Source organism: Sabethes cyaneus, chromosome 2, assembly GCF_943734655.1.
Source record: "Sabethes cyaneus chromosome 2, idSabCyanKW18_F2, whole genome shotgun sequence".
Classification (NCBI taxonomy): Eukaryota; Metazoa; Arthropoda; class Insecta; order Diptera; family Culicidae; genus Sabethes; species Sabethes cyaneus.
In genome coordinates this window covers 21,181,674-21,253,528 of record NC_071354.1, presented here as the reverse complement: position 1 = coordinate 21,253,528, position 71,855 = coordinate 21,181,674, and the positions used below count along the sequence as shown (strand labels likewise).

The 71,855-nt window shown below is 42.3% G+C and overlaps 5 protein-coding genes across 5 annotated transcripts; 2 read left to right on the top strand and 3 right to left on the bottom strand.

The window, feature by feature from the left end:
- The first annotated feature begins 29,955 nt into the window (after positions 1-29,955).
- LOC128737562 (protein Dr1) lies at positions 29,956-30,786 on the top strand. Its single transcript, XM_053832231.1, has 2 exons — positions 29,956-30,063; positions 30,135-30,786. Exon 2 carries the CDS (start codon positions 30,172-30,174, stop codon positions 30,691-30,693), a length of 522 nt encoding a protein of 173 aa, XP_053688206.1. The 5' UTR covers positions 29,956-30,063; positions 30,135-30,171; the 3' UTR covers positions 30,694-30,786.
- Positions 30,787-30,813: 27 nt separating this feature from the next.
- Positions 30,814-31,872, bottom strand: LOC128737285 (DNA-directed RNA polymerase II subunit RPB3). Its single transcript, XM_053831890.1, has 2 exons — positions 31,703-31,872; positions 30,814-31,636 (listed from the first exon to the last, which is right to left on the bottom strand). Exons 1-2 carry the CDS (start codon positions 31,786-31,788, stop codon positions 30,895-30,897), a joined length of 828 nt encoding a protein of 275 aa, XP_053687865.1. The 5' UTR covers positions 31,789-31,872; the 3' UTR covers positions 30,814-30,894.
- Positions 31,873-37,987: 6,115 nt separating this feature from the next.
- LOC128734307 (juvenile hormone esterase-like) lies at positions 37,988-40,443 on the bottom strand. The gene is made up of 3 exons (XM_053828428.1): positions 39,190-40,443; positions 38,850-39,124; positions 37,988-38,792 (listed from the first exon to the last, which is right to left on the bottom strand). The coding sequence occupies exons 1-3, from the start codon at positions 40,414-40,416 to the stop codon at positions 38,594-38,596; spliced, it is 1,701 nt and encodes a 566-aa protein (XP_053684403.1). The 5' UTR covers positions 40,417-40,443; the 3' UTR covers positions 37,988-38,593.
- On the top strand, positions 37,992-41,505 carry LOC128735174 (uncharacterized). The gene is made up of 4 exons (XM_053829668.1): positions 37,992-38,014; positions 38,075-38,565; positions 40,787-41,192; positions 41,302-41,505. Exons 1-4 carry the CDS (start codon positions 37,992-37,994, stop codon positions 41,315-41,317), a joined length of 936 nt encoding a protein of 311 aa, XP_053685643.1. The 3' UTR covers positions 41,318-41,505.
- Positions 41,506-48,271: 6,766 nt separating this feature from the next.
- On the bottom strand, positions 48,272-60,288 carry LOC128734464 (spondin-2). Its single transcript, XM_053828679.1, has 4 exons — positions 59,586-60,288; positions 49,058-49,335; positions 48,780-49,001; positions 48,272-48,715 (listed from the first exon to the last, which is right to left on the bottom strand). The coding sequence occupies exons 1-4, from the start codon at positions 59,809-59,811 to the stop codon at positions 48,380-48,382; spliced, it is 1,062 nt and encodes a 353-aa protein (XP_053684654.1). The 5' UTR covers positions 59,812-60,288; the 3' UTR covers positions 48,272-48,379.
- Positions 60,289-71,855: the final 11,567 nt, after the last annotated feature.

Sequence of the window (71,855 nt, the reverse complement as noted above, 5' to 3'; positions counted from 1 at the left end):
TACGTGTTTTGACCAGATAGAGCATCATCGCATTACGCCAAAAAATACAATCGTTCCTGAATACCCATACGATCCCATTTGCACCCAAAAACCACGACCCGAAAAATCTGTCTCAGTGCCCCCAATCGACGATTTCTTCGGAGTTTTGAGCTCCTTGGTGTACAAAAATAACTGGAAAGTCATGAATTGCAAACAGTTGATTGGTAGAACCAAGAGATGAATTCGCAAAGTTGACATGACGGCCGTACAACGCTCCTGTTTCGACGTCAAACGAAAGCTTCGAGGAACAGCCGATTACGGACCGTTTTCAAATGTACACTTTTTTCAACAATGGATAATGTATCTTTAATCTCGGTAAATCAGATCTTCTTCATGTATCTTTGTCTTTTTTGGACAGCTTGAGAAAAAAATTCCAAAATTTTAGTTGTCACCCGTTACTTCAGTATTTTTCGATGGACCTTAGTTCCGGTGCGTTGAGGGGGCTCATGTCCTTGGGCACGAAAGTAACCCCGTTGGCTTCGTAACACCCGAGGACATCGTTTGAATAGTGGCACGCAGCTAGCTCTAGCTCCGGCCAAAAGTTCGTAGGACCCTCGTGTTGTTTCAACAGAGGAAGCAGACGGAGACAGTCCTGGTGTAGTGGTTAACATTCTCGCCGAGGACCCGGGTTCAAATCCCAACCCCGAATAAGTCACGAATCACCCAAGCTGTTGAAGTGACTATAATCTAACAAGAGGAAAGAGGAAGCAGACGCTTTTGTAGACACTCCTTGAGGTAGATTTGCCCGTTTACACTGCCGGTAGTCTCGAACGACGCACTCCGTTTGCCACATGAGCAGATCGCTTGCCGAATCATGTATTTCTTGGCAAACTTTGAAAGTTTCTGCTTCCTTGTTACCTCCGAAACATCAAACTTGTGCTGGGCGGAACATCAAACTTGTACTGTAGGTTAAGTGACAGTTAAGTGCACGATTTAAAGTTTTTTTCAATGCCCCAAAAGATAATTGAGGATTTTCCAGGTGAATGCGCAAAATCAATTCGCAACGTTGTTTTTCGGGTTCCAATCTTCGAAAAACTGACAGCGATAAATAAACAGTATAAACAATACACTCTAAACTACTTCTACTCGAAATTTCAAGAGAAAAAACCTATTGGGTAATTTTCTACAGCGTTTTCTCCGTGATGCAATTTGATGTGGGACACCCTTTAGGCAACCCCTTATTATTCGGTTCCTTTCCCCAAAATGTGATTGAGTTTTTGCAACTTTGCTAGCAGGTATTGACTTTGTCTGCTATGTGAATTGATTGTCTATCAAATGGTGATATGGTTGGTTGGTGGTTACTATGAAATGGTTGATGATGGTTATGACTTGAATAGAATATAATTGCTACAATGTATGGTAGTATGTACTGTGATGGTGATACACTAATAACAATAATTCCGCAATCTCCGACTAAAGTTCATTACAAATTCCAAACCGTCCGAATCTTATCACAAAATCAATCATCACGCTGCTACATTGCGTGTCCCGGCGGAGTCCTGGCTTGCGTGAAATTCTTATCACTGCAATATTTACCGCTGACACACCACCCGATTAATATAAATTGAGCCGGAATTCGAAAGCATTCATAATCTAAACTTGCACCGGCCCGGTATCAATAAAATCGCAGAAATTATTGCTGTAACCCACATAGATCGATTTCGATTTCCATCGCGCGCCCGGCCGCTTCCCGTCCCGCAGACAGACCGCTAGCCCAGAACCGAACCGACTCGCACCGTTTCGAGCTGCGGTAGGAAAGCCACAGAACAAATTACCTAACGAACGAACGCATGCTACACTGACTGGCGTGGCAGCGCGAAGTTCGTGCCGTGCGGGCGCCGTTCGAGGTGGAGCGGAAAAATCAATTCAACAACATATTAAACTCGTTTATAATTTCGTAACTAATATCCGTAAAATATTTCCAATACGGCAACTGCCTTCGGCTGGTAGATTCCCGGAATGTAAATATCTATACGTACCGAGTTTCCCTGTAGCCCGCGTCTTCCATATTTCCCATGGCATCTCATCTATAATTCCCCCGAGTTTTTGCCTCATCACAACTTTTTATTCCATACCCTACCATACCATTCTCAATCTTCAACTTTGTTCTTCCTCTGTGCTGCTGCGCTGCACTGCCCGACCCGGATTCCGAGCAAAGTAGAAGATTCCCAGTTTTTTTTCGTTCCGCAGCATCTTCTTCTTGTTCCGGCTTTGTTCGTTTTATAATTCCCTCCACTTGATTGTTGTTTTTATTATTCCTCCCATCTCGAAGTTCAATTTTTTCTGCATCTTCCTCTGTCCGCAAGCCCGTCGTCTTCGTCGTCATCGTCGGTGAAAAACCATGGATGGACCCGGACCCAGCCCTCCTCCGGTTCCTACATTGTACCCGCATGCTATCTCTTCTACGAAAAATGTGCTCACACACACCGACCACTTCTTTCTCCCAGTCCCAACAGATCACTAGTCTTCTTGGCAACTTTTATTTTCTCTGTCTCTCCGTTGGTCGGATATCTACCCAAACCAACCGCGCCGTAGCGCCCCGTCTCGCTCTCTCATCCGTAAATTTCCGCGCCAAAGTACCGAGGTCCCGGGTATTTGTACGTTATATTTACGTTCCTCCCTGGTTTCCTCCTAGCGGACTCCCTGCCGTCCTACCTCTTACCGCACAACCCCCCGCACACAACTGATTCGGTTCGTGCCACTTAGCCCTGTAAACTCCCATTCCGTTCTTCGCCTACGTAAAAAAAACACCACACCAGAGCGCACAACACACCAGAAATATATTCGTCCAAAAGAGTCGACGACGACGACGACAACCAACAGCGGCTGGCAGCGAGAGCGAGAGAAAAAATATCGGTTTCTTTTCATAAATATCTCGCAAAGTCGTATTTTCATTGGTCGAAATTTAAAAAGCTGTTGTAATCTCTCACATCGCTGCCGGTTGACTCCACGTGGAGTCGAACATTTTCTCGCTTTTATATTGCTACGCCGTCCTCAGTCTGCCTGCCTGCCTACCTTCCTGCCTTCCTGCCAGGCCGCTTGTGTCTACCCGCTTGCCTAACCCATCGGTCCTATCTCATCGTTTTCATTTGCTTTCCACCGCCGCGCTTCACCAGCACGGCCACCCTGCCCTCCTCCTCACCCGCTTCCACAAACGGTCTCTATCATAGCACTCTCAGCAAACCGACCCTTCTCTGCTCCCGCCACCATTCGTCTCACCCGATACTAGTATTTTCTGTACGCCTTTGGCTTCGAGCGAGTTCTTCTGCTTGCCGTTTACCTCACTCTTCCCGTACCTTACCCAAACCATTCCGAGCCTTTCGTTCCGTTTTATTATTGCTATTATTATTCCTTCATTCCACCATCACCTCCCGACTCCTCCCCTCGTTCCACAAGCGTTCTTGTTGCTACAGGCTGATCCTTCACAGTCACTTCTACTGGTGCTGCTGCTGCTGCTGCTGCCGCTACTCTGCTTCTTGTTCAAACCAGCTTATTCTCTTCATTTTCTCGCTTCACTTTGACGCTCCCCGCGCAGTCAGAACCTAATCCACCTCCTCGTGGACCGAGCTGCCTCCTCACGATAGCTCGCCACCACTGCCGCCGCCTCCGCCAACACACAATCCTACGGTGACGGCGTTGGGTACCAGTAAGCTGCTGCACAAAAACACAGTTCGTCAGAAATTCGTCCTCAATCGCTCCCTCGTCCCTCTTTCTCCCTCCCTCTGGCCCGCACAGCCAAAGCCCCACAAGAACGGTCCTGGCAAGCAGGCAGGATCCCCAACAGAGTCAGCCGCCGTCGCCGCCATTGCCCAACCCACGTTTTATTTTTGTGTGCCGGCTCGCCTCAGCCAGTGATGGCTGCTCTCGGATTCTACACATCACTCAACCGCACCGCATCGCATCACTTCACCCGTGGTCCCTTCATGGGACGCACGCGAAATTCTCTGCCTTTATCCTCCCGCATCCCTTTTCCGCCCCTCCTCAAGAGCATCCAGTGTGGAGGCAACCATCAACATTTCCCCACATTTATAACTGCGCCGCCAAGCTTATAGGTTAGCAACGCTTCCATCCCAGCTGCCACCGGCAGCCACCCAATCCAACCGGATCGGTCTCCACCGTACTGTTGTTGGTTCACCAACAACGACGACGACGATAACTACGATGACGACGACGACGACGACAACAGTGGTGCCGGCATCCCTCAGTTAGCATGCCGCGGCTGCTGCCCCTTCTCAGCTCCCCATCATCAGGATGGCAAAACAAGTCCCCTCGCGCTGCTGGTAGCTTTAATGGGGAACGCTTACACACACGCTGTGGGAAATAGGGCTGGCGGCTAATTATCGGTTCCGATTGGCAGCGTTACAAACGAGCACGCACTCATTTCAAACGGCAGAAGCGATGAGGTGCCTCCCGAGCCCAACGGCTGTCAGTTGAAAAGAGCTGTACTTTACTACCAACCCTATCGTGCATGTGCAAATAGCTGCCACCCACACCTCACCATGCCTATGTCGCGCGAAACATAGAAATCGAAAGGTTTTCCGTAGGTACCTACTTCGAAAAGAAACGTCGAAGAAAGTGGAATGAAGAAAAAATACACACATCAGTGCACCCCATTTACGCTTCCTCCCTGAACCGATTTGAGTCCCCGTCAAAAAAAATCCAATCATGTCGTTTTGCTACTCTACTCCCGCACTACATACATAGTGCTGCCACGGTCGGTTCCGATTGCTGCACCTTCCGGTTCCCATCCGGCGGACGATGGCGGTCGATGTTCGTCAATTTCAGCAGGACACCCACAAGCTCCCATCACGTCGTCGTTCGCTCACTTCCATTCCAACTCGCGAGTATGCTAGTGGGTGTGCTCCTGCTGGCGCTGCTCCTGCTGGAGCTGCTACAACACAGGATTACTGCACGTGCACAGTGCACACCGACGCGTCTGCCGCCGCCGCCACCACCGAGGTTCAGGCGTCCCTGGAGCAGCCAGTTTGGCTCTAGCAGGCTGGTTGGCTGGCTGTCGGGTGTTGATATTTTCCCGTTCGAGGCTTTTCCCGAAAAAATAACCCAAGCCCCGTTCAAACCATGATCAACCAAACGAACGAACGAACAAAAACGGATGGATGGTATGATGTCTTGCCCAAATTGCCCTATACACTTCCTATACCTGCGTGTATAGCAATTCCGTCCGGGCAGGGTTGCCTGCTCATTAGGTTGTTTCAAATACTGCACATAATTAGCTAAGACCTAACATATTTTTTCTTTCAAACCTACTTTGGCAATTGAAGGGTATTACGATCAAAATTTGGCCAAATTAGAATGCGTGCAAATTGATTAAATTTTATATTAAAAATATTGAAATTTGACAGTACATTTCTTACTTTCAAGTTTCAACAATTTTTTGGGTCTCCTTAAGGTTTCGCTTCACAATGATGCAATATTTCGGTTGTGCGGAACTCTTTGCCATGTTGGGTTGGCGGCATAGCATTACATAACCTTTGCGGTAGGATGCCAAATCCGGCCAAAACAGCACGAAACAACCGTGTTACTTCAGGAAAAGCAGCAGTCATTTTTCCAGCCACTTGTTTAGGTAAATTTTTTGATTGACGATCCCGGTTACAATGAAAATAAGAATTTTCAAGCTACAGGAACAGTGTTGGCCAACAACATAAATTTCTTAACGAACCTCCACAGTTTAATACACTTGAAAATTTCTGCCAACTTTCCCGTTATAGCTTCCATACAGGCATACAGGTTGTAGCTTTAGGCCTGAAGATGGGACACGTAGATCAGCCTGGGCCCCCCGTGGACTTGAAATATGACATAACATTCGACTTGAAGATTAGATTTAATGTGAACTTAGATTTGGACTTGAACGATTTGAAATTGGACATGAAATTAAACTGAAGTGACACTAGACTAAACTAAAATAACACTGCCTCCCAGTTGGCTCCGCGGTATGACGCTGGCCTAATAAGCCAGTCGTCGTATGTTCGAATCTCGACTGTGAGAGGCTGTTAGAGTCAATAAAATCGTAGCAACTGGCCCTGCAATTGTCCTTCACTCTTAACAGCTGGCTGCGAAGTCTGTCGTATAAAAAAATGTATACTTAGTTTTTCGAAAATTGGTCTAGACTAACTTTTTTCCCTTAAACATGTCCATTTTGCAATATATGGGAGACTTGTAGGCCATATAAATATCTACCTTTAAAACAAATTTCATCAATTTCCTAGATGTGCTTTTCAAGGAAATCGAATTTTAGTTTTTAAAATGTCAGTATTTTTTTATGAAAATTCAGCAAATTTTGTAAAAGTCACCCATACATCATTTTTTGTAGGTGCTATAGTTTTCGAAAATACTGAAATACCTTTTTGTTCGGAAAAAGTTTTTGTTAGAAAAACTTTTTTCCCTTAAATATGTCCATTTTGTGATGTATGGAAGTACTATCTTTAAAAAAAAATTTCATCAATTTCTGAGATGGCCTTTTTGGAAAAATCGATTTTTAGTTTTTAAAATGCTTTTTTCTCAGTGTAGAAATTAATTTGTATTTTTTTAGTATTTTTTAATGAAAATTCAGAAGATTGTCTAAAAGTCACTAATTTTTTTGTAGGTCTTTTAGTTTTCGAGTTATATTTTTTATAATAAAAAAGAGAAAAAAAATTAAGCCCAAAAGTTAGTCTAGACCAATTTTCGAAAAACTAAGTATGCAAAGATGTTTATTTACATGAACTCTTTACACACACAAAGTTTCATTAAATTCTGAGAGGGTCATGCCAACCTCTGGTCGAGTTGGCGTAAAATCCGTCTTATATATGAAAAGCAAGAATGGATTTGGTTTTCACGTTTAAACTTTAAGTAAAAATACTAAAAACACATATTTTTTGCACGATTGAAAAAAAACGAACAGAACCTTTATAAAATATTTGTAATAGCCTCATATACGAGATTTTACTCAAAATTAAACATAAAATCAGACTAAAAATTCAAATTAAAAATTTACTCGAAACTGGGGTGACATTGCGATTCTCGTTTCGAGTGATTTTGGTTCGTTTCGACCACGTTAAACGAATGGGCGAAACAAACCAAAATCACTCGAAACGAGAATCGCAGTGTTACCCCTGAGCTTGAAATTTTTTAAGTCAGCCTTAAAATAGTGCTGTAAAAGTTATTAAAATGGATTTTAAATTGCAATACAAATTAAACTATTAGCATTTCAAATTGAAATTTAGCATGAAATTGGACTTAATTTTGGACCAATTTAGACTTGAAACTTTATTTTACTTGCAATGCAAATAAGACCTAAAATGTAGCATAAAATTGGACTTGAAATAGTACATAAATTGTACCTGAAATTGCACGAAATTTTAATTAAAAATGGACTTTAAATGGGACGTGAAATTGAACTTGAAATTGAATTTGTAATTCTGCAGGAAATTGGACTTCGCATTGGACTTCTTTTTATATTAATTCTCGGGTAGTTTTTCATTTTTTGTTGAATTTTGGGCTAGCAAAATGGGGAAACTGACAAAACGAAATTTTTTTCAAAATTCAAGACATAAGACCTTGCAATATCGAAGACTTCTACTAAAAATTAAATTTTAACCCACAATTGGTCAACCGAAAGCTCGATGAACCGAGCACTGCTCACTGGTCCAGAACCTTTTTTGGTGCGCATTAGCTTTGAGCGGGAAAACTTGGTTTTAGGTTTATGGAATCTTTGGAAGAGTTTCTCAAAATTAAAAGTTCTATCGTCCAGTGGAATTCAAATTTTGATTAATTTCCCTAAAAGTGCAATAAAAAATTATTTTTCTTCAGTTTCAATATAACTCATTGATGTGTTCTGCAAAGTTTTACAGCATATTATTATAAGAAATTTTGCTGAAAACAGTAACCTTCTATCTCTTCAGCGAACATAGAAAAATCCTATTAAAAATCGTTAAAATCAGTTTTTCTATTTTAGCTGTTTTTGTAGTTGTTGTATGACTTTTTCCTGTTTTACAAATTTGTACAAATAGTAAAAATACACAACATTGCTGAATATAGTCTACGCCTATCTTTGCTTGTTTAGGAACTATAGAACTTTTACTATGAAAATACCTTAATTTTGACCCCGAATTACTCGCAAGAAGGCATCATTTTATCCAAAAACTCTCTCCAGAGAATCAGAATAGTTTCAAGCAGGTTGAAAAGTTTTATAAATCATGTTTAAAAGCACAACGCGCACGTACTGGATGAAGCTCTGCCTTCTTCTGTAGAGCTAGATGCTTCGACCCTCGAAAACGGATGGAGTAGGATACGCTCGGCCGTCAACGAGGCCGCAACCGCGGTGCTAGGTGTGGAAGCCTCGAGAGCACGAAATGATTGGTCTGGCGGGGAATGCCAAGAAGCGATAGAGAGGAAAAAAAGAGCTTGGGAAAACTATCTGAGCATATCCACGAGAGAGAATTTGGCCAAGTATCGACGAGCGAGGAATGAGTTGACCACGATCCTGAGAAGGAAAAAGCGCCAGAAGGAGGATAGAGATCGTGAGGAGCTTGAACAACTATTCCGGGCTGATGATACCCGCAAGTTTTACGAGAAGGTGAACCAAACTCGCAAGGCCCACACACCAAATCCAGACATGTGTAGGGACGAAGGAGGGGATCTTATCACAAACGAGCGCGAGGTGATCGACAGGTGGAAGCAGTTTTTCGATGAACACCTCTACGGCGAAATGGCAGCAGGAGACGCAATGGAAGTTAACCTCGGAGTACCTGCAAACGACAACAGCGTACCGGCTCCCGATCTCGAAGAGATCCGACGAGAAATCGGTCTGCTGAAGAATAATAGAGCCGCCGGGAAGGACCGACTCCCGGCAGAACTCTTCAAAAATGGCCAAGAACCGCTAGTAACGGCACTTCACTGGCTGATTTCAAGGATTTGGGAAGAAGAGAAACTACCGGAGGAGTGGATGGAAGGCGTAGTCTGTCCCATCTACAAAAAGGGCGACCGGCTAGACTACTGTAACTACCGCGGCATTACGCTGGTCAACGCCGCCTACAAGGTGCTATCCCAGATTTTGTTGCGTCGTCTATCCCCAATAGCAAGAGAATTCGTAGGGCAGTATCAGGCGGGCTTTATGGGGGCCCGTGCTACTACGGATCAAATTTTTACTCTCCGACAAATCCTTCAGAAATGTCGAGAGTACAACGTGCCCACGCATCATATTTTCGTGGATTTCAGAGCAGCATACGATACCGTTGAACGAGAACAGCTATGGCAGATAATGCACGAGTACGGTTTTCCGGACAAACTGACGCGGCTGATCAAAGCTACTCTGGAACGAGTGATGTGCTACGTGCGCGTTTCGGGAACACTCTCGAGTCCTTTCGAATCGCGTAGAGGGTTGCGACAAGGAGATGGACTGTCCTGTATGTCATTCAATATCGCTATTGAAGGTGTGATCCGGCGAGCGGGCATCAAAACACGATCTTCAGTAAGAGTAGCCAACTCCTAGCCTTTGCAGACGACCTCGGCTCATTACTAGAAACCGTAGGACGGCGGAGATAATCTACGCCAGACTAAAAACGGAGACTAGGAGGATAGGGTTACAAATTAATGCGTTGAAAACCATATATATGGTGTGAAGAGACTCCCGAGAAAGTAACGTTTGCCTCCTACGCACAGTGACTATTGACGGCGATGAACTGAAAGTGGTCGATGAGTTCGTATATTTGAGATCTCTGGTCACCGCCGACAATAATACGAGTAAGAAGATCCAACGACGCATTCAAGCTGGAAATCGAGCCTACTTTTCCCTTCGCAAGACGTTTCGATCAAGGAGCATACGCCGCCGCACAAAGCTGACGATGTACAAAACGCTAATCAGACCGGTAGTCCTCTACGGACTTGAGACAGTAACTTTACTTACGGAAGACATACGTGCACTTGCCGTTTTTGAACGAAAGGTGTTGCGGACTATTTTTGGCGGAGCGGAAAGGAACGGAAAGCGGAGAGTGGCGGAGACGTTTGAATCACGAGCTACATGCACTGCTTGGAGAGATTCCCATCGTACACCTGGCCAAAGTTGGGAGACTACGGTGGGCCGGCCACGTTGCAAGGATGACAAAGTCGAGATAAAAAGCTGATAAAATCGGGGTAGCCAAAATCGGGAGCTGACTGTTCGGTAGCAAAATATAGTTAATGAATCTATGCTGCAGGAAAAAATAGAATCGGCAACACTGTGTTGCTCTCGCACTAGTTTATAAACCGAAAACCTTGCCTGAGGTGGCGTGGCAAGGAAAAGTACACCAAGGAAAAAAACCAGTTCGTGATCGTGATGGAAAGTTACTGAACCTCTGAAGTCGGGTTTATACTTAATTGAATTTCAAAAATGCAAATTTGGCACTCGAGAAAAATGTTTAATGCAAGCCGCCGCCCGTGTAGAGAAACATCTCACTCTTGGCTTAAGCAGCCTGGGCTGAGTGTGGAGTCCCACTGAACCTCTAGCCGTTTCGTTAGTCTCGGTTCATGGTTTTGGGGCCGCGGACACTAATTTAATTGGATTCGCCATGAATCGTTTAGCGAGAACTTTTTTCAAAAATACTAACAAGTAGGATGAATATGCGATGAAGTGTGTGGTTATTTTAAAACTTCTAACTATATTTAGAGGATCGTTTCAGGTAATGAATTTGCTAATTACTGACCCTTTTATTTACAGATTTGGAAAGTCTGTTGAAGTCTTTCAATAATCGAACTAAAATGACAAACCTTTCACCGTTGGCTGTATCATCGAAACTCGTTTTTTTTTTCGAGTGAAAGATTAGAATGCACAGGCTATCAAAAATACCCCCTCGCAACCGGCAGGTACCTCTTCCCTACATTGCAATTTCGATGGTTCAGGTGAATTTTTTCCTTCTTTCCCATCTTTTTCCAGTTGATCAATTCATGCGAGTGTGTACCCGGCATGGACAATAACTTTCCGCCCGTCGCGCACGGTACCAACCTTTTCCCCCTGTCCTGTCCTGACAGCCTTTAGCTAACAGACCAGTAGGTACGTAGGTAGCAGTAGCATAGCAGCAGGATCAGCACAGATATAGGAACTGACCAGGCGTGGAATCGACTTCGCTTGGAGAACCACCGGTGACAGCGGCAGCAAAAAAGAAGCATAAATGAAATAATACAGAAAACGACAGAATTTTTTTTATTTCTTTTCACTACTCCCATTCGCCTGACCGAGTCCGGGTAGTCGACGGGTCCGATCGGGGTCGGCATGTTCTGACTGTGCCAGAGTGCGCATTTTTTCCGAGCCATTTTTTTTTCTTCCTTTTTATTTTTGCGGTGGAACCTCAACGGACGCTTAAGGGAAAGGGGGTGCAAAAAAGTATTTTATATGCAGATAGCATTTTATTTCACCCCAAACTCCGGATTCCCCGCCGCTCTCGTTCGACGCTCGACGACTGTGCCGACGAAATCGGAGCAAACCAAACGAGCCAACTTTAATGCCTCCGGTCTTTCGCGTCGATTCCGATGGTTCAGCAGCGAATAAAAAAAAACTACCGAACACGAAAAAACTCACGCGCTGGTGGCCCACTGGATGCGGGCGCCGACAACGGGCGGAAACCAGATCCAGCGACGGCAGGGATAAGAGGATTCCATTTCGAGAGAGTCAGCCAGAGCCAGCAGCAGCGGCAGTAAAAAAAGTTGTTGATAGAATTGTTGAGTTTGTGTGTGCGCGCGGGATGTCCGCAAGGTGCCCGGAGTGGCCGGGGAGAAGGGTACCTGCCTGCCTGCCTGAACCTGACTGACTGCGCTAATACAGTGAACCTGTTTCGGTGTAGTAGTGAGATACGGGTACGGATCGAATAAGTGTACACATCCGTATACGAGACTTGTTGTTGCCTGTGCAGTGCGGCCAGCTTCGTGGCTTGGGTAATGGGCTTGCGATGGGCTGATTTTGTTGGAAAATGAGACCACGAGCAAACTGTTGTAAAGGCAAAGGTAACTGAAATTTTAAGATAAGTTTTTTTTTTATTATAATAGCCACTTTAACAGCTTGAGTCATTCGTGACTTCTGCGGGGTTGGAAATTGCACCCGGGTCCTCGGCGTGACCAACCACTACACCGGGACCGACCTCCCTGAGATAAGTACATATGTATAACGATATTTTCGGACAAAACTAAAGACTTTGAATAAAAGTTTGAATTACAGTCTTTATTTGCAGTTATTTCGATACACGTGGATACACTTTATGTTTTAATATTGAAATAAACTATTTCTCTAATTACACTTCGATGCGATTTTAATTTTCTGAATAATCTTGACTAGAAGTTTTGCTTCAAATTGGTCTTGAACTTCGACTAGAAATCTTACTTAAAATTTTACCTAAATGGGACTTAAGTTTAAGTTGATGTTATACTTGGGAAGTTGGAGTTGTGAAATCTTTAAAAGTTAAACCACGGACAAACAGACATAACACTTGGAAAAAAATCAACAAAAATTATGGTACCTCACATTTTGCCTGAATCCTAGTACCATAGCATAGTACCATCTATGATCGACATTCCCAGATATATCACATAGCAACAGGAGTATCCCTCGAACTAGCAAGTAATTTTTATGGGGCATTCCCTTTCTTTCATTAAAAAGCGCCACTTTGACCAAAACGGAGACATTCCCAACTTAGCCCAAATTTGAAATAACGGTTTAATCGGTGCGAAGAATGGAAAACGAGTATTATGCCTGTTTGTCTGTGGTTAAACCTAGCGGAATAATTTAATTTTACATTAAATTTTATAGCGAAGCTGGGTTATGATTATGATTGCTAACCGTTATCAGTGGGTCAAGTACGGGAAATCGGGTGGCAGGACCGATTAGGTTCGCATCCAATCATTCGGCACCAACATTTCAAAAGGGCCAATCTACAAAACAGTGTTGCGAAACCCGCACTCGTGCGGTCTAATTTTCTCACACACGCGTACTCATTCTAACGAACAACCCGGCATAAGCATACCTGTAAAACTCCCGCACTTATTTTTTCATGCACTGCAATGAGTTTTTGCAGGCTGGTATCGAATGGCCGAAACACAAATGACCGAATCACGAAAGGCCAATTTTTTTCGGAATGCCCAAATAACTATTTCATTAAAAACATGAATTGGCAAGTAGTTAACAAATAACTTTAATCAAACAAAAAATAAAACATATGTTTCCCTATTTACTATAGAGTATAGATGAATTGAATGTTCTTTGTTCCTCTAAGCGAAATTAAGTCCGAACGAGCGGCAGCGAGTAAGGACAGCATGTACCCAACGTTTTTGCCGGTTGAAGGCCGTGAATATTTTCGGCCGAATATGACGTTCGGCCATTTGTGATTCGACCATTAGATATATTATACCATTTGAAATTTCGGCTATTTGTGTTTCGGCCATTCGTGATTTGGCCATTTGTGTTTCGGCCATTCGTAGGTAATCCGTTTTTGCGCGTATGTGTTTAGCTAACAGTTACAGCCGTCGCTAGTCGTTCGTCGTTGAAGCCCGATCTGTCGATGTCGATTACACGCGAGGGCTCGCGCTCCCACCCGTGAGTGAAATCCAGGGCGAAGATGAAGAAGAAGAAAAAGTAATGCAAAACTTGTATCCCAGTGCGCCACCAGCCTCACGGGCACTTGATTCCCCACGAGTATTTTGCCTCGGGAATAAGCTATGCAGGAAGACGATGTGAGGATGAGTGTGCGCGAGTGAGTGCTTAGCAAACGCCTTTTACGCCTGCGTGTGCGGTGTAAGTGTTGAATGCTATTTTTCTCATACTCTTTCGCGTGTGAGTAGGTATGGTTGACTTCTCGCTCGATTCGCAACATTACTGCAAAATTGTAAACAAACCGAGTGAGATTAGCAGAAATTAACCCATTTTTGCAGATTGGCCCCTTTGAAAAGTGGGTGCCGCATTAATAGCATTTCGATGGTAACCTGAGAGAGAGAATAAAATGAAAATTAATTTTAAATTTTAATACTATTTCTAAATTCCAATATTTTCACTTTCTTATCTAAGCCAGTGGGAAAGGCAGTTTTGTGTTTAAGAAACTTCAATTAAATTTATCGAATAACCACGCTTCTAAATACGAACATCCCATTATTTATTTTGGAAGCTTGGTACAGAACACATAAAAAACCCAATGACAATGCGATTTTGACGAAATCTAAAACAAGGAAATTTATTAGAAGGAATGCTTTCTAAAACGGTCCTTTCACTAAAATTTCCAATAAAGATTGTTCTCGAAAAAATGCACTTTATTTCACTTAACACTTTCGTTTGTGTATAACTTTTTATCGCATGAGTTAGAGTAGAGTGACCATATATACAAAGTGACGACACTGTCAAAATTGGAATGACAATTATCTGTCAGTGTCATTCCAATCGAATAGCCGACCTATCAATCGCATGTGCAGAAAAGTAAAAGAGAATCTTCATTGCACACGTTTAGGATGATATGTCGCCATACAGAGTGGCCATGGCGCTTTTGTGTAAGCGGCTTTGGAGCCGTTCATTTGCTGCTGCGAACCGATTTAAATAAGCAGCTCATGGTTCACGGTTCGTTTGTTCGCCAAGCTGACAATTCGCGAACCAAACTTCGTGTCACCGTGATTTTTTTTTTCAAGTGCCATTTGCTCATCTCTAGTATGGGTAAAAATTAATGAAATTTTGGATAAAACTAGTTTAGAGTGTAATGTTTACAAGTGCAATATTTTGTCACAATCTGTCAAGTGACTATGAAGTAACTTTCTGTTTCGTCACTAACCAGAATGACATTAGCTGAGGATCGGTTATGTAGGAGTGAGAGGGGAGCGAAGAGTGGAGTAGAGGATCCGGGAGTTTGATATTTGATGTTTTTGATATTATTCCTACTGCAAACAGCCTCAGCGAAGGCCTCAGCTAATGTCAAAAAATCTTTATATGTGTGCGTGGTGGAATACTTCATCGAGATGGCTTGCAAGCGACCCCCCGGCACATCGCCATTTTGCTATGACTCAAATCTAAACGTCAAAAGCACTGGGCGGGAAATCACTTCATAGAAATTCTATGGAGCGGCCATTGTTGTTTGGGGCCCAGCACCGAGGAGCCCATCAGTATGGGGGTACTGTCAAATTGTATGTGAGAGTGTATTGGTGACACCGGGCTGCTTGCAAGCAAGAAAATAATGATAAAAAATATCAGCGCGATCGTGGAAAATCCAGGCAGGTTCCATAGGTGGATCGCGAAACAGTTGGAATTCGACCTTTCGACTGTATGGGATAACGTATGTCGAAGCGAAGCCGACCGACCGACGTGAAAGCAAGGAAGGTGAGGGATTACTTCAAGTGCAATCCAAATGTTTTGATTCGGTACGTGGCCAAGAAGATCAATTCTTGGCCGTCTGGTTCGTTTAGCAGACAATTAAGCGGGCCGGACTCGGTAAGGAGGGCGCCAAACCGAGCCGATAAGCAAAATACGATGGTCAAATCCCGCGTCAGGAAGCTGTACCGCAAGTGGTACGTCGCAATGGACGACAAGACGTACATTAAAACGGAAGCCAAGCAGATCGGCCACCAGAATGTTCTGGAGAAGGCGATCTGTGGGTACGGTAAATTCAACAAGTCCTACATAACGAGCAGCAGGAGACATGGGAGCAATGGAAGTTAACCTCGGAGTGCCTACAAACGACAACAGCGTGCCGGCTCCCGATCTCGAAGAGATCCGGCGATAAATTCGTCAGCTAAAGTATAACCACAGAGAACAGACTACCAGGTAATTGACAAAAAGTGTGTAAAAGGTTTTTATGTAATCTACGAGTAATCCTTCAATAGAGCACCCCTCGAGAAGTAAGTGGCAAACTAAATCTTGATGTCGCTGCCATCGCTGCTATGTAACTCCAGCACAAAGAAATATTGATAAAGGTACATGGATATTTTTTGATGCGTTTGGCAAACTATTTCTGGAGGGCGCAACCGACAGATTTTACACACAAAAAATCGATTACTTCCTTCGAGCCTGTTAATCTGTTCTCTGTGGTATAACAGAGCCGCCGGAAAGGACTGACTCCCGGCAGAGCTCTACAAAAATGGCCAAGAACCGCTAGCAACGGCACTTCATTGGATAATATCTAGGATTTGAGAGGAGAAGAAACTACCGGAGGAGTGAATGGAAGGTGTAGTCTGTCTCATCTACAAAAAGGGTGACCGGCTAGATTGCTGTAATTACCGCGGCATCACGTTAATCAACACCGCTTACAAGGTGCTCTCCCAGATTTTGTTGCGTCGTCTATCCCCAATAGCAAGAGAATTAGTAGCAGTATCAAGCGGGCTTTATGGGGGCCAAAGCTACTCTGGAACTAGTGATGTGCTACGTGCGCGTTTCGGGGACACTCTCGATTCCTTTAGAATTGCACAGAGGGTTGCGGCAAGGGGATGGACTGTCGTGTATATTATTCAATATCGCTATTGAAGGTTTGATCCGGCGAGCGGGCATCGAATCGAGAGGAACGATCTTCAGCAAGAGTAGTCAACTCCTAGCCTTCGCAGACGACCTCGAAATCATTAATAGAAACCTTGGGACGGCGGAGGCAATCTACGCCAGACTAAAAACGGACGCTAGGAGGATAGGGTTACAAATCAATGCGTCGAAAACCAAATATGTGGTAGGAAGAGGGTCCAGAGAAAGCAACGTTTGCTTCCCACGGACGGTGACTATTGATGGTGATGATCTGGAAGTGGTTGATGAGTTCGTATATTTGGGATCTCTAGTCACCGCCGACAATAATACGAGTAAGGAGATCCAACGACGCACTCAAATCGAGCCTCCTTTGCCCTCCGCAAGAGGCTTCGATCTGGGAGCATGCGCCGCCGCACAAAGCTGGCGATGTACAAAACGCTAATAAGACCGGTAGTCCTCTACGGACTTGAGACTGTAACTTTGCTTACGGAGGACATACGTGCACTAGCCGTACTTCAATAAAAGGTGTTGTTTTTGACGGAGTACAAATGGAAAGCAGAGAGTGGCGGAGGCGCATGAATCACAAGCTACAGGCACTGCTTGGAGATATTCCCATCGTACACCTGGCGAAATTTGGGAGATTACGGTGAGCCGGCCACGTCGCAAAAATGTCGGACGACCGTGCAGTTTTTTTAGTGCTGTCTCTAAATCTGAACCTGAGCTACCAGCTCGATGACTAAGCAGACTGTACAAAATCTTACGGCTATAGTTAAGCGCAAAGTTTTAGCTTTCTATAGTAATTCAGAAAAATGTTTCACATGTCTTCAAGCGAAGACATTTCACTTTTTTGTAACAAAAATGTCTTCAAAATGAAGACATGTCTTCACTTCTGGCATCTCTGGCCGTGACTGGACATATTATTTCATTTTAATTTATGTTCATTGAATGCCGCCGTCCTAAATTCCGAATAAATAAATGCAATCTCCATTCAATTATAATACATTGACAAAGACCATCCTATGTTGTAATGCAATGACACTGTATGAGCATCGGTTGGCAAAAGTTGTTTGATAGCTCAACGACCTCGATTTCCACTGCCTTTTCCGACAATCGCATTCACCGGACTGTGTGCCCCATCAGGAGCGGGAAGTCATACTCTTGTTTTCTTACCATCAGAGCGCGATATTGCCGGGTCTAAGAAAACAAAAACACAATTTCGCTACGTCACTTACAGTTTCTGTCTGCGCAAACATGATGAGAACGTTCCGTTGTTTTCTCACCTGGCACTTTTCTGGATGCAAACGGAACTGCCATTCAGAAGGAATCGCTCCTTCAGTACTGCTTCAACTAAATTTTAAACAATTCCGCTCCATGTAGGCAAATATTTGAATCGCAGTTTGTCACTTCATTTCAGGAAGCCTACAAACTGATGACCACGCGCCTCCATCCCTTGCAATTTAACGTAGACACCAGCTAGAACTGAGAACGGCCGCCTAAATTGACACAATTTGCCCTGAAATTTTAATGGAAATCTCTTACCGAACCAGCTAAGACCATCAGCGATGAATAATTTCATCTTGGGTTGGCACCCGGGTCAAGTCTTGTCACGTAGTCAACCCACCGGATATGGATGAAGTCCCAGACGCTGTATACCCTGTCGGGACTCGGCAAGGTGGCTATCAAATGGAGCTATCAGCGACGGAAGATGAGCTCCTTGGAGCAGCAGCAGCGGTGGTTCATTATTCATGCAGGAACGAATGTTTCTGTATAGTGAAGAAAAAAAGAAGAACAGGGATGAGGCGAGATTCACGTCGACACGAACCTTCCACTCTTCCTGGCGTTCCGTGTCATTGGGTTCCAAGAAGACGGCAATTCGTTTTGGAGAATTTTATCGCCCACTTTCGTTGGATCCATGCTTTTTTTGTGAGTGATTTCATTTCTTCGTTACGACTGCTTGTTCCAGAGGTGTTTCTATGGAGGGGAAAAGGATACGTTCTGAATCATTCGATCTTAACTACGTTACCGCGCACAGAAAATAAGATAGGAAGGAAGGGCCATTTCTACGGTCAGCTAGCAATCGAACCAAGTCTGCATGCCTCGGTTCCATATTATCCGGAAAGCGAAAGGAAAAACACGCGAAAAATACAAAACGACCGGACCGGAATTTTTAATGAACTCCTTTGTGAATGGTGAGGAGGCAAAGCACTGTCTCAATGGAGGTAGCCCTGACCGGACTAAGATGGGATTAGAACAAAGCACGACTTTCGGCTTGTAGCTTTCAATCTTACTGGAAGATAAACTGCGAATTTTGTGGGTCACGAAGTTTACGTTGCGAAGATTTTTATTGTATTTCTTAAACTTTTTATTTTATGCCCTGCTAAACTGCCAAACCGCAATGCTAAAACCCAAGGGAAATGTATACGACGGGCTTCAAGCCAGCGGCTAATGAGATCTGGTACCTATCGCTTCATCATCAAGCCAGGGGTCTATTATGGGGGTTTATCATATAACATTTTATGGATCAATCATTATATTGAAATAAACTAGTTAATAGTATTTTTCCTGCGATGGCGATGTATTTATTATTAAGGTGTGATGTTCCTTAAAGAGATTTCTAATTGGATCACACAATCCATTAGTGGTTTCTCTTTTATTTTTCGCCTCTTTGGATCGATATCGGAAACTAGACGGGCAATTTGAAGCTCATTAAGATCTGGTGCCATTATCAAATCGATCCAAATTAATCCAATTCGAATCGCACCGCACCCCTTACCGGGGAAGTTGCTGCCCATTTAGCGACTAACATTCCAAGCCACAGACTGAATCAACAAAATAACTTCGATCCTGCAAACAGCCAACCCCGTCGGCGGCAGCCTTTATGATATACGGCGTCCACAGGTCGCTTAGTGTATCTCGCCTCATATATCATCTGAGCAGGTTACCAAACCAGCAAGGTTAATTTACAAAGCTCTCCGAAGCTAACTAGCTCGTTTCGATCCTCACCTTCAATCCGCCGGCGTATAGTAGAAACGGAGCGGAAAAAATCAATTCCCACAAATTAGCATAATTATTAACCCTTCCCTATTTCCCGTAATCCCCACACCCATCAAATGGTAATATTCGACGATTCGATGCCGTTCAGCCCCGTCATCACCCGCCCCAACCAACCATCATCATAAGCATCATCATCATCATCATCATCATCCTCATTCTCACTGTGCCAAGCGGCGGAGCCCATTCGTTTGTGCTAAGCTTCTTGGAAGTTTACCTTGCCCATTCAGTCGAATGGGAAAGCTGGCAAACGAACGATTTTTTTCTCTCTCCGCTGGTTAGCCTCAAAACATGCTGATAAATGGTTGATCTGCCGGCCGTTCAGCTCTGCCTTCCTTTGCCGCTACGGATTATAGCTTTATCGGTTTTATTGCTATTTTTACGGTTTTTCAATCTATGACTCCGACTCGAAGATAATATTTTGGGCAAAATTTGCAAGATGCCTGATCAATATGTCTTAGTTATTATTTTATGCCATTTTTTAAGCATAACTTTATTTAATTAATTCCAAATTTCAAATATATAATCATCATGCTCCATGTGCCGGTTCCCGATCTCGAAGAGATCCTGCAAGAAATCGGTCAGCTGAAGAATAATAAAGTCGCCGGAAAGGACCGACTTCCGACAGAACTCTACAGAAATGGCCAATAGTCGCTACTATTGCTCTCTGGCAATCCCTCGATATCTTGAGAGTACGCAACGTGCCCACGCATTATATTTTTATAGATTTCAGGGCTGCATACGATACAGTCGAGCGCGAACAGCTATGGCGGATATTGCACGAGAATGGTTTTCCGGATAAGCTGACGCGGCTGATTAAAGCCGCTTTGGATAGCTTCGTGCGTGTTTCGAGTGAACCCTCGAGTTCTCTAGAATCGCGCAGGTGGTTACGACAAAGGATGTTAGTCAATATCGCCATTGAAGGTGTGATCCGGCGAATGGGCATCGAAACGAGAGCAATGATCTTGAGCAAGAGTAACCAACTCCTAGCCGTCGCAAACGAATCTCTGGTTAACGCCAACAATAATACGAGTGAGGAGATTCCACTACGGTTTCAAGCTGGAATTCGAGCCGGTTTCAAGCTGGAACTTTTCCCTTTGCAAGACACTTTTATTAAGGAACATTCGCCCCGTATAAGCCTGACGATGTACAAAACTGCAATCAGACCGGTAGCCCTCTCTGGACTTGAGACAGTAACTTTGCTTACACAAGACATACGCGCACCTGAACTTGAAATTAGACTTGGAACTGAACTAGAAATTAGAGTTGAAATTGAACGTGAAATCGAACTTGACATAGGACATTAAATTAAACAAAAATTTGGACTAATTTGGGCTTGAAGCTTTACTTCATATTGAAGTGGAAATTGGACTTAACATTGGATTAGACTTAAATTTAGTAAAGTAATTTGAACTGGAAGTTTTACTTGGAATTAGACACGGAATAAAACATAAAGTAAAATTTAAAGTCTTTTTTAAATTGGACTTAAAATTTTGTTTGAAATTGAAATAGAATTAGACTAGGAATTGGATTTGAAATTAAAGTTGAAATTAGATTTAAAATTGAACCTAAATTGGAATCCTAATTTAAGGGTTACATGCAATACATACATTAGGCGGACATGCATTTGAACCTAACATTGAACATTAAATTCGACTTGAATGTGGATTAATTTGAATTTTTACTTCAAACCGGACATGGACACGGAATTAGTTTTGCTTGAAATCAATGTTGCTAATTTTCATCGCGTTGATTGCTCATCAACAGCTCACCGGCGATTTAAATTTCGACAATTGGTAATCCTGTCTTATCCTATTCGCTAGCGAAGAATCGCCGACGCAAAAGCTGATGAGAAAAATATGAATTGCTTACGCTCGCAGATACTTACTTGGTGTCTATGTCTCACACTGATTGTTCATCGCTATCATCTTCTCTTTTCCCCCTTTTTTCGTTTCTAATTTTCGTCTTTTTCTAACTCTTTTTATCTGCATTTCTTCTCGTTTTCCCTTTTTGTCTGGTCCGTTTTATATCTTTTTGATTCCCCATTTTTTGTCTTACCTGTCAGTTTTATTCTGTTTTTAAGTCCCCTTTTCCCTTTCTTTTCCTCCCGTTTTTAGTTTTTTATCTCCCGTTTTTCCTGTCTTTCTCTTCTTCTTTTTCTTCACGTTTTTGCCCCATCTTACTCCTTTTATATCCCGTTTGGCCTCATTTTCTTGTTTTCCTAATTTTCTGCATCGATTTTCTTTTTCTTTTTCTCGCGATTTTCTCTTGTGATTGTTTTCCTTGTGATTTCCCTTGTTTTCCGTTCCGTATTGCTTTTCTTGTCTTGTTTCTTTTTTTCTCTCTCGTTTTTCCTTTTTATGCCCGCTGTTCACTCTCTGTTTCTTTTCTTTTCTCTTTTGTCTTCCGTTTTTCTTTATTTTCAGGCCCGTTTTTGCTCTTTTCCAGTCTGGTTTTTTGTTGTTTATATATGTCTGTTGCAATTTCTGCATATTTCTTGTTTGCGTCCCGGTTTTTCTCTTTTACGCCTTTCAACTCCCTTGCAGTCCCATTTTTCGTTTTGATCTGTTCCTTTATTTTATCTTTTCTGCTCTTTATTTGCCTTTTTACGCTTCTTAAATTCTTTTCTATTCTGTTTTGCGTTTTCTTTTACTCCCTTTCTGTCACGTTGTTTTTTTTTTCGTTTTATCGGTTTTGTCTCGCTTGCTTTTTTTCTCACAGTTTTTATTTTCGTCTCGTTTTTCCTTCTTTGCGGTTTCTCCATTTTCATTCTTTTCCTCTTTTTCTGTTTCTATTTCAGTCCTTTTTTCATCTAGTTTATCCTCAGCATGCACGCCCCTGTCGTAGACGACTGCAATTATATCTCAGTTGCAATCGAGATATACAAACCAAATGGTTTACTGGGCGAACTCTTGGTTACTTTCAAGTTACATGTTGAATTTTCAAGCTGCATGTTGAACTTTCAAGTTGCTACAGATATTACCGGTACTTTATTGAGAACGAAGTTCGATTTACAAATGTAGTGTCTGGTTGTTCAGTAAGAAAGTTCTGCGAAACTAAATTTGGACCAAACATGAACTTCCAAGTTCGTTCTTTAAGTGAAATTCGAACTTTTGGTTGCTTGGGAATGTCTTGTTTTTCTGAAACCAAGGTACAGAAATTTACAAAATGCTTTTTTCCTTCACCTATCAATGACGCATCAATGACGAATCATTACACAAAATTTTAAGGGTTTTTCAGCGGGATGTTTCAAATTCGCGGAGAGAAATAGATGAAAAAATTGTTCAAAACGTGTAAGATCTCACAAAATGAGCAATAAAAATTTTGATGACGCAGTTGCACTTTTATTAAGTGCTAAGAAAGGTGTTCTCGATTTTTTTTTTTTTTTGTTTTATAGTAAATAGTTGTATTGCTTGTTTTGTTTTTTGTTTGATTAGAGTTGTTTGTTAGCTGTTTGCCATTTCGTGGTTTTTTGAATAGTTATTTAGGCATTCTGGGAGATTCGGCCTTTCGTGATTTGACCTTCTGTGACTGTTGTTGGAGTTCGGCCATTTGGATTTCGGTCATTTGTGTTTCGGCCTTTCAGTACCAGCCCCTAGAAGGCACAATGCCAATTATCAAACCGCGCGGAGTATCCTCGCTCGAGGAGGTTATAGAAGTCTTACAGTTCTAGTAAACATCCGAATCGGCACTTTAAACAAAATTTGGTAACCAAGAAGCGTGCTAGGCGTTTATACAAGCAAGTTTTGACGAAATTCAACGGTTGCATTTTAATGGACGACGAAACCTACGTGAAACTGAATTTCAAGCAACTTCCCGGTCAAAAATTTTACATTGCAACTGGGCGTGACGATGTGCCGGGCAAGTATAAGTTCGTGTTTGCTGAAAGAAAAGATTTCACTATGGAAAAAACCCTGATGAAAACAAATCGCGTATACGTATATGCGGTAAAGTGTGCGTGGGATAAATTTCAGCAATCTCTATGGAAGAATACTTGAAGAAACGGATTTTGTCATTCATTCGTAAACATAAGGATGACCTTATATTCAGGCCTGATTCAGCTAGGTGTCACTACTCTAAAGTGGTGGTAGGGTGGTATGCAGCTGATGATGTCAATTCCGTGCCAAAAGAGATGAACCTTCCAAATTGTCCGGAGTTCCGACCCATTGATAAACTTTGGGCAATTGTCAAGAAGCGACTTCAGCGAAGCGAGGGCAGTCAACAGTGCCAAAGAAATGCGTTCAAAGTGGAAGAAACCTGCTGATTCATTTGCATCTTCAACTGTTCAGGATATGATGAACTTTGTTAAGAAAAAAGTTCGAGATTTTATCAGAACCAGAGAAATGCAATAATGTAACACCGACTAAACTCCTGTAAAAAGTATACTTTCTACAAGACAATCATTAGACCGGTTGTTCTCTGTGGGCTTGAAACACGGACAATGCTCGACGAAGACTCGAAGTTTTCTAGAGACGAATTTCAAGTACAATCTTAAGTGGCGTACAGGAGAACGGAGTATGAAGGCGGATGATGAACCACTCGTGCTCTACGATGAACTCAGTGTTCAAAAAGTAGCTAAATCTAAACAGATACGATAGGCATGATGTAATAATGCCGAAGGATTACCCTAAAAAGACAATGTTTGCTTCGAATCCGGTAGGAACAAGACGACAGATGGTTAGACCAGAGGAAGGGACATATGGCGAATTATCGAAGATTGAAATATATTTGATTTTATCATCCCGCATACAGCTGATAGCTTAGCTACTAGTTCGGCTTGTTTTGTAGTAAAATCGGAAAAAACTTAAATCTACTGAATTTATTCCAATTCTTTTCAATGGCCTGATTTGAATAATTATCATTTTGTTCCTCCATTTTCGTTTGATCATCAAAATTTTCATTTGATTTAGCAAACATTATGATAACAATTCTGGTCATTCCATTAACTCTCCGATTCCGCCGATTCCTCGATCGATTCCTTCTACTCAAACGCCCGCAAAGACATAAATTCAGCTAATACAACTACGCTAAAATTCGAGGTTGGCAACTTGCCTACTTTATCATTCCAAGCCGGAACAAGTCTGCCATCACGAGATATAAGCTATTTAAACTGCAGAGAATTATGGTTGTTAATTAAGTCAAAATTAGACCGTAATAATTGAGGATTTATTAATGAAATCAATTGGCTTTTCCTTCCCACCCAGCCATAGCCGGTGTGATTCACCGTGTCAACCCAGTAGCAACAAATGTCGATTAAATCGCATGCCAAACAGCAGATATCACCTACAGCTGACAACATTTCAAAATCGAACGTTACTTTCCGTCGTCTCTTCAATAAACCATGTCATCGCCGGCAGCTCCACTTGGCCCCATCTTTCATCCGTTCCGTTCCGTTCCATTCCATTCCGGGACCACTTGCTTGGTGCGTTTGTTGCAGCAGCAGCGTATCGATCAGAGATTATCTCGGCTCACAAAGTCGACAGATTTATTCGCTCTGGCATCGGCATCCATTAGCATTTCTAATCGGTTCTGATCTTTAATTAGTGGCTCTGCGCAACGATACGCCGAGACCAGAAACAGGGCCTGAAAGGATGGTTCACCGCACTTTGGCCACATTTTGTCTCGGGTTTCCTTTTGTTGGAATTCCATCAGTCCACCGCACCGTCGTCAGTCCCGTCGCGCCGTGTCCCGTTGTGTGAGCAGTGAAACGTGCTCCGATATCTCAATTCGTTGATCAAAAGCTCATTATAAATTCATCAGGGTTTCTCGATCTTGTTCCTCCCTCCGCTACTTTTCGCCGCTTGACTGACAGACGTATACGATATTACCGGTGGGCGGCGATACCACCAGCCAGCCAGCCATCCAGGCCAGCCCCAGGCACAGCGGAGCAGTCTTCTATCTTTGCTCTGTCGCCTACCGTTTTCCACCGGGCCTATTCCTCATCCTCCCTCACCGGTGAACCCGTATCAACAACTCGTCATTCAATAAGCACTCTTCTTGTGGTAGCTTTGGTTGATTCCGAAATTGGAGATTCCGTTCCCGCGTGTTTGTTTGTTGTTTATGTATATATGTTTCAGATATGTTCCTTGAGTGATAAACAAACAAGGCTCTGCTCTGTGCAGCGATTTCTCGGTTTGCTTCTCTCCGTACCGTACACACAGCCTTGCCATTGCCTGCCGGTGCAGTCTCGGTTCCCCGTGCTGAAAATGGATGGATAGTTTTATTGAATTTGTAATGTTATCGATACGAAGACGGAACAAGAAAGTTTGATTAGACTCCGTACTGTGTGGAACGAGTGAAGAGTTAGTTTGTTTTGATTTATAGAACACTCGGGCTGCGACTTGGGCTGCGAGTCTGCTTACCTCATTTGCTACAGCAAGCGTTACGATTTCAAATTGGGCATTCTTGTAAGCTTCCTGCCTGAGACAACCCAGCTTGTTAAGGTTCTTGTTCTTTACAAGGTAAATTGCATCGAAACCAAGTTAAGATCACAATCAATCGGATGAAAAATCATTCCTGATTTGACGAACAAGGTTAGAGCTGAAGGAATTTATCAATAACATCCGAGATAAACAATTAAAATACTTATAAAATGATAATAGGCTTCCGAACTTAGCTGCACCTAAATAATAAGTTAAGCCAACTGCAATGATGGTTGTCAGTGTGGTATTCTTTTAATCAAGCTCCCAAAAATAAAGGAAGAACGTGTGAAAAAAAACTGCTGCGGCGTCACGAGTTTCGAATGGGACATTCGTGTCAGGAATTTAATTAGAATTGTTCTTGCATGAGAAACCTTGTGGTTTGGTACAAAAACTCCGTAATTTTTAAAATCATTTGTGTGGTCATCAAAAACTTTGCACGATATTTGGATCCTTCTAATCTAAATGTTTTTTGTTGGAAATTTCAACAACAAATCGTCGGTATTAAAAATTATAACCGACTGAAACCAAGGTGGGCTAAGTGTCTCCGGATCAGGGATGCCACATATAATTCTGTGTTTTTTGTTGGAAAAATCTGACAATCTGTACGGCGAGGAAAAATATCTGTGCAAAAATCTGTCCAATGCAAAACAATGAGAGTGAAAGAGATAGAGAGTCATTTTGTGACTATTTTCGTCTCTTTCACTCTCATGTAAAAGCTCAAAAATCTGTTGATTCTGTGTAATTTGGCGAAAATCTGTATTCTATGCATACAGATTCTGTACAGGCGATTTCTTTCAAATATCTGTTAAACACAGAATAATCTGTGCATGTGGCAACCCTGCTCCGGATGACGCTGCTGCTGGCTCGAGCGATAATACTAGCGATGAAATTTGTCACCGAAAAGCACTGTGGAGAAGTGATATTCCGCCCCCCTGGAGTCAGGTAGGATTAGACAGTCGGCTCACGTCCGAAGTATTTTTTTGTCGTGTCCAAAACGAGACAACTTGCGTGGGACAATGTGATTCGAAGGGTTGTGTGGTATCGTGGTTGATCTGAATCATCTACGCTTTAAAAAGACGACACATCCAGTCTACGCGACAAATATTTCGTGCCCGTAGAGGACAACCGGTCTAATTAGCGCTTTGTAGTACAAAGTAGTACAGTACAGTGTAATACAAAGCACAAAGTTTGTACAGTGTGCACTTTGTACGGGGGCCGACAGCATCCACGTCGTCAGTAATGCGGATAAAATGACTAGATTTATTAAAAATCGTACCCCGTATTTCGATCGCCGCTCGTCTTATAACACCTTCAAGCGCAATGTTAAATAGCAGACAGGAACTTGACGAAGTCCCCTGCGAGATTCGAATGGGTCCGACAATCCACCCGAGATTCTCACACAGCACTGGAAACTGGATCCCATCCATCGTAACCATGATCAGTCTAGTAAGCTTACCCGGAAAACCGTTTTCGTCCAAAATGTTCCATAGCTCTAGTCGGTTTAAACTATCACATGAGGCTTTGCAATCGATGAACAGGTGATGCGTGGGGACTCGGAATTTGCGGCACTTCTGTAGGATCTGCCGCAGGGTGAAGATTTGGTCCGTTGTAGACCGACCATCCATAAAGCCGGCCTGATAACTTCCTACAAATCTATTGGCTATTGACGATAGTCGATGGAAGCTGACTTGGGACTGCACTTTGTAGGCGGCATTCAGGATAATGATCACCCGGTAGTTCTCACAATCCAGCTTATCGCCTTTCTTGTAGAGTTGTAGATAGAGCAGATAGCCCCGTCTTTCCACTCCTCTGGTAGTCGTTTCGTATCCCAAATCTTGACAATCAGTTGAAGCAGAAAGCCAGCCAACTTGCCCGGGCCCATTTTAAAAAGTTCCGTTCTAATCGCGCTGCATTGCTGTTCTTCAGCCGCTGGATGGCTTTTTTAACTTCCCTTGTCGATGGTCTTCCTGACTGACTGACTGACTGACTGACTGACTGACTGACTGACTGACTGACTGACTGACTGACTGACTGACTGACTGACTGACTGACTGACTGACTGACTGACTGACTGACTGACTGACTGACTGACTGACTGACTGACTGACTGACTGACTGACTGACTGACTGACTGACTGACTGACTGACTGACTGACTGACTGACTGACTGACTGACTGACTGACTGACTGACTGACTGACTGACTGACTGACTGACTGACTGACTGACTGACTGACTGACTGACTGACTGACTGACTGACTGACTGACTGACTGACTGACTGACTGACTGACTGACTGACTGACTGACTGACTGACTGACTGACTGACTGACTGACTGACTGACTGACTGACTGACTGACTGACTGACTGACTGACTGACTGACTGACTGACTGACTGACTGACTGACTGACTGACTGACTGACTGACTGACTGACTGACTGACTGACTGACTGACTGACTGACTGACTGACTGACTGACTGACTGACTGACTGACTGACTGACTGACTGACTGACTGACTGACTGACTGACTGACTGACTGACTGACTGACTGACTGACTGACTGACTGACTGACTGACTGACTGACTGACTGACTGACTGACTGACTGACTGACTGACTGACTGACTGACTGACTGACTGACTGACTGACTGACTGACTGACTGACTGACTGACTGACTGACTGACTGACTGACTGACTGACTGACTGACTGACTGACTGACTGACTGACTGACTGACTGACTGACTGACTGACTGACTGACTGACTGACTGACTGACTGACTGACTGACTGACTGACTGACTGACTGACTGACTGACTGACTGACTGACTGACTGACTGACTGACTGACTGACTGACTGACTGACTGACTGACTGACTGACTGACTGACTGACTGACTGACTGACTGACTGACTGACTGACTGACTGACTGACTGACTGACTGACTGACTGACTGACTGACTGACTGACTGACTGACTGACTGACTGACTGACTGACTGACTGACTGACTGACTGACTGACTGACTGACTGACTGACTGACTGACTGACTGACTGACTGACTGACTGACTGACTGAGTGATCGCAAATCCAATTATGCGTTTCACACGTTGTTTTATACTACCGTGTACCCCGGTTGGTATGCCCTTCTTTAATCTGAACATTTTTAATCTGTACCCCGCTGGTATGAATGCGTTCACATGGAAAACTGATCAAGCGTGACGTTAAAATTGACCGGGTAAATTGAAAAAAAAAGCAAAAAAATCTTAATTCGTTTCCTCTTGCTCAAGAGCTTTGGCAATATAGCTCATATGGAACTTAGCGATCGCCAGTACTCAAAATAGACCATTTTAGTCGAAACTGCCGAGTCAATTACCTTTTGTACAAACCGGACGGTTAGAATTCACGCATGTTTGAATTGTTTTCAAAACGTTTGTTTTCGTCAAATCAAAACAACAAATTCATAGGGTGCGCGTCTTGCGCGTATGTGAAAATGAATAGTTACCAAATAAATATTCAGATTAAAAATGAACTCGCCCAATCTGAACGAGGTGTTTTTCATATTAGCGGGGGTTAAGTGTATAGAGCTTGCTAAGCCCAGTGCAAAAGGCTACAAAAACTTATCGTTTTTCACTCAAACGTATGTTTTTTATCGGGGTGTAAACTCAATGTAAAATATAACAACAGCAACAACAAATAGCGCGTCGTACGCACACATCGACTAATACTAATCGGCAAAAATATTCCACGGAACTGAATTTGAATCAATTGTGAACTTTCGAGTTCGCTGTTCAAGTAAAATTCAAACTTTTGATTGCTTGGCTTAAGTCGCTTAAGTGCCTATTTGAGAGAAAAACACGTAGATGTAGGTTTAAATAATTTTCTTTAAACGTGCAATCATTGACGTTTCGTTCCGTTGACGGTTGATGTCAATCCACATCACTCTCGAACTCGATTGAGAAACTTCAGAAATCTTTCGGCCATGTTGTTTGTTTATTTTGTTTTGAGAAAATTTGACACTTTTATTGACTAAAAACTACGATACGAAAAAATAATACGATTTGAGAGCACAATCGTTTCTAAATCTTCATTTTAATATTGCCATAAAGGTAACCAGTCAACAAAAACGTATATGTGTAGAATTTTGTGCAAATTAAAACATGATTCTCACATTTTTCAGCTTTCGCAAAGCAGCCTTGCAGCTGCATCTCAAGACGATGTCGGATCCACACGACGAATTGTGTCCTCCAAACAATCCGGAGGATGATGAGCTCACTCTACCGCGCGCTAGCATTAACAAAATCATCAAGGAGCTAGTTCCTTCGATAAGGGTGGCTAACGAAAGCCGCGAGCTAATACTAAACTGTTGTACAGAATTCATCCATCTGATTAGTTCGGAGGCAAACGAAGTTTGCAATCTTCGGAACAAAAAGACTATTAACGCTGAGCATGTACTGGAGGCACTGGATCGCCTAGGATTCAAAGACTACAAACAAGAAGCCGAAGCGGTATTGAACGATTGCAAACAGGTAGCAGCGAAAAGGCGACGACAAAGCACGAGGCTAGAGAACCTAGGAATTCCGGAGGAGGAATTATTGCGGCAACAGCAGGAATTATTTGCAAAGGCCCGCGAGGAGCAGGCGGCAGCAGAGCAACAACAGTGGTACAGCCTACAGCAGAACGCGGAGCTGTATCAGAAGCAAATGTCTCACGACGAGGACGATAGTGATGATTACTAAACAGAGAATCTGACGCATCGATTTTCTCTAAAGTTGGTTAGCTTTAATTGTACTGAAATAAATGGAATTGATTATTCTTGCTGAAAACAAATGCAGCTGAAATTTGTTTTGCAACTTTTATTTCAAAAATCAAAAGTATAATTTGTCGATTCTTCCGGAATAGTAACTATTTGCAATGAGTTGTTATAGTTTATTGAAGCTTTAGATTGCAAGTGCATCCGTTTGCGTCTCGTGGCTAAGCTGGGTCTGAAGATTGGACAGTTTGTTTTTCAACACCTGAACACCCATCAGCACAATGTTTTCCGGTTTGAGCGCTCCGGAAGATTCCACATTGAAAAAGAATTTGTTTGGTTTTGCTTCCCAGTTGAACTCCGCTTCGTACTTGTCGTCGTCCAGTTCGGTGTGTTCGGATTTTGGCCACTCGTCCGGTTTCGGGAACAATGTATGACGCATCGAATTGTCCGGATCGTACTCGAAACAAACACCACAGGTGGGATTCCATTTGGCGTGTTCTTTTCCGAAACCTTTCTTTGCGTAGGCTCGCAGCTTTAAGTCCTGTCCTTTACGCAGTTTAATGATCAAAATTTCATCTGTTCCTTCGCCGTACTCGTTGTCTTCATCGTCACGGTGGCGTGAGGTGACTGGAAGCACTCGTGGGTCGCTCGACTTTAAATCTGCGGTCGTTACGTGTCTGGTGTGCTCTTCGTTACACTTAACATCGAGAACAAACTCGACGCTGCATTCGGTGCAAAAGTCTAGGCAAGTACAATCCCTACTGTACTGCATCCGTTCCACAACTTCGTCTGAAATGAGCGGAATCAATCCGACGCGATGAGCAAGGAACTCGTCCGCCAGTACAGTGGTATTCGACTCGAGCTGAACCCAATCGATTGCCAACGTTGGAGTTTCGGCAATAAAAACCCGCCGCAAGCTGTTGGCGACGCTGCAAAATAAAATTGAAAACCATCTCATAACCATACCTAATGGCTACACCATATCAGGTACATACCTTAATTCTGTATCTTCTACAACAAATTTCACATTTTCATCTGTTAGCTCTGTAATATTCACCGATGGCTGATTGGCGTACGGCATTTTCGCAACGGTTTAGCTACCAAATTAATAAGAAATAAGCACGAATTAAATTCTTTTTTCCGCCGATATTGAGAAATGGAATCGTCTCCTCACTGACTCGGCTCGCAGGCGGTATGCCCGGTATGCCACAAAAAGCATCAAACAAAAAATTTGACGTTTGTGTTTGACACATGGACGTCGGACGAAACAGCAGGGATGCCAGACGATTTTTTTTTTCAAAAGTCTCGACCAACATTAGAAAAGGGCGGAATCTGTGATGTGACGTTCCGGACGCGTGCGAATGCGTACATTGAAAATGCATGCAACCACAAACCACGATAAGGCCCAAACACAATGCATACGGATTTTATTACGTTGCGGATATTTGACAGAAAACCCATGGAAAAACTGTCAAATTGCCGCAACGTAGTAAAATCCGTATGCATTGTGTCTGGGCCTATACGTTACGTTACGATACGTTGCCGATGATGTTCGCTGGCTGTCCGTGTGAAGCTGATGCATGTTTGCCTCATTTTCAAGCACCAACACACACACATAACTGGAAGGTTCTACACTTAACCCTAAAGAATCTGACTAAAGAATTGACAGGTAACTCATTTTCAGTTCGTCGAAACCAAGTGCGCATGAATCTCGATGAAACCTTCTGAATCTTTTGCTCGAAAACTTGCGAAGTATCAGTCGATCAACGCGGGAGAAAATAATGACTGCAAGCAAACGGCAACAAATATCATCGTATCATCACGAAATCGATCCGTGCTGCCTAACGAAAACACCAGGCAATCAAATTTGTATCGTACAGTTCATAAAATCGCCTAAATGTTGAACTCGAAAAAATATTGTTCGAACTTTTCCTAGCAACTTTGAACAGAGTCACGCACAACAATCATCGTTGAGCAAATCAGGTTTAATGATGACAGGAGGCCGTGAGTGACTGAGCTCCAGTGTCTTTTCTTTAGTCAGTTTCTTTACTTAACCCCCTGAAAAACACCTCGTTCAGATTGAGCGAGTTCATTTTTAATCTGAATATATATTGTCCGTTTCTTTGGTAACAAAACGCGCTGCTTACTTTTTTGATAGCTTGAAATCGTCGCAGAGAGAATTTGCTTGGCTGTATGTAAGTTATAAGCAACCCATCGGCAGACAACCATGTTTTCGCCACCAACATCTCGTGTGTGCGAAAATGAGATAGCAAGTCAGCACTGCGTTTCACTCAACTGCCCGCTGGGCCTGCGACAGCGGGGCCCGCTGTCAAATTTTGAGCCCAGGACATGCTGTCGCTGACGTTCACTGCAGCTCGATATAGAGATGTCAATGGGGTGGTTATCCAGCTTTCCACGAGCGATAATGGCGGATATTGAGCACAAGTGGGCACAATCTTTTGACATGCATTGGAGGAGCGTCGAGTTCGCCCTGACGGAGTTACTATGGATACATTCATGATTGTTTGTTGTTCGAATGTAAAAATGTAAACATTGTTCAATTTTGCAGATCAGCTAAAGAGGAACATAATTAAACGGATAAGAAGTTTTATGGATTGTGGCTTTGCAGTTTTCGGACACTTCAGGAAGAATGGCCAAATACGTAACGGAAAGTTTTTTTTTATCAAAACGAGACGCTATTCGATAGCAAACTTGGCAACGACTCGACCAATATGAAGTTAATGTTTGCCTTTTAAGTGCACTCGAATGCTAATTAGCACGATTGTAAAAAGTATCCTGAGCCGGTGCTTACAGGAAGTTATGGCCGCAAACCACCACAAAAGTTTGAATCCGTCCAGTTATGTTCTACTTCAGCTGATCTGCATAATGAAACAATGTTTATGTTTTTACACTCGAACAACAAACAATCATGGATGTTTCCATAGTAACTCCATCAGGGCGCACTCGACGCTCCTCCAATGAATGTCAAAAGATTGTGCCCACTTGTGCTCAATATCCGCCATTATAGCTCGTGGAAAGCTGGATAAGTATATCACAGACAAACAGACGAGACACTCACGTTAATTGCATCGTCCATTCAAAAACCACTTATTTTTCAAAAAAGCAGGTTTCGCAACATTGCCACACCGCGGCGCTCAAGTTTCCAGTATAAAACCATACAAATGTAAAAAAAACCTACAGTATAAAACCCTGCAAATGAAAGCTACTCCCCAGATAACACAAAATCGTAATAGAAAGTTCACATTAAATCGTTTTCATGTCAATTTCACATTAGAATTGTATAATGATTAGAGTATATCAAACCGAAGTGAACCATAAGTTGTTTTGCAGTCGTGCGTGTCTTCATATACAATTCATGACTGTGAATTATAAAGCAGTATAGACGATTGCAATATTTGATTATATCTTAATCATATATTCAGGAATATTTAGTTGCGTGTTATAAAAACTACGCAAAATAGAATTACAAATAGTTGTCAAAATTTTCGCACGTATATCGCCTCCACTTTGGTACATATATGTTCTTATACAGTGGACCCCCGTTCGTTTGAACGATTCCTCATGCAAACTAACGGGGTTACTTTTTAATTTGAACAACTGGCAACCCTAAACATGCTGGAACTTGTGTGAACTGGTCGCCGTACTCTTTGTTATTGTTTTGATGGTTTGATTCAGTTGGAGGTTGGAAGCAGCGAATATTTCATTCTCCGATCGGATTTCTATCATAATCGTTGGGAAAACGCAATGTGAAACAGATTAAACACGCTAGATCAGTACAAACAAATCGCGTTTATGCGCTTTGTCTGCAAAGCAAATGATGTCATGTTGAGAATGACATTTGAACCATTTTTAATTTGCACGTCGTGCAAACCAACGCACAGTGGTTCAAACAGCGAAATACGTGATCGTTTGATATAGCGCCGAAACGTGAAGTTTTTCGCATATAGTGTCTTTAGGAACATTTCTTGGTATAATAAGCCCCTTCTTGTGACATAAACCTTTGGGTGATTAATTCCCTTAAAAGTGAGATACGAAATTTATTTTCTCGTACATTCAAGATACAGATTTGGTACTTTCGGCAAAGTTGTAGTAAATATCATTACAAACAACTTTGTCAAAGACACCATACTTGTATCTTTTCATGGAAATTGTCTATAAAGCGTTATTCGTGGACAAACCCTTCAAAACAGTTTTTAAATCCTGGCTTATTCTGGTCAACTTTTATGTGTTCATAGTGTTCTAGAAAGTTGTTTATCTTGCTAAAATCAACGTTTTCGTAGAACATTATTATACGCGATTTTCTGCAGTTTCGGAGATTTTGAGCATTTTTGATGAAAAATAGTACTAATTTGAGCCTCAATATTTCCCAAGGTGGCAAATGGTGGCAGACCAAACAACTCCTACTTAAAAGTACAACAAAACACCTTTAAAAGCAAGTATCAATTGTCTGTATCCGTTTGTATCCTCAAAAGTTATAGTTGTTTTAAAAATCCATCTCAGTCATGTTTATAGAACAATTAAAATGTACTTCGGATGCAATAAACGCCATTTTGTTTACGTTGACAATCTCTTTCTAACAAGTTGAGTTACCAGCAATTTTTTCACCTATTTTCGAGTCGAAAATGAATGTAGACTTAAAATTATTTGCCGCAATTATTAGGAGCAAGACTTCCAAATAACTAACTTAAGTCTATTTTGTTCAATACCTTCGATTGGTGTCTTTTCAAAAGATCACACTCATAATGGGCTGGTACCGAATGGCCGAAACACAAATGGTCGAATCACGAATGGCTGAAATCCAAATGGCCGAATTTCAACAACAGTCACAGAAGACCGAATTTTCTCGGAATGACTAAATAACTATTTAATTAGAAAACACGAATTAACAAGCAGTTAACAAATAACTTTACTCAAACCAAAAATAAAATAAGCAACACATCTTTTTTTTGTACTTTTAAGTACGAGTTGTTTGATCTGCCACCATTTGCCACCTTGGGAAATATTTAAGCTCAAAAAGGTACTATTTTTCATCAAAAAAGCTCAAAATCTCCGAAACCTCAGAAAATCACGTATAACAATGTTCTACAAAAACATTGATTTTAGCAAGATAAACAACTTTCTAGAACACTATGAACACGTAAAATTTGACCAGAATAAGTCAGGGTTTAGAAACTGTTTTAAAGGGTTTGTCCACGAATAACGCTTCATAGATAATTTCCATGAAGAGATACAAGTATGGTGTCTTTGACAAAGTTGTTTGCATTAATATTTACTACAACTTTGCCGAAAGTACCAAACCTGTATCTTGAATGTACGAGAAAATAAAGTTCGTATCTCACTTTTAAGGGAATTAATCACCCAAAGATTTCTCTCACAAGAAGGGGCTTATTATACCAAGAAATGTTCCTAAAAACACTATATGCGAAAAACTTCACGTTTTGGCGCAATATCACACGATCACGTATTTCACTGTTTGGACCACTGTGCAACGGGGTGCAAATTAAAAAGAGTTCAGATTAAAAACGGTCAAACGAACGGGGGTCCACGGTATAACGTGAAATATAACTTTTTCGTTCAGATATGATTTCGTATATCTCAGTTGCAATCGAGATATACAAACCAAATGGTTTACTGGGTTCGCAACCTGCATAACATAAGGCGCTAGTGTGCAAGTAAAATATGTAGGACGATGGTTTTTGAAGAATTTTCTTCTATGTGTCATGTCAGTTCGTCAGTGAGTATATATTATGCTTGTCTAGCACGTAAGCTATTGATTTACTTGACAAAATAAACGATATTTGCCCCCGCGACGATTCTGGCGACGGTTTCGCCCGCGACGGTTATACCGTGGACCCCCGTTCGTTTGACCATTTTTAATCTGAACACTTTTTAATCTGAGCCCCGCTGGTTTGCACGACGTGCAAATTAAAAAAGGTTCAAATGTCATTCTCAACATAAAATCATTTGTTTTTGCAGACAATGCACATAAACACGATTTGTATGTACTGACCTAGCGTGTTTAATCGGTTTCACATTTCGTATTCCTAACGATTAAGATAGAAATTCGATCGGAAAATGCAATATTCGCACTTGCAACTGCCGACTAAAACAAACCACCAAAACAATAACAAAGAGCAGGGCGGCCAGTTCACAGCGGTTTCAGCATATTTCGGGTTACCAGTTGTTCAAATTAAAAAGTAACCCCGTTAGTTTGCATGAGGAATCGTTCAAACGAACGGGGGTCCACTGTAGCTGGCAGGCAGCCATGTTTTCGATGCCAACATGTTAGCGTTAGCGTAAACGAGAAATCATATATTCGCCATTCTTCACACAAGTTAGCTCTTCAGCTGTCAGTGGGGCCCACGACTCCTGAGCCCGCCTAATGTTAGCACTCGTCAACGCAAAGCAAACGAGATAAAGGTGCCAGTTAGCTGGTTACGTTACGATACGTTGCCGATGATGTTCGCTGGCGGTCCGTGTGAAGCTGATGCCTGTTTGCCTCATTTTCAAGCACCAATACACACACATAACTGGAAGGCTCTACACTTAACCCCCGCTAATATGAAAAACACCTCGTTCAGATTGGGCGAGTTCATTTTCAATCTGAATATATATGAATATAGAGTTTTCACATACGCGCAAGACGCGCGCCCTATGAACACAGAGAACAGACATCCAAGCTAGAACAAATTTTTCGTAAGTTTCTGTGTAAAAATTCAAACGAAAAACCGATAAAATTACAACAGTTATCAAACGCCGCATAGCCTACGAAATTTACCTATAAATTTACCTACCTATATGGAAACATTCAACTTTGTCTATTTTTGGTCACTTTTTACGTAGCGCATACATTTCTGGTGGAGTGTGTACTGATGGCAACTCTGTTCCAGTACGCTGAATCTAAACTCACGGAAGTCATTGAATACAACAAGACGCCGCACTCCGGCCGCGGCGATGCATATTGTAAACAAAAACAACTATAGGGCTAGGTAAACTAGGTAAACAAGATAATGTTATTTAGCGACGGAAGTAATATTATAAGCATTTTTTAAACGATTTAGCGCAATTAGAAGTGTCTGCTTGTAGTTTTACCAGCTTTACAGTCCGAAACAAGCCGGTTTTGTGTGTTTCACATCCAAACAGCAACCGAGCATGGTCAGCGAAATATCTCGCGGTTTTCGCGAGGATTGTTTCACATTCTTGAACGAATTTTCGAAACACGAATCAATGGATTTTTACTATTTCTGCCACGAATGGAAGAGAATGAATTTTCAGTACATTTTCCAGTAAGTATGATTGCTTTTATTGTGCTTAAAATCTTTTAACAAATGAGAATGGTTTTTCAGTGGACGTAACAGCGACGTTGAAATGGTCGAATTCGTCAACGAAGCCCTGCTGATTGTGAAGCAGATTTTTCTTTGCTCGAAAAAACCGTTGGAGAAAATTGGTTCATTCTATCTTATGTATGCACTGTACTTCAAACAACCGACGGGTCAGTTCTGCAAAATTCGCGTTACCCTGGAGGATTGGCGAGAACTGAAACGATTCGCCGGTAATCCCTGTCCTGGGCGGGAATGTCCGGAAATTGCCGTTATTCTGTGGAAGCTATTTATAGGGGATGGTTTTCGTTTTGTGCAAGATGAAAAAGAGCATGGATATGATCCGTTTTTCGTTAAGGGACTTCAGACGAAACGGTTCGACGATAAACTGCGCGAGTCTTACAAAATAATTCAGGATGCTGAGAAGGATTTTCGGACGATGAAATCCGGTTCCGGCTTGTTTACAGCGCTGGATGCACTGGAAATGGCTTACAACGAGATGAAGGAGTCACTGGATGGTAAGAAGTTATACGTTTTTTTTTTTTTTCAAAACGGTTTAGATTGAAACGGTTCGGTTCCGTTTCCTATAGTTGGCAGTGGAAACAGTTTGTCCCAGAACGCGAATCTTTCGGTAAATAGACCTTCTTTCATTTTTAACTGCTCTCCGATTTCGAGATAATTGTCGGCATTTTCGCTGACCGGGATCCAATTCGGAGTTGGCTTGAAGTCAACGTTGTTTGGATTACTGAAAATTAAGCTAGTTTACATTAGCAAAATTTTATCAAGGCTTAAGTAAACGTACCCAGTTTTAGTGAAAGCACTCCACATTCCAGTAAGTCTTTCTACGATAGGATGTTCTGGATCAGTAACGTTGAAGATTGGTGCCCTCGAAGGGATAGATAGCAAATATAAAAGATCGTCATGGTGGACAGCTCCGTATGGGGTTGTATCATTGGGATAGTAGAGAAAACTGTATCGACCGACGTATGAAAACTTGTACTGATAGACCGTAGTGTAGCGGGAAGCAAGCTGCACGAAGCGATGTACAGCAAATCCAATCAGACTGTCGGCGAAAAGCTGTGAAGGAGTTGTTTGTACTGTTTCAATGATTGTTTGGGACTAATTAGGTAGTAGGTACTTACGTAGTTCAACCCCGTTAACGATTTATTCAAACTAAGTGTTTCATTGCCCAAGAATTTCTTCCTCAACAGTTGACTCCTGTTTTTCGATTCTTCCGTGTGTCTCTCGTATAAGAACAGTATCGGTGCTAACGTATCAAAACTGCTGTCCAGTTCGTTTCGCAATGTTTCGTTCGTCAAAAACTCTATCGCGGGACCAGCGAATTCGTCCCTTGTAATACCGGCAATTACGGGAATCTTCATAAAGTCTCCCCTCAGATAAGCCTCCGTTGGGTCTCGATCGAGAAAACGTTCCTGTCCATAGTCGGGTTCAATTACCGGGGTCCACAGTAGAACTGGGTTCCATGAAATCACAAACATGTACGCTAAACTGTCCCCGAATTCCGTTGCTGGCTTTTGGCGTAAACAATCAATCATCTTTTTATTTGAAGTAACTTCGCAGCCGAGTAACGCTGCCTGTTTTCGTGCGAGTTCGATTTGATCGGACGGTATCTTTACCTGACTAACACCGGATGCACTCATTACGATGGCACGGTGAAACAGTCCACGAGACATGGGCGAAATCATATGCAGCGTAGTGCTTAACGCTCCGGCACTGTATCCCATCAAGGTCACAGAATTGGGATTACCTCCAAAGCTAGAGATGTGATCTCGGATCCATCGTAGTGCCATTACTTGATCTTTGAAACCAGCGTTACCCGGGCAATCTTCTGTACCTGTGCTCATAAAACCAAGCGACCCCAGGCGATAGTTAACGGTGACCAACACTATATCTCGATCCATGAGATATTGAGGACCGGCATTGTTGTAACTTTGACCGGAGAATGCGTAAAATCCACCAGGATGGAGATAAACCAACACCTCCTGAGGCTTAATCCGTATTAATTCACCAGGAATTTGCTTCGTGTACACATTTAAACGTAGACAATCCTCGGAAACTTCACTTTTGTTATAAGCCGGTTGTGGACACATAGGTCCATCTTCTGTAGCATCAAATTCCAAGTCCCATGCCTTCACTGGTTCAGGAGCGCGGAACCTCAAATCTCCTAGCGGTGGCTGTGCATAGCGTATGCCCCGGAACGCATAAAAATTAACTCCCAAACGTGACTGCAACACGGAACCTTTGATCGCACCAAGACCGGTGTGGACAATCGGTTCAGCTGGTGATAAGTCACCTGCAATAACACCGATTAGGAGGGCGCAAAATACAACCGCACCGTAGAAATGCATGCTGGAAACTGAACTAGCTTATCGGTCACCTGTGAGTTGTTATATATACAGGCAAAGATCAAAGGGGATTTTTTTCTTCCACTACTGTGCGATGCGGGTAGTCTAGTCGATAACGAGAATTAGTTCTATATGTAAAAGTCATGCACAAGCTAGGGCTTGTGCTTAATCGTCGTTCTCGGAAATTAATAAAATATGGTTCTAGTTTAGCTGCTCAATGGAAAAGGTACTTTTTCGCTTTTAAAAAGCTACTGCGACATTTGAGCACACAGTTGAATATTAATGTATTATTTATTTGACTGGTTTGCTAGCGAACAGAGTGGTACTTCATATTTTAATTTTGTTTTCTTATTTCACTTATTTTATAATGCAGAAACGGAAGCGTCCGGCAGTTGCATCGATAAAATACCCCAATCGAATCTGATGCAAAGCCTGCACAAAGACCTAGAGGAGGTGATAAAAATTCTAAACACGGATGAACCGCTCACCGGACAGACCGGGGAATCCGGGCCTGACGAACTTGGTGCGTGTTCGAGCGAAAATATCGGCGCCAAACGATCATCACTGCGGGAGAAAGCCTTCCGAAGGAAGGTTAACCGGAGGGATTTACAAATTGCCACTGCTGTTTCGTCCAATGAGGGAAATGCAGCAATAGCAACGGCGACGACTGGGTCAAGTAGTAGCGGCAGTAGCAGTAGGACGCTTCGGCCTAGAGCTACAAAGAAGCGGGACGCCAATACATCGGTGATGGTTGGCGAGCCAACGGCGGAAATGATGAGGTACGTGTGTGAAGCTACTTACTAGAATGATTGGTTTTTCCCATGGATTGATGCATTTGATCGAATTAATTTTGGTTGCTGTGAATTACATAAATTTTTATTTTTACAGCACTGATGAAGACTGAAAGGACTGAAAGGCATGTAAGTATTACGAATGTGATTGGAGCGATTTTACAAAGAGTTTTTGTACTTGTATAGAATAAAGTATAAGGTTTAAAGAACCTTTTTAGTTATTTCAACCTAAAGAATATATGTTGTAAAAAAATAAAAGTAAACGTTGATATTGATATTGCCAAAAATTATAAAATTATTCATGTTTGATGATATTTCACTATAATTTTGAAACCCTGTCACATCTCAGTTAAGGGCAACTTCTTCAGCTACAGTATGGTGAATACGTATCCACCGAGGAATAAAAAATTATGTGACGTTTAACTAAAGAACTACAAGTCAGCTGGGGAAGATGACATCGGAGCGGAGCTTATTAAAATGGGACCAGAAAAGCTGACCGTTTGTATGCACCGGCTAAGTGTTAGAATTTGAGATACGGAACAGCTACCGGAGGAGTGGAAAGATAAGGTTATCTGCCCGATCTATAAAAAGGGCGACAAGTTGGACTGTGAGAACTATCGAGTGATCACCGTTCTCAATGCTGCCTAAAGGTGCTGTCCCAAATCATTTTCCGCCGACTATCACCAATTGCGAACAGATTTGTGGGAACTTATCAAGCCGGTTTCGTCGAAGGTCGATCTACAATGGATCATCTCATCAAACTGATTAAATCTACGATGGATGGTACACAGTGTCGTGCTCGGATTTCCGGTGGATTGTCAAGTTCATTCAAATGATACAGAGGGCTTCGTCAAGGTGATGGTCTCTCATGCCTGCTGTTCAACATAGCGCTACAAGGTGTCATGAACCGAGCGGTTATCAAAACGGGGGCACGATCTTCAATAAATCTAGTCAATTCGTCTGCTTTGCCGATGACATGGGTATTATCGCAGTACATCTGTGGCGGTGGCTAAACAATACACCAGACTAAAGCGCGAAGCAGAAAAGATTGGTTGAAGGTAAATACGTCTAAATAAAGTACATGCTGGCCAGCGGAATCGAGGCCGATTGACGCCGCTTGGGCAGTAGTATATTGATCGACGGCAATGGGTTTGAGGTTGTCGACGAATTTGTCTACCTTGGCTCACTCGTAACGGCGGACAATGATACCAGCCGTGAGATTCGGAGGCGTATTATTAGCGGAAGTCGTGCTTACTATGGGCTTCACAAGCAATTGCGGTCGAGCAGATTAAGTCCCGGTACAAAGTGCACCCTGTACAAGACGCTTATTAGAAGCGGTTTTTTCTGCTCTTAGCTGCTAAAAGAAAAAGAATAAGAATAACCATCTAACTTTAAATAAAAACAGATCAATTAGATTTTTTTAAATCTTTTTTTATTTCTTAAGTTTCAAGTTGATAGCTCAAATCTAGTCTTCGCTAGAGACGAGAGAGGAGTTAGTTCCGTTATCGCAACACTGATGGGAGAAAATTGTTTTTTATTAAAGGTGGAGAAGCGTTTGGTCAGGAAGAATGGTAGATTGGATGATATTGCAAAACTTCGAAGTGGGGCCAAAAATATACTGCGTAGTTCAAGTACTGAGTGGGACTCTAACTCGCACTCTCTCGGTTTGTGCCCAAGTGTTTTGACAATTAAACTATCAGTACTCGACACCCTAGGGCTCAAATGGTGAGTTGGCAACCTGGAAGAAGCGTCAAACACAGCTCCGGTCTTCAAAAGGTCCCGCCTCACACCTCCATGAGTCATGATACCAAATGCGACGTAGCCTGGGGAATGTTATCAATCAGACAATAGCGAAGTGAGGAGGTGCGACGCGTGGTAATCATAGCATGGCGGTAGAGGTAATGCTTCGTCAAACACGAGTGTCTGTTCACCAAGGGGGTGTGGCTCAGACAGCGTCTGTTCTCCATGTTAGAGGCGGCTGATTATTATACTCGTCTTCGTGCCAGCGGGGACTCTGAACAGTGCTGTGCACGATGGTCCTCCGGCGAGACAGGGGGTTAGGGGCAGGCCCAACAAGCCGCCCTGGAAAATAAATCGTTACCAATAACGAAGAAGAAAATACGGATCGGACCAATCGGAGTCGTTCTACGCGACGCAATAAGGACAACGATTGGAAATTTGGGACATGGAACTGCAAATCGCTCGGCTTCCCGGGTTGCGATAGGATAATCTATGATGAAACTTCGAAGTCATAGCACTGCAGGCACTTTGCTGAACAGGACAGAAGGTATGGAAAAGCGGGCATCGAGCGGCTACTTTCTACCAGAGCTGTGCCATCACCAACGAGCTGGTAACCGGCTTTTTAGTACTGGGAGAGATGCGCCAGCGTGTGATTCGTTGGCAACCGATCAATGCAAGGGTGTGCAAGTTGAGGATTGTGCACTGCCCTCACGAAGGGAGACCCGATGACGAGAAGGAGGCGTTCTATGCGCAATTGGAGCGGGTGTATGCCGGCTGTCCGCGACGGGACGTGAAATCGTCATCAGTGACATGAGAAATCGTCATCAGTGACAGGTTGGACGGGAAGCTATATACAGACCGGTAATCAGGGCAAACAGCCTGCATGCCGCAACGAACGACAACGGCCAACAATGCGTAAATTTTGCAGCTTCCCGCAGTATGGTATTCCGATGTACCTTCTTCCCCCGCAAAGATATCCACAAGGCCACCTGGAGATCACCAGACCAACGAATAGAAAACCAAATTGACCATATTCCAATCGACGGTAAATACTTCTCTGATGTTATACACGTTCGCACCTACTGCAGTGCGAATATAGATTCGGACCATTTCCTAGTTGCAGTCTGCAACTGTGACGAACGTGCTGCTCGAGCCAAAGATGCTGATACCTGCAGTCTGCATGCGTTCAAAACTCTCGACGGTGTATAACACGCGTCGAAGTCGTACGCCGTGACACAATATCGAGCAGCTACGAGACACCGGAGTTGGCCAGGAATACGCGCGGCAGCTGGAAACAGCGCTACCAATAGAAGAGCAACTTTGCGCAGCAACTCTTGAAGATGGTTGGAAAGGCATTAAGACCGCCATCGGTAGTACGGCTCTAGCGGCACTAGGACCAATGAATTCGAACCGAAAAAACGATTGATTCGACGGCGAATGCGAGCAATTAGTGTAGAAGAAGGATGCAGCACGTGTGAGAATGCTGCAACACCGCACGAGGACGAATGTGGAGCGATATAAACAAGCACGGCAGCGATATAAACAGGCAAAACTCTGTCTTCCGGAGGGAAAAGCGCCAACAGGAAGAACGAGATCGCGAGGCTAACGATAAACGGAAGTTCTACGAGAAGTTAAACCGTTCGCGTACGAGCTATGTGCCGCAGGCCGATATGTGTCGGGACTCAGACGGTAATCTTCTCACGAACGAACGTGAGGTGATCGAGAGGTGGAAGCAGTATTATGACGAGCACCTTAACAGCGATGTAGCTGAACATGAAGGTGACGATATGGCAATAGATCATGGAGCACGTGCAGAAGACGACAGAATACCAGCCCCCGACCTCCAGGAGGTAGCAGAAGAGATCGGTCGGCTGAAGAACATTAAAGCGGCTGGGGCTGATCAGCTACCCGGCGAGCTGCTGAAATACGGTGGTGACGCACTGGCTAGAGCGCTGCACTGGGTCATTGTCAAGATTTGGGCGGAGGAGCTACTACCGGAGGAGTGGACGGTAGGCATCGTGTGTCCGATCTACAAAAAGGGCGACAAGTTGGATTGTTGTAATTACCGTGCAATCACACTGTTGAACGCCGCCTACAAGGTACTCTCCCATCTTTTATGTCGTCGATTATAACCATTCGCAAAGGAGTTCGTGGGACAATATCAAACGGGATTCATGGGTGCCCGTGCCACTACGGATCAGATTTTCGCGCTTCGGCAAGTGTTGCAGAAATGTCGCGAATACAACGTGCCCACGCATCATTCATCGACTTCGAATCGGCGTATGACACGATCGATCGAGATCAGCTATGGCAGATTATGCACTACTACGGATTTCCGGATAAACTAACGCGATTGGTCAAGGCGACGATGGATCGAGTAATGTGTATTGTTCGAGTATCAGGGGCAGTCTCGAATCCCTTTGAATCTCGAAGAGGGTTACGGCAAGGTGATGGGCTTTTATGTTTGCTGTTCAACATCGCTTTGGAGCGAGGATAGACACGAGTGGCACGATATTCACGAAGTCCGTCCAGCTTCTTGGCTTCGCTGACGGCGTTGACATCATTACACGTACCTTTGACAAGATTGCGGAAACGTAAATCGGACTGAAAGCTGAAACCAAACGGATTGGACTTGTCAATCATGTATCGAAAACAAAATACATGAAAGGAAGAGGTTCTAGAGAAGTGAATGCTGACCTCCCTCCCCGGATTCATTTAGACGGTGATGAAATCGAGGTGATAGAAGAGTTCGACTCACTGGTTACCGCAGACAACGACACCAGCAGAGAAATACACAGACGCATTACGGCAGGAAATCGTACCTACTTTGGACTCCGTAGGACGCTGCGATGGAACAAAATTCGCCACCGCACCAAGTTAATAATCTACAAGACGCTGATTAGACCGGTAGTTCTTTACGGTCATGAGGCATGGACTATGCTCGTGGAGGACCAACGCGCCCTTAGTGTTTTCGAACGGAAGGTGTTGCGCACCATCTACGGCGGAGTACAGATGGAAGACGGAACGTGGAGGAGGCGAACGAACCATGAATTGCATCAGCTGCTTAGGAAACCACTCTTCGCTCACACCGCAAAAATCGGTCGCCTGCGATGGGCTGGGCACGTTGTGAGGATGTCGGACGACAGCCCGGCTAAAAAAGTTCTCAATAATGATCCGACTGGAACGAAACGGCGGGGCACGCAGCGAGCAAGATGGATCGATCATGTGGAAGGCGACCTGCGGAACCTACGCAGACTACGTAGCTGGTGAATTGCGGTCATAGACCGAGTGGAATGGAGACGGCTTCTTCTCATAGCAGAGGAAACTACGGCCTGGAGCTGATTAAGCAGAAGAAGACACGACACCCTATATTAGATAATTTAGTTTGATAGTTTAATTATCAAAACACTTGGGCGCAAACCGAGAGAGTGTGGGTTAGAGTCCCACTCAGTAATTGATCTACGCAGTATATTTTTGGCCCCACATCGAAGTTTCGCAATATCCAGTCTACCATTCTTCCTCACCAAACGCTCCTCCACCTTTAAAAAATGATTTACTTTGAACCGCGACAAAGTCAAAGACAAGTAAAACAGAAAAAGGAAGGAAATTGGTTATGACTTGGTATTCCATAAAAACACTAAACATTTTGATGTCACACGGACGACCGAAATTTAGATTGTTAAGTGAAAACATGAAACAATAATAATGCGCTACATTTAATTAAGGCTCGGGTCGCCAATGTTTAAACGTAACAACCGAGGAACCTATGATCATTTTTACTGCCTTGATTTTCAACATACCTACGAAACATTTAATCAGCAGAACGAACTAACAATAAATATCATTCAATATTCGCAATGAAATGCTGTACGCTATCACCGGGTGGGCAATAAATTTACTACAAACCACACCGCAATCAAGTAATCATCCGTAGAGCATAAAAACCAGCACTTCCAGTCAGGTTTCCATTAAATCCGATTTCCACAAGTGTTTGGCCCCATAAAACACACTTCACTGACTGTAAATCGTCTACTCGTTTCTTCGGTGGTGACCACTCAAAGTTATGGTTTTGAAATTACGGCAATAAATTTGCCTCTAATGTGAAGCTGTTTTTTTCTTCGTTATTAGATACGGCTACTGTTTGGCTGGTCCTGCTGCAAGCTGCACCACATGGAGGAAATGCGCTTCTTCGATACATGTCTGTCTCAGCTCTGACTGTGACCGTCTCACCACAAGCGCATTCACTTATAGCGTTTTAATTAGGCATCCACAGGGGAGCACTTTTCACTTAGAGTCCTGCGGTCTCGCTAAAGAAAAAAAAAATCACCACAGAAGAGAAGATGAAAAATGTTTTTATTAGCGACATCCAGGCTGTAAAGCGATTTATCTCTCATTAGCTCTTCGTCTGCTTTTGATGTTGGACTGTAAAATAAATTGCTAACAGTCGATAATAGTCGTTGATGAGTGATGGTGGTACAGATTTTGGTTTGAAATTCAGAGTAAAAGATCGGAAATGGTGCAGCACAACAGAACAAAAAATCCTTAGGCTTTCAGTGTTATTAACAGCTCAACTAATTTTATGAGGGCCAACCAGCTTAAAAGTTTTATTCGTGGGCAGGAGCAATAATATAATCTGCTCTCACGTTTTCAGTAAATCACCATCTCATTCGGTATGCAAATCATAGCGGATTACCACTGTTCTCATGTAATCCTTTCCCAAGGTTAATAGCTCGCGTGTGAGCAGACTTCGGTTTTATTGAGTCAACTGTTGACGCCTACGACGAATCGAGATGGTAGGGCATGCTTGGCAGAATCACCAACGCATTTCTTCGATCGTAAACAAACACCAGTCCAAGAAAACAGAAATAACAAATCTTCACTGGTAACGATAATAGCCGCCCAAAATTAGCCAGGTCCGGTTTGCGGTTTGTCTTTCTTCGGAATGCTTCACTATTTCAGTGTAAGTAATGGGATTTTCTCGCTCATTAATAGGATAATTTCAACACTTTTCTCACTTGTGGCCGGTGGATTCCGATTGATATAGTATTTAAGTGTCTTTAAAATTTAAATCTTTGTCATTAGAAATGGTTAGTTTATGGTGGACTAAGGCTGTTAAGTGATTTAATAAGATGAACATTTGAATCAATCAGCTTTACTGATTAAAATTATGAGGATTTCAACCGGTATTCCATTCGAACTGTTGGGTTGTGTAAAAGTGTTCCATTCGAATAAAACAGTTTTTGTATTTTGAAAAAATCTCCATAGTGGAGTTAATATTTGTGATTCGAAAAGATCCAAAAGGCTAGATGTGATTTAACTTGTGGTTAACTTCTTTATTATTGCTTTCAAGGACACATTCCTTCCCAATACATCCAACTAAACATCACTCATTCCAACCAAATTCCCAAGATTAACATTTATTAGAGCAACAATCGTCACCAACGGAAATAGTTCTCACTAACGGTACACTCTCGGGCCGACCCACACCATTGCGTTTGCATCAGATGGGGGCATTCCTTGCCCTGGTTCTTCGCTTGGCTCAGCACCACTCGGGTGCGGGTGCGCTTGCCGAGTCCACATGACCTACTACAGGCACTCCACCGGGACCAGCTGCTCACGCGGCAATCGTCGGTCGGCAGCTCATCGGCGGTGGTTTCGTTTTCCAGCTTCCGATTGGCTTGGGCCAGCTTCCTCAGCAGCTTGGACCGTTGCTTGGATTTGAACTTTTTCACCTTTCTCGGAGTGGACTTTGTGTTATGGTACTCACGAAGCTAAGATTGGATAACGTTATTATGGGAGGAGAATTTTTTAAGAAGCAATTTCATACCGCCTTACCTTCGTGAACGTAACATGAGCGATGCTTGGAAGGTGTTTTATTTCCGGATAGAAAAAGCTACTGGCCAGATGCTTCGGGTATCTAGCAGTAATGGTTTCGATTGCATTCGGTGGATTAGTTGGCCATTTCGGTGAGGTAAAGGTCAATCCATTGCTAGTTCCCGCGTCTATCGGGTTCAAATCAAGGGTCACATTATCGATCCACCGTCCTGCTGAACACAACTGAAAATAAACGAAATATTATTTTCCATTTTAACGTTTTAACGATAAACTTTTACATTGAAGGAATCAACTCCGATGAACCAATCCGGCGAGGGAATAATTTTCGTAATAAACGAAACCTTATTGTGCCGACCGTCAACGAAGAACGTTCCATCCGTAGTTCCTTGTCCCTTCGGAATTCTGGGCAAGTGAAATTCGTCATACAGTTCGGTGTGGCTATTTGCCAACTTCTCTTCCAGGGCGTGCGCATGACCAGTTTCGGCAAATGTCTTAACTGGCTCCGAAGCAAGCTCATTCAATCGAAACAGACGGAACGATGCATTGTGAGATTGTCCTGTAACAAAACGAATGGTAAATTATTCCAATATGTGTAAGCATTTACACCCGCAACAATGTTTTTGTTGTGATTTACAATTCAATCAAACCATGACCTCTTCCATCGAAATGTATTCCGAGTCAACCTTTCTACTCTCCCCTGTACCAACCGATTAGACACCCTCGCGCAATAGCATCATTCGCTTTGGTGAATAACCCGTGCGGCTTAATGGACTTAACCAAAACGATCCGTCCACGCTTGGTTGAATACTCGCTGGATTATTCATTACAGCATGCTGCTGCTGCCTCTGCTAAGCGCCGAACTTGTCAGCGAAAAAAGAAAAACAAATATTCGATCTGGTCCCAGACGGCACCGGTGTGCGATGCGGTGCTGCGGTCATCGGCCAAAACCGTGCGGGGATTATTTTACAGAAAACCCAAACGCTAACAAATTAAGTGAGAGGAGGTAACGTAATGTGGCGATTTTTCCAAGACACGGAGCACGTGCTATTTCTTCGCACCACAGCACACTGCCGTCGCGCCGGCAGAGCCGATTAGTGCGACTCGACTTAAGGTGATGATGAGAGTTGCATTTGGTGGGTGATCTTGAAGGAAATTGTTTCTTCGCCAAAATGGAATCATTTCCGTCGATTGGACTCGATTGATGGGTGTTTACTTGTAACCATTATACACAAAGACAATGATCTTTGTTGAGCCTGCCGAACAATCTGGTAGTGCATTGAATCGTTGTTTCCATGAATAAGCTAAAGCAAGAAGTCCTACAGGCGAAGATATCAATGGTTTTTATCTGACAGAGTTTAGTATAGGTAGAGTGTACATTATAGAATTTAAAGTTAACTTGTCTCTTAACGGTAACGATTTGAAGAGATGAACTTACGTACGAAAATGTTAGCTGGGATAGAATACTATGCATCTCCATTATATTCTATCCATTATATCCGGTATTCTTGCAACATGCCCTGCCTATCGTATCTGTGGAGGGCCCTGTAGCCGCAAGGTTACCGAGTCTGCTTTGACAAGCGAGTGGTCGTGGGTTCGAATCTTAGTAGAATCAGGCCATTCGATGTTAAGTGACTTTAGCATGGGTTTATTCTCAGGCCCCTCCACATCCTTCCTACTGCATTCTGCATTTACTAATAATGACAGCCTCTTGCCAGGGCAAGTTATAAGAGTGGTACTTGCTTGAGGTGTGAATGAAGCCTCTTGTTCAAGGGCAAATTATAGCTTGTTTCGCGTCCTGGTTATAGGAACGAGATTGGTAATGCATAAGTAGTAAGGAACACATACATACACACATACACACCCTCACTCTGTGCTGAACCATGAAGCCTTTAGCCGGGACTGGTTATAAGAATGATACTTGCTCGAGGTGCGAACGAAGCCTCTTGTCCAAGGACAAATTGTAACTAGTCTCCGCACTTCCTGGCTCTAGAGCTAGATTGGTTGAAAAGTAGTAAGAAGCGTAGAGGGAAAAAGGGGTGAACACACACCGACACTTTAAGCACGGATAATAAGCAGTTCGCTCACTCTATAGCGATAATGCAATAACAACGAAGTGCGGAACAACACCTGGATAAGATCACAATAGATCAAAATGGTGGTCGTAGTGATAATATCCACACAAAAAAAATCGTATCCGTCTAGCTTTAGCCATCTTTTGGATACTGAGTTCACCATAGAGCTCTGCGAGTTCATGGTTCATCCTCCGCCTCCATATTCCGGTCTCCTATACGTTGCCGAAGATCGTTTTAGCACTTTCTTTCGAAAACTCCAAACACTCCCAGGTCCTTCTCGAGCATTGTCCATGTTTCATGCCCGTAGAGAACAACCGATCTAATCAGCGTCTTGTGCAGGGTACATCTTATCCTGGGGCTTAGTCAGCTTAACCGTAATTGCTTATGAAGCCTATATTAAGCATGACTTCCGCTGATAATACGCCACTGAATCTCACGGCTGGTGTCATTGTCCGTTGTTACCAGAGTGCCAAGATAGTCAGATTCGTTAACTAGCTCAAACCCATTGCGTCGATCGACTGCCCAAGCGGCGTTGGAGCTGGTGCCGCATTCGGCGCGTTCGTTGCAGTCGGAGTTTGCTCAGAAAATGCAAACGTAAATAGCAGCCGATGTTCGGCAACGTGTGGCTTCAAGTGGACAACCAGTGGACGGTGATGGCGAGCAGATCTACAGTAGCAACGACTATGACAACACCAACAACAATATCCATAGAACTGTCGAAAGCAATCAGCCAATGCTTCCAAAAAATTATGCATTACCTCTGGACAAGGACCTGCTGGCAGCTGCAAAACTTCAATTTTCTGGACCACCAACAACGGACATAACATCCAAATTCATAAATTTCCAAAAAGGCGAAACAATTAATCCATATAGAACCGAAAACCAGACTAACACCACCCTGAACGAAAACGGAAATAACAACGCCAGCAATAACAATACCTCACACCCAGCTCCAGCACCTCCTCAAGACAGTCTATTTGAATGCGACCCAATGCGTCCACCTATAGTCCGGCTCACTCAGCAGTCAACAAACGGCGACGGACGCTTTCTGAAAGCTAGACTGCGCGACCCAAAAATAATGAAAATCGTCCGCCTGTACTTGGCATATATGAAAGACCAGCAGCCGTCAGTCTGTATAGAAGGACTAACATCAACCAGCATTCGAATGCTTTTGGCATCCGAAGGACTCCCGACGTCTCCCGAACATCTAAAGCGCATCTTTCTAGAAGTCTACCAGGAATATGGACTTTTACCGCCGGAAGCAGAAGCTGACTTGCAGTCGTACAGACAATTTTTAGTAAGCGAACGAACTCACCGCCTTCAGCAATTGCGCGAAAGTAACAATAAATTTTCGACAAGCGTTGTACCGTCACGTAAATCTTACAACGCGAATTTTCTCTACCATGGACGCACAACACGGAAGAATTTGAATCACCAAACGACGACGCCCAGTCTAATGAAGAAGAAATTTTATCGACGCGCTCTTTGGAGCTAGTAAACGTAAATGTAAGTAGTAATAATTTTCCAAAAACTTCTTCTGCACTAAAACAGAATGCGGCTGAAATTCTTGTGTATTGCCAGAATTTCAACCGCATGAAAAGTCCAGCCAAAATGAAGGAAATTCATCAAAATGTAATATCATCTTCTTTCAAAGTCATTCTTGGAACCGAAAGTAGCTGGGACGAAAGCGTCAAAAGCGAAGAAATTTTTGGAAATCTATTTAACGTATTCCGGCACGACCGTAATTTGTCTTTAAGTCAGAAAAAATCTGGAGGAGGTGTCCTCATAGCTATAAACTCTGACTTTACTTCGGAAGAAATAATTACTAGAAAGCACATCGAATTTGAAAATATATGGACCAAAGCAACCATATACGGCGAAGTACACATTTTTTCAGCCGTGTACTTTCCTCCCGAACATGCTAATAAACAGTCTTATGAACTATTTTTCGAAGCAGTAGAAGACATTATTTCAAATATGGAACCCGAAGTAAAACTACATATTTACGGCGACTTCAATCAGCGCAATGTGGACTTCATTGTAGACATTGACAATGAATCCATTTTGCTTCCAGTAGTAGGCGAAAATGAAACATTGCATTACATTTTTGACAAAATTTCACAATTTGGCTTGCATCAAATAAATTCAGTCAAAAATAGTCAAAATGTTTATTTGGACTTACTTTTTACAAACTGCACAGACGACTTTGCTGTAAATGCTTCACTGTCTCCCTTATGGAAGAATGAAGCATTTCACACAGCAATCGAATACTCAATTTTCACACACAATAGCTCTTACCCTACTGACTTGGAATATGAAGAAGTGCCGGAATATAACAAAGCAAATTTTATAGAAATTAAGCGTAGACTATGTACAACAGAATGGCAACATGTGTTTTGTACTGAAGGAAATGTCGACTATGAAACAGAAAAATTCATCCTTTTCTTGAAGTGCCTTTTACACGAAACTGTACCAATGAAAAGAAGAAGACGAAGTAAACATAGTAAATGGCCTGTGTGGTTCAACCCACATCTAAAAAATCTTAAAAATAGAAAACAAAAAGCACACAAAAAATTCAAAAATGAAAACAATACCATTAACTTGAATAATTATCTCAATATTAGCGAAGAACTCAACTCGGCCACTAAAATCGCGTATGAAGAATATAATAGTAAAGTCGAAAATGAAGTCAAATCATGCCCAAAAAATTTCTTTAACTATGTAAATACTAAATTGAAAAGTAGTAATTTCCCATCCCAAATGAAACTTGACGGGCTTATTGGAAATAATACTAATGAAATCTGCAACCTTTTCGCAAATTTCTTTCAAGAAGTATATACAACATTTACTGAAGAAGACCGCGACCAAGAATATTTCTCATTTATCCCCGAATTTTCTAACGACATATCTGTCTCTCAACTATCAGAAATTGACGTATTTGAAGCACTCAAAGGCTTGAATGCGTCAAAAGGGCCGGGGCCTGACGGAATAGCACCCATATTTCTCAAAAACCTGGCCGAAGAACTTGCTACACCGTTACAACGCCTATTTAACATGTCTCTGAAAAATGGAAAATTCCCGAAAATATGGAAATCTTCGTATTTAGTCCCTATCTTCAAATCAGGAACAAAATCAGACATCCGAAACTACCGTGGAATTGCCATTATCTCTTGCATTCCTAAACTATTTGAATCAATTATAAATGAAAAAATTTTTCAACAAGTAAAACACAAAATTACAAGTCAGCAACACGGCTTTTTTAAAGGCCGCTCTACTGCCTCAAATCTTCTGGAATTTGTAGCTTTTACTCTTAATGCAATGGACAGTGGCAACCACGTAGAAGCTATTTACACGGACTTTAGTAAGGCATTTGACAGAATAGACATACCATTATTAATCTTCAAATTAGGCAAAATTGGAATAGAACCGAAGCTCTTGAAATGGCTTCAATCATATTTAACGGAACGTAAACAAATTGTTCGCTTTCAAAATGCCCTCTCGGACCCTATTCAAGTCACCTCTGGGGTTCCCCAAGGTTCCCACTTAGGGCCACTTCTTTTCATTTTGCACGTAAATGACATTTCCTACATACTTAACCACTCAAAAGTACTTGTATATGCAGACGACATGAAAATATATATGGAAATAAAAAATGCCCATGACGTCGCAGTATTTCAGAATGAAGTCAATGTATTCAACACTTGGTGCAACAAATCTTTACTAAACCTCAATGTAAAAAAATGTAACTCAATAGCATTTAGCAGGAAAATTCAAACTCCCTCTATTGACATATACTTAGGAAACAATATTGTACCAAAATGTAAAATTGTAAGGGATCTAGGAGTAATCTTAGACTCAAAACTAACATTTACAGAACATTACAATACCATTATTAACAAAGCAAATAGAATGCTGGGCTTTATCAAACGCTTCAGTCATAATTTCAAAGACCCATACACAATAAAACTTTTATACATTACATATGTAAGACCTATTCTGGAATATTGCAATATTGTATGGCACCCACAGACTGCGTTACACGAAGGACGCATTGAATCTGTTCAGAAACAATTTCTACTATACGCGCTTCGAAAACTTAACTGGACAGTATTTCCATTACCATCTTATGAAGCGCGCTGCATGCTTATCCATATACAAACACTTAAAGAACGTCGCGAACAAGCAATGCTTTACTTTATCAATGACATTATTTCTCAACGCATCCAGTCCGCAGATTTGCTTGCTCAATTAAACTTTTATGCGCCGAGTCGTAACCTTAGAACTAGAAAAATATTTATGGAAAAATCATATAAAACCAATTATGCGAAAAATGGACCAGTCAATAACATGATGCGTCTTTATAATCAAAATTGCGAAAGAATTGACATCACTATGTCCAGAATCCAAATTAAACTACGACTTAGCCATAGGAATAATGTATAGTATATAAGTAGGGGAGACCAGGTAGACTTGATCCCTTGGGACACTTGATCCATTCATTGTTTCTCAGTAAATACAATGTTGTTTTTATGTAGAAAAAAAACAAAGTTGTACATTTCATTCAACTAACAAAATTGCAAAACAAAAATGTAATAAATTTTTACATTGCAAGGAAAATATAATATAATAAGATTTGCAACGGAATAATTCTCTATACTTCTTTTTTTAGTGAAGTCCAACTTTTTGGCTACGGAAAACTGCCTTGAAATTTTTGAATTACTATTCAAACAAAAAATTAGCTAAACATGTTTATTCATTGATGCTGTATACATTTTACAATAAAACTTGTGTATATTTTACAAAATTAATTTTCAGTAAAACTTACTACGACAGGTACACTTGATCCACATAATTTCAGTGACACTTGATCCTTTTGTTAGGTAGTGAAGAGCTTGGAGGCCGTTATGTCGAAAATAATAAAATGAACAATTCTCCATGTCGTAAACATTCGTTATGTAAAAATCACGAATAGTCTGGAAATCCGGTCAGAACGACCGTAAAAATGTTCAATTTGAATGTAATGACACTTAAGCGATATGTGAGAAAGCGAAAAAATACTTCTGAAAAGATCATTTACCAACCGGACTACGGAGGAGCAACCTGTGCATTTTCCAAGGATGAAGAAAGACTGCTCGGACAAAGAATTCATCTGAACAAAACAGCTCATCTTCTTTGAAGAATTCTATTAATCAGGTATCAAAATCGATGATTCCGAACAATACAATTATCAAAACACCTGTAAATATAAAACCATTACCAAAGGCATCACCACGTAAAAATATGCGAAGAGTATGAAAACGAGGAGATACACATCCTTACAGATGCACCAACGAAATCTGCTCTGATTATTAAACAGGAAAAATATAATGCTTCAAAAATTAAAACCCAACGAAAAAGTTCTCGTCGCAAATTATAAAAGATGTCCAAAGCTATACTTTTACAGATCGATGCACTTAACGATTTCTAAATACTTTTTATACTTTTGAATTAAACTGTTATTCACTAAATAATGATACTATATGAACTAGGCCTATTTTAATAAAACTTCCAAATGAAAGTTTAGCTTTAAAAATATATATTTGCAAATGGATCAATTATGCCTAAACGGGGGATCAAGTCTCCCGCATATTTTGAATATGTACAATTTTCTGTACTTTCCAAAATATCTCATATCTTTTGTTTAGCGCTACGTATCACTAACTGATAAATTGTAGGTAGTAAGCTGTATTGTGAACTGCCGAAAAATTGAAAACCCAGGTTTTTTTTTCTAGTAGACTTTTGAGAAATATACAAAAAACAAAATGGGGATCAAGTCTCCCTTGTTTCCCCTAAACATTGTAATAATATTATTGTATGTAGTCTACAAATGCTTGACGAATAAAACAACAACAATTCTGTGTTGCAAATATCGTGTACCACAACTTGGTAAAGATGATGCAGGGTATTCCGGTCAACGACAATCAGCTCTCAAGCTATGCAGAAATTTGTTTTTTATTTATATGGGGGCTATCCCTCTTAGAGGAGGGTCTCAAACCATCATAAGAACTTTCCCTGGCCCCAAAAACCCCTGGATTCAGTTTTTCACGCCGGACGGTTCAGTAGTTTTCGAGTCTATAAGGAATATACAGTTAGACAGATCGACAGACAGAAATTCATTTTTATATGTAAAGATAGGTAGTTTTGGGTGGTGTTGTCATTGACTTATGCTTTATGAAAGAGTTTAAAATTTCTCGAACTCGATTGGTTCCCGAGTTATACAGAAATTTGTGTTTCATTTGTATGGGAGCCCCCGCACTCAGAGGGGGGAGGGGTCTCAAACCACCATAGAAAAAAATCCTGTCTCCAAAACCCCCAAATGCCAAATTTAGTTCTATTTGCATGATTAGTTCTCGAGTTATGGTGAAATTTATGTTTGATTTGTATAGGAGCCCCTTCTTTCATAACTATCATAAGAAGCTTTCCTGGCTCCAAAAGCCTCCGCACACAAATTTTCACACCGATCGGTTCAGTAGTTCCCGAGTCTATAAGGAACATACAGACAGAAATTTATTTTTATATATTGCTGATTGCAAGAAAAATTTTACCACTAAAAGTGCGCAATCGCTTGTATAAGTGCTATTTTGGAATCTTTTCGGTGCCCTCGGCGCACTTTTTAATTATGCTTCAAACAATAAGTGCACCAAAGACACCGAAACAATTCCAAAATAGCACTTTTATGAGCGATTGCGCATTTTTGATAGTAAAATTTTTGTTGCTATTAGCAATTTATAGATTGTAACGCTCTAATTTTTTGTTAAGGGAGGAACCCAAGCAGCACATTTTTGACACTTTTAGTTGAAAAAACTTATTTACGACTGAAATTGGTTCTAAATCAGTTGCCACAACTGCTTTATAACACATGTGGTAGTAGGGAAGTGTCTGATGTGAAGATTGATTATTTGGATGAACTGGAAAATTTTGATATAAACCAAAAATTCATCGGGTTGTGTAATGGTAGGCGGCACTCGCATCCACGGTCTTTCAGTTGGCACTCGAGTGTTTTACACATTAAACTACTGCCGCCCATTGCATTAAGTAGCCTAATACCAAATTTTGTTTTATTCTCCCAATTCTATCATCTCTACCAAACACCAACTCGTATATCAATGTACGAAAATTGTCGCTATTGTACAAAATTCTATAGCATTATAAAACTAATCGCTTTGAGTCGGCACTTATCGCATACAAAGATTTATAAAGTTGCATATGCTAGTTGTGTGTATCAGATACGATTTTTGAGTGTATATATATATATAGGTACATATATTTTATTTGTTGCTCTGATATGCATATGAAAATGTTTGCTGGGTTGATTTGCGCCACACACTTCCCTTGCGACGATATTATTTTTGTATGCCTGCTTTTTTTGTTTCTACCGCCGAGAAGAAACACTGTTATCTACTCGGTCAGTGGTCACACTGCAGGTCTCAGGACTAAAACCAGGATTTTAAATTTTTAGTATCACTACTGGTTGCTTAATACAAAATTTAAGTCTTTCTTATTTACTCGTATATGACTATACGCGGAATTTGTTTTATATGGAGGTAAAAATTGACTTCTGTTAAATTGTTTTATATCGTAGTTGTTTTATGTTGAAGTTGTCTTATATCGAGGTATCCCTGTATCACTAGAAATAAATGGAAAAATTCTTTTTTACTCTTATTTGAGATTCTACTAAAATGCTCCGCATTAAAAAAAATTGATCAAAACAATGCGGTTTCAGTACGGGATGTTGCTAAAAATGTTGGCACGTCGAAATCAAACGGTAGAGTGATATATCTCCAAGGAACATGCGTTCCAAAGTGTGTTTCATGTTTTTTAAACGGATTGTATTTGGAACTACTTAAATTTCGACACGAGACGAATTTTACAATTCTTTCCTCTACATGTACACCCATTTAAAGAAATAAAATATTTCTAAACTTACATTTGTTAGTGGAAGAAATTTTTTTGTTTTACCGGCAGTTTGTCGTACGGAAATTTCGCTTCGTCATATAGGACGAAGTTATGTCATAGACATAAAAATCTATGCATGTATTCGTTGAACCGTCTGCATGAGCTGTTCAGTTTCCATAAAAAAGTGTAAATAGTTTGACTCACAGCTCGAAATTCCAAGTAGGATTTACACCCTGTGATCAACAGATTCTTTTCAGCATATTCAAAACAGGTAGGAAAATCAAGAGGATTTTTATCCAATGAAAAAATAGTGGAAAATATTCGTCTTTTTAGACAACGATGAAACGATCCATAAATATTGATTGATTGATTGTGTCAAAGTTAGTTCTAATGCTGTTTTTTTATACGACGGCAACGTAGATGAAACCATCCAGCATTTTACATGAATAGACCTCGAAAAAATGAGAAAATTTTAGAATTGTTGCAGAATGAGTTTGTTTCGAGACTTCTGGTCTTTGTGCACCAGAAATAAATGATATTTAATAATTATCACACTGAAAATTACACCTATTACTTTAAGCTCGACTTCTATTATGCTGGTTAATTGTTTTTGCACTTGTCTTCATCTTGCACTTTCCTTTATTTTTCTGTTGGGGAAGAATAAATGCTTAATGCGAGAAATGTAGATTCACTTTCCATTATTTCATAAACGCTCTATACACTTTCAACAAAATCCCTCCGAATTCCCACGGAACTCAAGCAGCATGCATACATTCATTCCGACCGGCTTCCAGCTTACCGTAGGTCATGCTCCACTGCGGAGGCGGCCGAAACTCCGGGTAGTGCTTCGGGAAGAGCTCCTTGCTCCAGTTGGTGACGAGCCGGATCCGATAGAAGACCAGCGTTTCCGACTTGCAGCTTTCACTCTGGAAAACTGCCCCGTCAACGTACGAATGCACCACCAGCAGCAGCAGGGTGAGCAACGGTAGCGGCCTTAGTGGCAGGACTTGTTTCATTTTCTTCATTTCTAATCCGATGACGTTGATATTTTGTCGCACAGTTCACCAAGAGTAAGAGTTAAGAAACGTTGGAATTGCTGCACGAGCGCGGTCAGAGCAGACAGAGAGGGTGTGCCCGTACGATTTCCAACCTGCCAATCAGTTCGTCTAGACGAATTAATCACAGCACTGAAGCACTTCACCGAACGTAAATAAGAGTAAGCACTCAATCACTGACGACTGGTGTGATGTGACAGAAAGATTGATTCAAAATTGAAGTTCATATGACACCGAACCGATTTACACTGTCACATCTGGCGGTAGAACACGCGCGCGAATATGTACGTGCCAGAAAAGATCGAAGTTCTACTGCTCCGAACGGGATCTCGCGAAAGACTGAGTCATCCTTGTTCGCGCCGCTGAAGATCGTTAATGGTGCGAACCAAAAAATAAAAGATATATTTATTTTAATATTACTATCGGAATCGCGTTTCGACCCGTCGCCTCAGTCGCCAAGTCGGCTCTATAGACGATCGCAAACTGAATGTTTAAAAAGCATTGGAAAGATCACCTAACTAAAGCTAACAAAAGCTGACACAAAAGAGGTGAACAGAAAAAAGAAAAGAAAAACATACAACAAACTTGTTACTATGGTGTTCCGAGAACCATCTGCTAGTGCGCTTAAAGCTGTTTAAATGATTCACACCCTCTGGAAGGTGGATGGTTTGCGGCGGGGCAACACGTCGTTTTGCGGTACCGAATTGGGTTGTGTGGGGTCAATCCTTTTAGATTGGCTGCTGGCCGGTGCCGAGGGGTGAACCAATTGATTGTCCGTTAATACGTTGGAAACCGATACGCTGTCCCAGTTTGTTCAAGTAATATTTCTTTATAACGCCTTCATATTTTTACTTTTTACTTTTTACTTTTTACTTTTTACTTTTTACTTTTTACTTTTTACTTTTTACTTTTTACTTTTTACTTTTTACTTTTTACTTTTTACTTTTTACTTTTTACTTTTTACTTTTTACTTTTTATTTTTTACTTTTTACTTTTTACTTTTTACTTTTTACTTTTTACTGTTTACTTTTTACTTTTTACTTTTTACTTTTTACTTTTTACTTTTTACTTTTTACTTTTTACTTTTTACTTTTTACTTTTTACTTTTTACTTTTTACTTTTTACTTTTTACTTTTTACTTTTTACTTTTTACTTTTTACTTTTTACTTTTTACTTTTTACTTTTTACTTTTTACTTTTTACTTTTTACTTTTTACTTTTTACTTTTTACTTTTTACTTTTTACTTTTTACTTTTTACTTTTTACTTTTTACTTTTTACTTTTTACTTTTTACTTTTTTCTTTTTACTTTTTACTTTTTACTTTTTACTTTTTACTTTTTACTTTTTACTTTTTACTTTTTACTTTTTACTTTTTACTTTTTACTTTTTACTTTTTACTTTTTACTTTTACTTTTTACTTTTTACTTTCTACTTTTTACTTTTTACCTTTTACTTTTTACCTTTTACTTTCTACTTTTCACTTTTTGCTAATTAAATCTTCAATTTATAAGCCCCTCGCAAGTTGACCATCATTCTTTTGCGACGCCTCCTGTCTTCCATATGTGGCAGAGTGGTTTCGAAATTAATGAGCTTCTCATTCACGACGCATGGCATGGAATTGATACGGACGATCGAGACAGTGCGTCGTCTGATGTATTGTGTCCATATGAAGGGGTGTCAACTACCATGTTTCGCTGACTTTAGTCGGACCGATTGATGGACCAGGGCAAACCTGCCATTTTCCCGCGTTCGCCGGCATGCACAAAATCGCTCACGGCGCACGGAGCGGCGCAACAAGTGCGAAGAAACGAATTTACGACCCTGGTGCGATCGTTTTCAAACCGCATCTATGTAGTGGGTTGTTACGTGTGGTCAGTTTGTAGCAAAGTGTTCTGGTGGACGTTTGCTGGCCGGTAGTTTGTAGTTTCTGAGTGGAAGCGTTTATTTATGTTTATGATTTTCTTTTAGTGGTGAACGACATGGCCAGGAAACAACTCTACAGGGTATCACATAATGATTCATTGATGGAAACCCAGCTAGTAGTGAGTTGAATAGGCATTTGTTGCAAAATTTGAATACGCGAAAACAAACTATCGACATTGGGGCGTAGATGACTACTTCGGACTGCTCTGAAGTTGAACTAATAGAAGTGATTTATTTTAACAATGTTAATATATAAAACTTGACATTACAGAAAACAAGCCATTCAACCATCTCATCTTACCAATTCCGAGTATAATATATGTGATATGCTCTCGATCGAATACCACTATGTATATCTACAATCCAATAAAAAGTCAACGCAGCCCAGTTGATCATCTAAATAGTTATTACATCAGCAGCTCGGAACGACTGACGTAAAGTAAAACGAATGTCCAACCTAATCATGTTTTTCCTGTTCCCTTGTTCGCCTAAAATGGTCAAGCCGCGGAGTGTTCGATCATAAGTAACCATCATCAGCCAGCTGGGCTGGCCAGGCCTGGCATGCGAGCGGCGAACTCAGGAGTTTGCGTGCTCTTGATTGGAACCTTGTCTAGGGCCTAATCTGATGGCCGCGGGAGATGTTATCAGCAAGTCTCGCCGAGCGCTTGTCCGTACTGAACGAGTATGAAAATGATGGAAACTAAATGCGAAAATTTCTTCCTCGTCGGCGGAATCGGAAAACTTTTAGGAAACCTAATACAGGTAGGTACATTCCCATCGAAATTCTATTATCCATTGTTTCAGCTGCAGACCATCCGTCATAAAGCCGCAGACCGACGACAAGATTTTTTGTTTTTATTTTAAAAACGACGAATGACGACGACGCATTGCGAGATGTCAGTGGCTGGTGATTAATAAATTAGTTCTCAGCTGCTGCTGTTGCTGACGCTGCTGCTGCGGTCAAGTGACATTTGTTTAAGTGAAATCGCTCGAAACTCCCACGTTAAATTTCACCGCGATAAATCATGGCTATTTTGTTGCAGATTTTAATTTTCTACGCTGCAGATGCGAACTACGCAACGGTGGGCGGCAAAAGATGAATGAGGATCCAATTTAAAGATCGGCGGAGCTCGGAGAAATTGTTTGCTAATTAAAGAAATTTAGGAATGGTTTTTGTTTTATTGCTAATTCACGTAGGTTGGGGTTAACAAGTGTTTGTTAACACGTTGTTTTTATTATATTCACACTATAATGACGCTTTAGTATCTTGTACACTCAAGTACTTTTTTACCCGGTTTGTTTTTTTGATTATAAAGAACGGGGCGACTTAGGGCCCATTCATTTATTTCTCAATACATTTGGGTCCGGCCCGACATTCGTCACGTAGTTTGTAAATGGTCCCTAAGTTGCACCGTTGTTGAGTGATCGAAAAAAACAAACCGTGTAAAAAAAAGACTTGAGTGTAGGATTATGACATAGTCAATCATGTGACGGTTAACAACCAGTGGTTACTGAACCCTAATTTGACTGATTCAGCATGTACAAGTTATAGAACCACTGGCATGCCCATGCTGGGCCTTCTCTTTAAAAATTAATATAAAACGAAATATTTTCTGTAACCCACAACTCTGCAGTTTTTAATTTAATCTGACGATTTTTACGATAAGTAAATCAGTAGCATAAAAATAGTTTCAGTTTGAAGTGCAATGTTAAGTCCAGTTACAAATAAGAATGCCAAGTTTGTTTTCAAGCCTAATTTTAGCTTAATTTCAAGTCCAAATTCAATTCTAATTTCACATCAGTCCGAATCCGACCAGTTCAAAGCCTTTACTGCGTTACGGCAGGGCACTGGCGCAGCAGACTACATATTTCCCTAGCTACTCGTGGGATCCAAACTGAGTTTTCAAGAATTGAATACAAAATCAAATACAGGAGAAGATAGCGATTGCGCGATTGATACGCAGACCAGCGATGCCAACGTGTTCGATAGGAAGGAGAAGCTGTGTAGATCGCCAATATTGAAGGAGGTAGTCGCACAAATGTTTAGCGGCAACACACAGCAGCAGATAACCCCAAAAGGGCAAGGCTCGATGCTAAACTTCACTACGCCCACCCTGAAGTCAAAGGAGGACAGCCAACAGACGAACAAGCTGCGAGCTGCGAAAGAAAGCTTCTGAAGCTGATTGAGTTCATGCAGGAGAGAAGCAACATCCATGGTGAGATCAAGAGGCAAGCGGTACGGACCTTAACGGCGGTGATAGAGGCAGAAGTGGAGCAGAAGGCCTTGATTAAGAGGGCTGTAGTCACCGAGGAGGCCCTGGCAGAAAAGGAAGTGGAGCATGCGGCCTTGATAAGGAGGGCTGTAATCACGGAGGAGGCCCTGGCAGCGACGACTCTGGAACAGGCGGTTTCGAGAGCCCCGCGAACAGAAAAGCGGGATCGGGAATCGCCAGGAGATAAGATAGACTCAAAAAAGCGGAAGGATGAGCTGAACGGCGACCACGAAGAGCAAAATGAAAACAGAGCGGAGGAGCAGTGCGACACGGAGCAGGGTGAGGCTAGCGGCTGGCGAACCATTCCTAAGCAGAAGTGAGTGAGAAAAAGAAAAAGATGAAAGAAGATCGGCAGAAGCAGATGCAGAGGGAAATACCGGCAGAACGCGAAGAAGCGGAAAAAAGGCGAAGAATAGGGAGGGACCCCAACCTCGCCGGATCCGGAGCAGAGGCGACACTATGATTGTTGGAGTCAAGGGCGAGAAGATGACGTATGCCGTTTTCCTCAAGAGAATGCGGGTCGACCCGAAGCTGAAAGAGCTAGGAGAAAAGGTCGTAAAAACCCGGAGAACCCAGAGCGGCGAGTTGCTCTTCGGGCTTAAGAAAGACCCGGAGGTGAAGAGCGCTGCCTTCAAGGTGCTAGTCGAGAGCGCTCGATAGCGAAGCTCAAGTAAAAGTTTTGTCTCAGGAGAGGATCGTTGAAGTGAAAAACCTGGACGAGGTCACAACAGAGTGTGGTGAAAGCGGTGCTGACAAGAGCGGAATACTTGGGCGACGTTCCAATGTCTATTCGGTTGCGGAACGCGTCGATTCGTCTATCTATCGCGGCGGCAAACTGGCTTCTGAAGATGGACAGAGTCAAGATCGGATGGGCGGTGGTTAGCTTTAGAGCCATCCCACGTGAACCCAAAGAAATGGCGAGATGCTTTAAATGCAAGGACTTTGGTCATCAGGCGAGGAATTGTACGGGACCTGAAAGATCGAAGCTGTGTCGGAAATACGGTAATGAGGGGCATGTTGTGAAGGACTGCAATAAGCAACTAAGGTGTATGTTGTGCAAGGAAGACAACGACCACGTGACGGGAGGCTTTAAATGTCCGGTGTACCAGAAGGCAAAGGCAGCCCTACAATAATTGAGGTGATTCAAATCAACCTCAATCACTGCGACACTGCACAGCAACTGTGGTGGCAGTCGACAACAGAAACGATGTGCGACGTTGCAATCATAGCGGAGCCGAATCGAATTTCCTCCGATAACGGTAACTGGATAGTAGACAGAGCAGGAATAGCGGGGATATTGGTGACGGGCAGATATCCCATCCAGGAGGTGATTACAAGCCGATACGAGGGTTTCGTGGTCGCCAAAATTAACGGAATCTTTGTGTGCAGCTGCTATGCTCCCCCAAGATGGACGCTGGAACATTTTCGTCGCATGCTGGATGAACTAACTGGTGAGGTCATTGGACGGAGACCGATCGTCATAGGAGATGACTTTAACGACAACCGAATGGGGAAGCAGATGTACAAACGCCAGAGGAGCCAGCCTACTTGAAGCACTGGCAACGCTCGAAGTAGAGCTGAGCAACGTTAGAACCACCAGCACCTTCTGCAGATATGGCCGAGAATCTATCATCGACGTCACCTTCTGCAGCCCGTCGCTAAGAACCGACATTAGCTGGAGAGTGTGCGTGAAGAGTTCACGAACAGTGATCACCAAGTTATACGGTACACTATTGGCCAACGGAACCCCGTGGCAGCACGAACAGGAAGAATTTAAGAGTGGCATTGGAAAATGGAGGCATTCGACAAGTACCTCTTTGTCGAGGCACTACGACCACAAAGCGAAGCCCACAATTGTGATGCTGACGAGGAAGGTGGAGCCTAGAAACCGACGGCGTCCGGTCTACAGGTGGAACGAGTTACTTAACGCATTACGAGCTAACTGCAACAGAGCTAGAAGGTGCTTCCAGAGAGCAAGAAGTACCTAGACTGGAGAGGAAAGAAGAAGTGACCTCCGCGTTGCCAAGGCCGCACTGAAATACGCAATTAGGCAGAGGAAAACAAACTCCCTTAAGGAGCTTTGTAGAGAAGTCGATTCCAACGCCTGGGGCGATGCATACCGAATAGTGATGGCAAGGCTCAGGGGCTCAGCAATGCCAGCCAAAGGATGCCCAGATAAGCTAAAAATGATAATTAAAGGACTCTCCCCGGAACACGAGCCAACGTCCTGGCCCCCTACCCCTTACCGGGCGCTAGAGGATGAGAGCGCTAACGAGAGAAGAGTCTCCAATGACAAACTTGTTAGAATCGCGAAAGACCTGAAGATGAAGAAGGCGCCGGGCCCGGATGGGATCCCCTATGCAGCTCTTAAGGAGGCAATCCACCCAGCTAGCACCAACTCGTATATCAATGTACGAAAATTATCGTAAATATTTCCTAACAAACTCGAAATCGTAACTAAAGCTGGATAAAGTGGGATCAAATTGATTTTCTGTCGTATATAATGATAATGACTGACATACATACGATGTTCAGCACAAAATCGTAGAGTAGTACGGAGCGATTCGCGCTTAATCGGATATTATCGTATATAAATACTTATATAGTCGTAACGCTCAAAATTATTCGTAATCACGTATATCGCCTCCAAAATAGTACGGATGTGCCAATTTTGCGCATGCAATACGATTTATTTAGCATGTATATCTGTACGTAATGCTGATTTTTACCTTTTTTCTACATATTAAAATGCTAGCTGGGCATGCATTTCCAGACATGTTCCGCACGGTGACGCAAAACTGCCTAAACGAGGGACACTTTCCAGACAAGTGGAAAATCCAGAAGTTGGTACTGTTGCCAAAACCAGGAAAACGCCGGGGGATCCAGTATCATATAGATCAATCTGCCTGCCGGACACACTGGGAAAGCTACTAGAAAGGATCATCCTGAACGGGCTATCCATATACACGGAGGGCGAGTACGGACTGACACAAAGGCAGTTTGGGTTCCGGAAGGGAAGGTCCACACTAGATGCGATCCGGACTGTCGTCGAGTCAGCACAGAAGGCGTCCAAGCAGAAACGTAGAGGAAATCGCTACTGCGCAGTGGGCACTATCGATGTTAAGAATGCATTCAACAGCGCCAGCTGGGAAGCCATCGCAGCAGCGCTCCATAGAATGCGAGTCCCCTCACTATCTGTGTCGCGTTCTGAAGAGCTACTTCACGAATCGGGTGCTACTGCTAGTATACCGGACGAACCTCGGAAAGGAAACGACCGTGATCACGGCGCACAGTGGGACGGATTCAAAAGAATACGGACATGGATATTTGCGATGAAACTACCAAAGATATCAACTTACTGTCTTCTGCAATGTTTCTTCGATTTATGAGAACTTTATAATAGTATTGTAAAATTTGGGATTAAGGGGATACCACAACAGATAGAAAAAATAACTTCTTAGTTTCAAGCTTACCGTCTTCGATTGGTGAGAAACATTTGTAGGTAATATTGTTTTGAGTAACTTCACTGAAGAAAGAAAGTGGCTATCTCTTAAGGGAAAAAAGTTACGGAACGAAACTTGCGGGTACCCCCTTAATATTGGTATTTTTCACATAGCTCTTTTATTTCAACTCTTATAAACATGAAATGTTCTGCAAAGTTGTAGACAATACTAATTTGCATATTTTTGTAAAATATTTGGAAAATCTACAATTGCCGGTTTTCAAGTTGCGGCGGGCGTTCCACAAGGATCAATACTCGGTCTGTTTCTCTGGAACAGTATGTACGACGGCCTGCTAACCCTAGAGCTACCAATGGGAGTGGGAATCATCGGCTTCGCGGACGACATCGCGATGACGGTTACATGCGAATCGCTAGAGGAAGTGGTGGCGTTGGCGACTGAGTCAATCTGCAGGGTGGAGAGTTGGATGCAGAACGCGAAACTGCAAATAGCGCACCATAAAACGGAGATACTACTGGTGAGTAATCGAAGAGTAGTCCAACACGTGGGGATTACCATCGGAGAACATACTATAACCTCAAAACGCGAGGTGAAGCACCTGGGTGTGATGATCGACAATCGGCTAAAATTCAACGGTCACGTTGACAACGCATGCGAAAAGGCAGCGAAGCCATCAGTGCACTCTGTCTAGGACCATGCCGAATAACTTTGGACCAAGCCAGTGTATCATCGTCGATACTGCGGTATGGCGGACCAGCCTGGCTTACAGCGCTCCAAACCCAGCGCAACAGAGCGAAGCTGATAAGTACGGCCCGACTAATGGCCATTTGAGTTGTGAGCGCGTACAGGACTATCTCATCAGAAGCTGCGTGCGTAATCGCTGGGATGATTCTCATAATGAAATGATGAAAATGGGAAGAGAAGAGAAGAGAAGAAACGGAACAGACGAAAACTAAAAACGAGAAGGAGGCGACAACCGGGAACGCAGAAAGGAAAAAGTAAAGAAAAAAGACGGAAAACGGAAAAGAAAAGTACAAAAAAATGATTGAAGCACAAGAAGAAAAACAGGACTGAAAATAAGAAAAAACGAGACAGAAAAGGAAGAAAAACTTAAAACGGAAAGAAGAGAATTTAGATATAAAACCAAGAAAACAGTACAGAAAAGAAGCAAAAGCGGAACAAAAATTGGTAAAACAAAACTGGAAGAGAGATGAAAGGAACAGAAAAGAGGAAAAACGTAAGTAAGATGAAAGTTGTCAATCCTAATTCCCAGTATAACTTCGTATCTAGTTTCGTGTGCATGTCCAAATTCAAGCTTAATGACGAGTATCAAGTTCAATTTCAAGTCCAATGTCAACTTTGATTTTAAATCCAATTGCACCAGAAAATCCGGAGTTTTCAACCTAATCGGCCGCTATTTTTGTGATAAGTAATAATAGATTCGCCAGCCCACGATTACTCGATTTTCCAGGCCAAAACATTCTTCTGAAAGATCGGGTACTTCACCTTTTCTTTATGTCTGGGCACACTAGTGTATAGAACTATTTAGAAACGAGTACAATTCACTTTACCTTCGATTATATGCTTCACAATTTAGAGAAAGTTTACCGAACCCTTGATCCAGTAACTTGGGCGCGATGTAATCCGAACGATACGAATGTCGTTTTTCATTAAACTGTACCGGGCAGAGTGGAGGATTTCAAGTTTTGGCGAAACCAGAAATAGCCTTCGCGAGTACGACGGACGAGCATGGGCAACAGTCCACATTCATGTGTCTTTCATTAATGCAATTACGTCCGGAATCGACTTCCATCTCAATTTGTCTCTTTTGCGATGCCGGAGGTACCTACCGGCTGCGTGACTCCGGCTGGCTGGTGCGCTTGCCGATCGAATTGAGTAGCAGGCAGCAACATCGCCGAAGGAAACATATAGGTATCAGGTTTAACCACGTTGCTTTTATTTCTCCTAAATAACAGCCGATCGCGATTACGCAGTGCATTCCATAAACCGCCAGGCTTTTACCGACTGGTTCCCGACTCTGGATTGCGTTCAGCTGGAAGTACATGCCACAAAGTGTAATTACCAGTCTTTCCTTCTTGCTTTTTTGTGTGCAGGGTCATGTCTGTCTGCACGACAGCCGCTAACAAAATGATTCGATTTATGTTTGCAGAAACACAAAAAAATTATAGTTTTATTTTACCGCAAAAGTAGTATTGCATTTCTAGCTTTATAATATGACCAACATCTGTCAGAGTTGTCACAAAAAAAAACAAACATTACATAACAATATCTACCAACGGCAATCCTTCATCTGTTATGCTCGGTTCATCGGCGCGGCGGTCGGCAGATCGATGTCATGTTTGGCTGCTGTGGTCGTGTTTTTGAATTAATTATGATTGTTTATTACCGAAAACCCAATCGAGATTGTGTTGTCTGCCGTTTGAAGGCTCTCTCGCTTGCGTACGTAGGTTGGAATCGATACCTATTAAAATTGAGGTAAAGGCAATAATGACGGCCGAAGCCGACATTGAACGGGTTCGAACAGTAAAGCGGATTTGTTACGGATTGGCGCATTATAGGTAGAGGGACCCAAACCAAAGTGTGCATTTTCCTACTTTCTTACTTCACGCGGGTTTCTTAGACACTCGAATGGCAGGTACCGCGTATCGATCCGCTGCGCTGGCTGGCTGCTGGACTGGATGCCGGTTCGATGGAGTGCTGCGGAGTGCGCTTGCTCTCGATTATCTGGTTTTTTTTTCAGTGAATGCATTTACGACTTCGATTCACCAAACCGGCAAACGGTGACGATCGGTTCGGTCTATCGGACCGTCCGTCGGTCGCCTCGCGTCGGTCGGTTGGCGCGCTTCTTTTGCCACCCGGAGCCTGACGGAGCTCGGCCGAGTATAGAAAGTGAAACAAAACTGGATCGATGTACCGGAGCATATCGGAATGGAAGAAAAACTGCTACTGAGCGGTTTGCCGTCAACACGGTGGCTAAAAATAGAAGAAATATTCAAAAATGGTATTTAGATATGCAGAAGTGTTTCCTGGGTGTTCAGTGCGGTAATAGCTAGTTATTACGTTCAGCTCAGTTATTAAATAATTCATTTTTTTGCTAACAAATGCCAACATTCTTCACTCCACGAAACATTCAATTTTTGTTTGGAACGTGTAACACAGATCGAGATTAGTTGCTCTTATACATAGACCGGGACCAAATTCCAACCTGAAAAATTCAATTTGTATTTCATTAAAATAAATTGACAAAAAAGTGTCTGTTTCATTTTGCCTCCAAAAAAGCTAAATTTAAAGTAAAAAGACAGCGTTTTAACAATTAATGTTTCCTTCTTTGGCTTTCAAGACCTGTTGCAGATACTTTGGCATACTCTCCATCTGGTTTTTAGCTGCTGTGGATCTAGCTCTTCTCAGGCGCGCTCCAGAACTTTAAAATAGGTATTTTTATTGGTAACACTAGTTTTGTCAACCCTTGCGTCGAAAATCGCTCACATCGATAGGTTTATGGTTCAGACTTTGTGGAGGTCATTGTAGCAATTTGATCAGACAAGACTGGAAGAAAGACTTGGTATTCTTGGCAGTATGCTCCGGGTCGTTGTCTTGCCTGATATATGACCTTCTCTTCAAGGCTCGTCTGGATCAGCGAAACCTCCAGATTTTCCCGCAGGTTGTTGACGTAGGAATCTGTCGTCATTATCCCGTTGATTTGCACGAGGCTTCTCTATCCACCCCACTTAAACACTCCAAGACCATCACGTTTTCTCGTCCATGCTTCACCGTGTCTTGAATGTGGCGCTCTTAAAGCTGCTCATCCGAACTGTGACACACACGAAGCCGCTGCTTTTGGTTAAACAGTTAGAATATTGATTCGTCCTCCAGAGAATCGTTTTCCAGAAGCCTGGAGGTTATCAGTATGCTTCTTAGTAATCTGAAACCGTTTTTTCGTTGCCGAATAGTTCAGAACAGCGTAAAAAAGCTTTCCCATACTGTGAAAGAACAAAGTGAATCATTTCCTTTTCGAACAAAGTGAAAGTGAATTCAAAGTTGAAGGCACCTTAAAACATACTCCTCCATTATATTCTTCGCTAACTGTGAATTTCCGTGAACCAACGAATGTCTTATTTTCGATGCCGTTGAACGTACACACCCAGTAAAAAAAGTCCAGCTACCACGAATGAGCCGTGGCTAGGTGGGAGCCTAGATTACGACAGTCCTGAAACAGCTCGAGAAAGCCGAAAGAGATTCTCAATGTGATTCCCCCTTCGAGGCTCGACGACTAGGATGAGAAAGTTGTAAAATTTTATTGATACCATACTGATGCGTTTATCGACATTCGACAAAT

Bases quoted from the DNA above. Each gene is read 5' to 3' on its own strand.
- LOC128737562 (XM_053832231.1), top strand. From the start codon at position 30,172: ATGTCGGATCCACACGACGAATTGTGTCCTCCAAACAATCCGGAGGAT.
- LOC128737285 (XM_053831890.1), bottom strand. From the start codon at position 31,788: ATGCCGTACGCCAATCAGCCATCGGTGAATATTACAGAGCTAACAGAT. The intron at 31,637-31,702 runs GTATGTACCTGA...TTTATTTTGCAG, and splicing joins GTAGAAGATACAGAATTAAG to CGTCGCCAACAGCTTGCGGC.
- LOC128735174 (XM_053829668.1), top strand. From the start codon at position 37,992: ATGAATTTTCAGTACATTTTCCA. The intron at 38,015-38,074 runs GTAAGTATGATT...ATGGTTTTTCAG, and splicing joins AATTTTCAGTACATTTTCCA to TGGACGTAACAGCGACGTTG. The intron at 38,566-40,786 runs GTAAGAAGTTAT...TTTATAATGCAG, and splicing joins GATGAAGGAGTCACTGGATG to AAACGGAAGCGTCCGGCAGT.
- LOC128734307 (XM_053828428.1), bottom strand. From the start codon at position 40,416: ATGCATTTCTACGGTGCGGTTGTATTTTGCGCCCTCCTAATCGGTGTT. The intron at 39,125-39,189 runs GTAAGTACCTAC...ACTCCTTCACAG, and splicing joins CGTTAACGGGGTTGAACTAC to CTTTTCGCCGACAGTCTGAT. The intron at 38,793-38,849 runs GTACGTTTACTT...CTTAATTTTCAG, and splicing joins AGTGCTTTCACTAAAACTGG to TAATCCAAACAACGTTGACT.
- LOC128734464 (XM_053828679.1), bottom strand. From the start codon at position 59,811: ATGAAGAAAATGAAACAAGTCCTGCCACTAAGGCCGCTACCGTTGCTC. The intron at 49,002-49,057 runs GTAAAAGTTTAT...GTTTATTTTCAG, and splicing joins TCGGAGTTGATTCCTTCAAT to TTGTGTTCAGCAGGACGGTG. The intron at 48,716-48,779 runs GTAAGGCGGTAT...ATCCAATCTTAG, and splicing joins CTCATGTTACGTTCACGAAG to CTTCGTGAGTACCATAACAC.